The sequence below is a fragment of the Microtus oregoni genome, unplaced genomic scaffold, assembly GCF_018167655.1.
Source record: "Microtus oregoni isolate MIOR12 unplaced genomic scaffold, Mior012 000030F_ref0000283, whole genome shotgun sequence".
Lineage (NCBI taxonomy): Eukaryota > Metazoa > Chordata > Mammalia > Rodentia > Cricetidae > Microtus > Microtus oregoni.
This window is the reverse complement of record NW_024543089.1, coordinates 23,597,617-23,669,705: the sequence shown is the minus strand read 5'-3', so window position 1 is coordinate 23,669,705 and position 72,089 is coordinate 23,597,617. Positions and strand designations below refer to the sequence as shown.

The window sequence follows — 72,089 nt, the reverse complement described above, 5'->3', positions numbered from 1 at the left end:
CAAAGGAAATTTCTGGTTTTAACAATTTGAAAAGACATAAGGTTAAGATTGCGTCTCTGAAGTAGATCAAATGGTTAGCATATATGAGGCTCTGGGTTTGATATTCAAAATTAAAAATCAAATGTGAGTGGAAAATATAATCAAATAATTTTAAAAGATAAATCAGAATCAGTTAACAAAATCATAGACATAAATAGCCACTATGAATCCAAGAAGATAGTATGTTAGCCATTCAAAATGTGAAAGATCATAAATTCTATGGTTTTACCAGATCCATCCAGCATAAGTATTCATACTTTGTAATACCACTGAGAATGAAAGGTGATTCTCAGTTGTACAATGAAGCTTCTCAGATCAGATCATGTTTCTGCATTAGACATATTTCAGAGCTATTTTTCTAGATGCTAGTGTGTCCTTCATTGTCTAGATGCCTGCACATTTCCTAAGCAAAATCATCCATGTACAAATGTAGGTCTTTCTGAGCCACAAAAGTGCTTCTTATCTGAACAATAGCACTCTACGATAGTAAGAGAACTCTCAAAAATGTAAACTACAAGGTGGTAGGTGCTTCCTTTGCCTGCTTGCAAACACAAGCCATAGCATCACTAATCAAACTAGGCTATTCTGTTGAGCAAGACAGCAGTGAGACAAAGAAGGATGTAGACAGGAGATTCTGAGAGATACCATTGCTTGTCTATTTCTTTTTAGAGCTTTCCATATGCCCTAACTTTCTTTTTAAATTAATCTCTTCACTGTATTTGAAACAAAAATTATGCCATTATTTGAATTTTTTGCTAATTTCTTAAGACTTTCAGTGTTCATAAACATAGATGCAGCAATTCCACTTCTGAGAAATCTGTCTTGCCTTCCTTTGGACTTTCTAAAATCATACCAGGGGAAAACATTTTTGGGTAAATTTGTTGATGGCATTATTGTTTACTAAAGTGAAAAACAGAAATAAATATGAAGGGAAAACTATAAGAAATGATTAAAACTTAGCATCTCCGTAAAGGTCAAATTGATTCTGAGGAAGTGACTCAGTGACAAAAGTCAGGAATGACAGCACACCCTTTTGGTTCCAGAACTAAGGAATGGCAGCACGCTCTTATACTTACAGAGCCAAGGAATGGGGACAGAGAGATAAGGATCTCAGCAGCTTGTACTTCCAGAGCCAAAGAAGGGGTACAGAGAGATAAGGATCTCAGCAGCTTGCCATTCTAGCCAATCTGTGAATTCTAGGTCTCTTTTAAGTAACAAATCGTGTCTTGAAAAACAATGTGAAGAGAAACTGAGGAAGAGACCTAGCTAGTATTGACCTGTGACTTCTACCCGTAGTTCTGTGAAAACATTAAAATTGTTTGTCAGTCTAAGGAATAGGAATTAGCTGTAATATTATATCTCCTAAAAGTGTCAGAGAAGTTGCACCCGTGAATCTCAAAAACATGGCAGCCTACAAGGACAAAGTCAGTATAAATGTTAAACTGAACAGGAGGACATTTGAAGAGGCCTCCACCCTAGACAGAGAATGCGGGCACTGAGAGAAATAGTCTTGAGGAGCTTATAGAATTAAATGAGAAGACTGTAACGAAGATACCTGTTTCCCAGCTTCACTAAAGTTTAACTATTCTAAGTTACATTTTATGAAACATGAGTTTTACATTTAAAATTCTTTTATTGTTGAATTGTGTCTAATACTGCAACTTTTTAATTTTAGATATCAAAATTATTAAGGTAGCTTATATTACAAAGCACGCAAAGTGTATTGTGCTTGTTTATTATTGTTAAGTTGATCAGCTTCAACAGGCATATTCCCATGACTATATGCAATGTATTAAAGTGATTAAGATTGATTTTTAAACCCTGATAACTATATTATCAGTACAATCTTTTAGAAGCATCATTTACCCTCAAAAATCATTTTAAATTTCCTTAGTGTGATCTCCCTGTAAGTACGCTCCACCATCCTTGCCTTTTTCACATCTAGAAAAAAGTGAACATTATCCAAATTCTGAAAGATTGTAACAAGTTATTTTTATTACCAAAATCTTTCTCCAATTAGAAAAGACTAATTGTGCTTCAAATCCATACTAAGAAATATTGCATTTTTAAAAAGTATTTTTCAGGCAATCTCTAATATTAGGCACTTTAATCATTTTGTTCAAGATACCTACTGGTTGCTGATCAACATGTCCATGATTCTTGGAGTTGTAGTGTTGTCAATATTAATAATAACTTTAGCATGGGCAGTCAATTCTATCTGAAACACACCATAATAAAAGCGTTCAGCTGATGTAATATGGTCCTCATTTCAGTACTGTCAAACCCTTGCCATTACTTCTATATCTATATTATTCTTGTTTGCATTCTATTTATTTAATAGTACATTCATTCATTGCTATGGTTTGGATATGAAATGGTTCCATGGGCTGGGTTCTTAACTAGGGCATTGTTTTTAGAGTTGATAGAAATTTGAGAAAGTGAGACCTGGTTAGAGGAAGTAGGCCTTTTGGGACGTGCTCTTCAAGGGCTTCTTGAAGCCTTTCATAATTGACCCTCCCTTTCTTTTTTTTTTTTTCTCTCTTTTTTTTTTTTTTTTGAGACAGGATTTCTCTGTGGCTTTGGAGCCAGGCTGGTCTCTCTTTCTTTTTTTAATGAGAGTACACCCTGCTCTATGACATGTTCTGGCCCAGGTGATGCTCTGCTTAACCCCAGTCCAAGCAACAGGGGCCGGCTGACCATGGACTGAAACCTCTGAGTAGACATGATTTTTAAAAATTTTTCCCTCCAGGTGTATTTCACAGTGATTCAAAATCCAACATACCATTTATATATAGAAATTATCAGAATATCTGGAGGCTGATGCTTATGTTAGAATTGATTGTATATGCATAGCATTCTCATAAATTGTCACTATATCTCTGTGTGAAGTTTGTATCCAGTACTAACATTGTTACCTCAGCATCTTTAGTAGAAAGGCCCAAATCCTAGCCTGTGACTCAGAGCCACATATGAAGGGTACATGCTACATCACTTGTGGGGATGGAGGTCTGTTCTGTTTGGCTTAATTGTAGAAAACTGTCACTGAATCCTGTCAGTAGATAGGAAGAGTTTTGAGTTGTTAATCAATACACTGAAATCAAGGGAAAGATGGTGTCACTTCTGCTTGTCTTCTCTGCACAGCACTATACATTATTAAAATCTTTCCACTGTATCCTCACAGGGCAACTTTGAATAGTACTTGTATTTTTTCATAAACATGCACTGTTGAATTTAAGCTTGTAACTAACAGCACATGAGTTGTCTTATTTCCTCTCCCATGCCTTCCAAAGGGTCAACTTCAACATTTCATTACTTTAAATGTTGTTGCTAGTATTGCAAGTGTGTGTGTGTGTGCACGCACGCATGATGTATATCTGTGAAGTTACATGCCACGCTATGCATGCAGAGGCTGGAGGACAGTCTATAGAGTTGGTCCTCTCTTTCCACCTTTACACAGGTTCAGGTACAGGACTCACGTCATCAGACTTGTGAGGCCAGCACCTTGACCACCAAGCCATCATTTCCCAGCCCTTAAGTACTCCACTTGTTAAAATTATATAGTATGCATTTCCCTGGTTTAATACTACTTTGAATGTTATTTAAGAAGTTAACCAAAAGAAAAATATCTCATATTTAAGGCTTTTATTATATTAGAAACCTAAAGACACCTAGCTTTCAATTCATTGTCACTTATTAACTTGGAGAAAAACCTTTTCAAAGTTTCTGATTCTTCCCCAAAGTTCTCATTTATTAAAGATAGCAAATAAAGTTTGTGGTTTTGCCTTCCCCTCAATTTGTACCCCACAAGCAGGTTCCTCCTTGGGCACAGATAATACTTGGGTGAGAAAGACAGTTCAAGTTGACACAGCAGCACTCCTGGGAAAAGCTATTAACATGTATAAATGGATCTCCTCACGGTATAAATACTCGCCCGCACCCTCCTGGTGCCTCAGAGCTTCCTGATGTATATATGCAGGTGAATCGGCCCCTTGATACAGTAATGTAATAAAAGTGATCTGGCAAGCAGCGGGTCTTATTTTTCTACTCTCTTGTGGGAATGAGTTGCCAATCTTTCACTTCGGCCGATACCTTTATACCTCTGAATTCTGATGCTTCTGCAGCTCTGCCTCTGATAATGCATCACAGTGCCGCTGAGTGCCTCCCAGTCTCCAACCATGCCACCAACGTGATGTCTACAGGTACTGACTTCCACCGCTGGGCCTACACCCTTCAGAACTGATGTGATGAATCTTTCTGGGGAATAATTTCTCTGTTCCATTTCTCTCCTTAAGTTTGCCTTAGTTAAATATTAAGTTGCCTAAGAATATAAAAAAATTAGGAAGGAAAGTCATGTATGAATTTATTGGTTCCCTCTACAATTGAAGAACTATTTTTCTACATAGCAAATAATGAGCTTGAGCGTTTTCACTCTCGGAAACTATTTTAATAGAGATAGTTATGGATAAAGATCAAAATGAAATATTCTAAAATCCTTTAATGTTAAATAGGTACTACTACTTTATATTAAAAATGTATTTCATTTTTGAATTATATTTGTTACTATCTTTAAACAACCATAAGCCTGATTAAAAATAAACCAAAAAATTCCCAACACAAACCAAAGTGTGCTTTAATGAATATAGTAATTAAATGCTTTATTAAACTTGCATTAAAATGCATAGTATTAAACTTAGAAAAGAAAGCAAGATAATATATAGAGCTCAGAGAGTTAAACTTTCTAAAGACTGAGTTTTAGAAATAACTTTTAAATTTGTCTTTATATTCCTAAATAAAACAAATTAGGGCTCAAAACTATGCACAAGCAAGCGAATGTTTATTGCTAATATATTTGCACTTAATGCAATAACAAATGGTCTCAAAATCTATTTACAGACTGCTGAATCCTTGGACTAACTGAATTTTTCCACATAATAGCAATCTGTATTCACCTTCCATCTGTTTAAAATGTAATTGACTCAGAAGGAGAAATGAAATACAATTTTGTATTTGTAGAAATCAAAGTTTGGGCTTGTATTATGATATAAAACAATTAAAGAACTTATGACAACTAGGCAGTTTCCAAACATTTGTGAAGCTCTTTCATTCATCTTTGGTTGCTTTTAAAGAATCAGGAGACCCTGAACTTTTAAAGAATCATGTTAACTCTGACAAGATCACTTAATCTATGAAAGATTCCCATAGTTTAATTTAAAAGGTAATTTTGAGAGGGTACTGAAACATATTTGATGGAAAATATAATACTAAAATAATTTAATCCTGTAATAATCCTATAAACAGTTCCATAAATAATCTAAATCATTACAATACAACCACACTTTTAAACTAATACATTTTATAGGTTGAGAATTAGAAAAATAATATTATGTTTCTCTAATTGATTATAGGAACAATATTTGATCAGTAGAAAATCAAAATTTGAGATTAAAATACCGATGTAGCAAAATGATGTATCTTTAAGTTTTGTAGGTTTATTTAAAAATACATAGCAAAGCATTAAATAAGTTAACCTATCTTTTATCCAACTTCCTAAAATCAAATAAGAAATATCATAAAATTATTTTAAATAAAACTTGTAAAAGTTTCCTTTAATTATTTTTAATGATTTATATTTTTTCTATCAAGTTATATGTACATGTAGTTAGATAAGAAATTAGAACTAATTATTTTAATAAAAGCTCTTAGGTATTTTATAGGGTTAAAATACATCGAAATTTTTAAATGAATACTTAAAATTATCTGTGTAACCATTATATGGTAAAATTATTTCACAACTCTATATTAGTTATAGATGGGAAATTTATACAGATATTTACAATGAAATATTGTTCTATATATAGACAAAATGTATTTGTTCTATGAAAAGCCTCATTTAATTAATTATTATATCATGTACTCCCAATTATATACTCTATATGCTATTTATTAGAAAAAACGTTATGTTCATTATAACAACCTAATTATATTATTTTATTGTATTATAAATTATTTAGGATTGTGAGAGAATAATGAGGAAGTAAATACATGGGGAAAGTTTTTCTAATAGTTTTATTGTTGAACATTTTGGCTGTTAAAATGGTGATATGTGTTTAAAACGTCATATATGTTTTATAGTTCATATCTTATTTCTAAAGGCACACCAATTTCAGGAAGCATATATCTATTCATATAATTGTGTGTATATACAACCTTCAGTGATAAAGGAACTTGTTTTTTTGACTGACTTTATCATTAAAACTTTTCTATATATTGTCACATGAAAAAACCTGCAAGTGCCATATAATAATTGGGCTTAACACTGTCATAAGGTTTTCACAAAACCCTGAAAGTGGCAGTATTTTCATGATTGTATCTAAACAAGGAAATCCTTACTCTGGCATTTTCTCTTTAGCAAAAGAAATCAGTAATTTATCAGCTATGACGATTTAGGAGTCTCTGTAAGTATTTGTTCTTCCAGAGACGCCCTCCTTATAATGCTGTGCGACACAATGATGCTCGGGCTACTTATCAATGATGGTGGTGCAATATCCACTGGATGGAACCCACAGAATTTTTTAAATCTCAAAGAGCTGGGGTTCACTGTCTTCCCACCTCTCCTCGTGAGATACTTGTAGCCTCAACATAAAACATACGAGTCTAGTTTTATGATATAGAATCTCATTACTTGGGTCCACTTTTGCCTGATATTATCTGCTCATTAGAAAATTGCCAGTGAAGAAGAAAGCACATACTGGTGTATAATTTAAGAATCGCATAAATGTGTGATTTTGAAATGAGTTGAATGTGTCTTGAATCCCCATACATTTTCTTACCAGTCCCGTCTATTTTGTCTTTGATCCAAACTCCTAAATGTTTGCACACCTATTTCTCGATGACAACTGTGGGAAATACAGCGACGGGACTTCATTATTCTGTGCCTTCCTGTCATTATGGAAACCAGCCATCCACCTATGGAGTAATGGCAGGTAAGAAAAAACTTTCTATGTGATCTTGATTGGGGAAAATATTGTTGGGTTCTGGACCAGAGAGAATGGTGACAAGACTGTACTAGGAATTCTGGTCCTTTGGCTTGGAAGTTAGTGGTAGATCTGCCACTTGCAGAAGTGTCCCCTGACCTGTGAGGCTCTCAGAAAGTCCAGGGTTTCTGACTCTTGCGTGAGCTTTGCATGGTTTTGCTGTTGTCTCTTTGCCTTTTAGCTCCATTTCCAAGGGCGAGTACTCTCGTTTGTCTAGGGGCTACTCCATCAGAGACCACGGTTTATGGCGCATTACCTTCGTCAAAGAACTGCCTTTGTATGCCCATTCCAGAAAGATAAATATAAGATACAAACTGAAGACTCAGCCTGTTGTTCAGAGACTTTAGCAATGGCTATTTCAGGCTGCAGCGGTTCTTCGAAGCTAGGTTTTTTTCTGAAGCTTTACTGAGGTAGTGAAGGGACACACTTTTCAGGAGACATGATGTGGCCCCTCTTTGAAGTATATATCAACTTCCTGGTGTCGGTGCAAATACATTGATAGCTTGGCTTCCTAGAAATGAGAACAGCAGTCCTATAAGACCCAGTCATCCGCAAATTTATTACTTAAATTGTGGACATGACTAAATAAAATAATTTAGTCAGTTAAAAAATATGGATTATTGTTCACAGGCTTTTGTTAGTTTGCTCTGAAGGAAATATTTTAGTAGTCTATATCTGTTACTGCCGCTGGAAAACAACTCTCATCGGGGGAAAAAAAACTAAGACCTAGCAGTAGAAGAAGGAGTGGGGAAGAGAAAGAGAGGCAGAGATAGTAGAAATTTGGGATAAAGGAATCAAATACAAAGGAAATCTTTTAAAATATACTCATGTTTGTCTTCCAAGTAAGCAATTATATACAGAGAAACATAGAGATATGCTTAGAATATTGAATATCTAAATAAAATGGAATAAGTAATTTAGTTCATTAATCTCTAATTTCTCAGTAAGCATTAAGATTTCAAAATAAAACACTGAGGACATTAGCCTTTTCTACATTTGGCCAAACATCATTCTGAATAAATCAACATATTAACCATTATGTTAAAATGAAGACTGGTATTTTTTTAAATATTTAATTCAATTTGTTTTTAATATAACAAATTTTAACCATTTTCTTTCCTTTTTTCAAACTCCCCTCCACCTCTTTATCCACCTCCTTCAAAGAGCTGTGTTTTTAATGGTTGCCTATAAACCTTGGTTTTTCTTCCTTAAAAAATTTCATTTTATTTTTATGGGTGCTTTGTTTGCAGGTATGTCTGTGTGTCAATTTCATGCATTGCTCACAGAGGCCAGAACAGGCTCTCAGAACCCCTGGGACTGGAATTATAATCAGCTGTAAACTGCCATGTGGGTGCTCGGAATCAAATGCAGGTTCTCTGGAAAAGCAGCCCCTGAGCTGTCTCTTAACCCCTGAGCTGTCTCTCCAACCTGGTTTTACTTTTCAATAATTAGGGACTATCTAAAGCCAAGGCATCTTTTTCTTTGACAATTCATTACCTATAAACCGTCTAATTAATCAGTATTCAAAAACAACAAGAACAACAAGCTCACTGATGAACAATAACAGCTGTGGATTAGCAAACTATCCTCAGCTCTTGGAGGGGAAGCAGAACACTTTCTTTAGCTTACACAGAACCTTGAGTGTCTAAACAGAAAATGACAAGCATGTGGTCGCATGCTGCTCTCTGCTGGAGGAAAGTGATTTCCAGCAATCTCTGTGCACCTTCAGTTCCCTATTTTCTCAAAAAGAGGCAGCTTATTCCCTTTAACGTGAGTTAAAACCAAACCAATCACCACATACATATACACATTCACATACATTTATATACTTACACACACACATACACCAGCCACAGACCAGTAGCTAATTATCTCTTGTCCTGCTTCCTTCAGGTAGCACATCCCTTGTACTTAATAAAATGGCCCACAATCTAGAGAGTTTATAGCTAGCCGCAGAGTCCTATAATGTTGCCTGCCCTAGCACTGGCGGCAGCAGGCCAGGGTCCCATTTAGAGGTACCTGACAACACTTTGCACACCCTCTCCCATTCAGTATCTATCTGTCTGTCTATTTTCTTTCTTTCTTTCTTTCTTTCTTTCTTTTCTTTTTCTTTTTTTTATCTCAAAATAGTCATGGGAAAAGACCCATGAAAGGCATTTACCATATCCAAAGTCTGGTTTAGTGACATCAGGAACACAATTGTCATATCAGGATTTAGAGGTACCATTGTGGCCTTCAAACTGAATTATATTTCATCACTAAAATGAAATCTCACCATGGTGCACAGAGACTATATTTGAATATTTCTGAGAGGGATGTCATTAAAATATTATATGCTTCATAATTTGTCAGCATGCCTGGTTCTTGACATAGATTCAGCACTAGCATGTACTTCATCACAGATTAATTCTTAGACAATCTGAATTTTCATGTTTTCATTCCCAGGGAAGCTGCACAAATTGGGTCATAAAATATAGCCATTCAAAAACAAGGAAGGCATGGTGTAAAACAGACGATAGAACCCTGGCTGTGTCATTTGTATTTTCTGAAATGTCAGCCTCTCCATCAAGGTCCACAGACGCATCTTATGGGCAAGTTTGATGTTGTGTAACTGTGAGGGGCCACTACTGGAATAACTGTTTCAAAGGGTGTGGAAAATTTTAATATCGCTATTGTATTACCCATAGTCTGAGGGTTTCATTTTAATATTTTATAAAATTAGCTCACAGGAAGGAAAGAGCTATTGTGACTTTTGTCAGGTTGGTGAGGAAGATTTAAATCCTTAGAGGAAATGCCTGCTGCTCAGTCCAGGAACCAACACACTAAAGAGAGTGACTGGCTGGACTTGAAACAGCAAAAAGGTACACAATTAACTAATGAGACCCGTCTTCCCGTTTCCTGTTGAAGCAGGTTTGTAATCTTCTGCTCTCCTCAGATAGACGTGATCATTTGCTTCTTCTTCTCTACTCCTTAGTATTGAAATGTAATATCAGCAGTATGCAGTGTAAACCACAGGAGGGCATTACAAATGTTCTTCACAAACCTGCTAGAAAACACAAAGAGAAGCAAACTTCCAGTCCAAAATAAAAAGCTCAACACTTGGGCTCCTGAGTCTCTTAGCTTGCTTTGCTTCTCGAAGTTTAGGAAGCAAGCATGGAGGCTCTTCTGTTCACTGTCCCGTGGTTACTGGGTACACCAGTCTCATGGCAAAGAACAAAGACCCCTCTGGGAATGTGGCACAGCAGCTAAGCCTTGAAGTGGAGGGAAACTCCTTATTTTAAAGTACATTTTAAGAGGAAGGGAAAAAGAAACGTTTCTGGTAGGGAACCTAACAAGATCATAGAAATCTCTTGATTCATCCTTTTTGCCTTTACCTTTAGCTTCTTGTCTTTTGTTTTCCATTCCCCCACCTCTTCCCTTTTCTCTTTTCTCTGTCACCCTTCCTGTTTTCTTTTCTTTTGTCCCAATATGGTAGGGTTGTCCAGGAAGAGTCGTTCTGAAGACTTTTCCTCATGAAAGGCCTTCCAGCACCCCTGAGGTGCCTTTCCTTCTTGATGCTTTGCCGACCTCTTCTGTAAGGAGGTAGATTGGAAACAGCCTAAGCTCTCTCTGCTTCAGCTACCTCACCATTCTTGGGGCAGGAGAGCAGTTGTGGGCTGTGATGGAAACACATAACAATGGCTGTGTGCCAATTAAACTTATTTTGTCTACTGAACTGTGAACCCATGTCTGGTGCAGACAGTATATATAGTCCTCAAAAAATGGGGAAATGGTCAGATTTGAACATGATTTGCTGGTCAATGTATGTGTAAAAAGGGTAGAATAAGTAGAAATATATCATTATTTGTTCCTGTGCACAGTTATGATGCAGACATGTATTTTCATGCCCCCATGCTTCCGTTGTTTGTTCTTATAATACCACTTAGCCTGCGATGTTCTCAGCCACAAACATGAAGAGTTGAGTCAATAGCTTGCAAGGCAATCTCTGCTTCTATCCCCCGTGCCTGTTGTAAAAGATTTATCTGTCTTCTGCCACACATAAAGACATACAGAACAATTCAGAGAAGCCAAAGTGGATCAGTATGCATTGTGAGAAACTAAAGAGGTATAGAGAGGACTCCTGCATTTCCAAGCTTTTGGGCAAACAGTGGTGTTGCTTTACCAGTGTTTTGAGAAACATTTTTGAGATTTCTGCTGCATGGCTCACTGTGTTCTGAAGTAATCCAGCCTTGAAAAGATTTGAAAAGGAGTTTGTTATTCATACAGTACCACCATTTCCCCATGATCCACAGACCGAGTCATAGGCTGGGAAGAAAAGTCTGTCTGATTGTGATGCTAGCTTTTAGGGTAGTGCTCAGGAAGGCAAGTTCTATGAAGATGATGATGCAACAGATGTAATCATGGATGCTTCATGGATGCTCCAAGTTTCACCACGTCACGTTTTCATGCTTACTGTGGTCACTAAACCTTGCAACTTGGGATTTCCTGTTCATTTTTCATTGACTCCTTTCAATGACTTTTCTAGGCATCGGCTTTCTGAGAGTGTTTGTGCTAAGAAAAATGACCCTCGGATTTCCCCGGAGTGACTCACTGCTAATGCGCTTTTTAAATTCTTCCAGTTCTGCCTGAAAGAGATTGAGTAGAGGCGACCTAATGTGTTTAAATTTAGGAAAGCTTTGAGAGAAAGTTGTTTGAGTTACCCGAGTATGGACTGGAAAATAAAGTTGTGGTTTTTTTCTAAGTCGGTTGAATCCAGTCGATGTGACTACTGTGCAAAGTTAAGGCAGCTATTATCCGGAAGGAAGTTACTGGTTTCTTTATACAGAGACTTCCTAGATTGTAAATTGTGTGGTCGATAAACAACTTTTCCTTTCTAATTCATTTAGTTTTAGATGGAAAAGAAACCTGATAGCATGAAATAGACAGACATGTCCTATAGAGAGGCCTTACATTACTGCAGGATTGTGATGGGCGTGAGGACTGGAAGCAAAGACCAGGATGGCTAGCATAAGCATCATTTCTTATTAAAGGCTATGCTGGGGGGGGGGGGGAGGCTGGAGAGATGGCTTAGAGGTTAAGAGCACTGACTGCTATTCCAGAGGTCCTGAGTTCAATTCCCAGCAACCACATTCTGCAATGACATCTGGTGCCCTCTTCTGGCCTGCAGGCCTACAGGAAGATAGAACACTGTATTCATAATTTTTTTTTAAAAAGGCTTTCCTGAAATTTAACTGGACAACTCTTAAAAATAGAATACTTTTTTTTAAAACAACAAAAGTAGTTTCTCTCTTGGGTTGAAGAGATGGCTCTGTGGTTTGTAGCATTTGATGTTCTCGCAAAGGACTGAAGTGTGGTTCTCAGCACCCACGTGGTATTCACAACCATCTCTGACTCCAGTTCCAGAGAAACTGACACTCTCTTCCGACCTCCACAGGAACCAGGCTTAAATGTGGTAATACACATACATGCAAGTAAAATTTCATATGCAAAAAATTTAAATAAACCAAAAAAGGAAAAAAAAGTTTTTCTTAAACCGTTCTCATACCTGAATTTAAAGTTGAATTTATTTCAAACTATTTAATTTAACCTTCCAGGATTGATATGCTTAATTTTCACTAAAAATTTATATTCTGCCTATTGAATAGAATTGAGTTCTATTATTACATATTCTTATATAAATAATATAAGCTAAAAACTTGTCTATTTGCACTATTGCTTATTAAATATTTATATATTATTGGAAAGTTTACATATTTTATTAGTACTAGTTTCTTTAACTCATGAATGTAGTTGTGATGGATTGATATATTTTTAATGTTTCTGAGAATAATTACTGTATGTACTCTTTGAAACTTGGTTTTTAGTGTTTATATATACTCATGAAACTAACAAATTATTCAATACTTTGTTATATATGACATTTAATATAAGCAGAAGTGAAATCTCCAATAATAAAAATAGTAATTTGTCAATAAGGAAAAAGTGAAATGGAATATCTTGAAAAGTTTCTTCTTTTCCACCTTGTCAGTTAGGTTCCTGAACTGAGGTGGAATCTATTTTCCAAGAGAACTCTGAAATGTATGCATTTTTCAGTGCATCCTTACTTCCTAGAGCATATACTCAGTGCAGGAAGCCAGCACTGCACCCTCTATGGAGAACTCTCTTTCCCACCTAGAACTGCCCCTTCCTTTGCAGTTTATTCTTGCTTTTCTTTATTTTCCAACATATTGTCTACTTTTTAAGAAAGCTTCACACAATATTTTAACAGAAGGTCTAAACTTACCTTTTGTTTCTCTGCCTCATTAAATCGACTTAACTACATTTGTGTATTCTAAGTTGTATCTGTCTTTATCATATTTAAAAGACATGCTCATTTTTTAATTGAGGTTAAGCATTCACTATCAAAACATTATCATAATATTAATTTCTCAGTTGCAAGGATTTCTCAGTATAGCATGGAGTCCAAACACATTGTGACTTGGTTATAGCAAACACTAGAGGTCACTTCTTTAGTTAATTAAGATGACAAAGATTAAGGCGTGCATTCTGGTTAGATCTGAGCCCCAGACTCTCAGGAATACATGTCTTTTAAAAGAAAAAAAATGAAACCTTGCACCCTTCCTGAGAGAGAACTAGAAAATAATTTAGCTACTTAAAATTGTCTCCTCCTTTGACTGTAACTTTGGTTTTGTTCCCCTGCGGGAGGTGGAAGGTAATCTCGTGCCAACTAACAATCTACTCTGGATCCTGCTTAAGGACACTGAGCATAGCATAAGGTGTACAAATTAAGATTGAATCAATGTGGCATTGCGCATAATCATAATCCGAGCACCTGGGTGGTCGAGGTAGCAGAATTGCAAAGCTCAAAGGCAACCTGAGCTGTACTACAAAGTCCTTCATTGAAAACAAACCCAGAGTTGTGACGGACAACAGTGAGCTCTAACAGAGTGTTGCTTGTAGAGAAACAGACGTAATCACCAACCATCCTTCACTCTCCCTTTACCCACAGGCGGTCTAACCCCCTGTCTGTACAAGTTTCCCGATCACACCCTGAGTCATGGCTTTCCTCCACTGCACCAGCCTCTCCTGGCCGAAGACCCCACAGCCTCGGAATTCAAGCAGGAACTCAGGAGGAAAAGTAAACTGGTTGAAGAGCCAATTGACATGGACTCCCCAGAAATCCGGGAACTTGAGCAATTTGCCAACGAATTTAAAGTGAGAAGGATTAAGTTAGGTATGTCTTTGCTAAGTGCTATGGGTCAAACTACTTTATTTGCAAATCTTACTCTTTACTGGGAAATATTTCACTCTCTGCTTGAAAGTCCAAGAGGCTTCACAATCTCTATGTCTCCTGTTCCTAGTCAAGTTGGGAAAACTAAAACACATCAAAATTCTTTAATTTCTTGTAAATTTGTAACAGGATGAAAGCATGTATTTTTAAATTAATACTGCTTCCTTATATTTAGCCTACCTCAAGATTAACTTTAAAGTGACCCCTTTATTAAATATTTTACTTGAAATTTTGAATAGATACTTCAATCATATGATTTGAAACGATGAAAATGTAAAAGACATTCCATCATCTGCTCCCTCTTTTTTTTTTCTTCACATTTTTTGGGTATCTTTCTAGAGCTATCTCACACATCTGTAAGCAATGTATATATTCTTTTATGCAGATAATTTTGGGGAGCTTAGAGTTTTTTCAGAGTTCACTTCCTGAGGGTATGTAAGAATCTGTAGACTACCCCCTTATAAATATAAATACCTGAGTTTATTTATCTAGGTCTCTTACATGGTTTTAGTCTCTTAGTGGTGAAAGCAATGCCACAGTTAGTAACTCTATTAATGCATTTTTGCATCGATATTCATATATGAACAGAAAATGCACGTGCCAAATTATCGCTTAAACACTAATGTATTTTGATAGATTTTGTCAAACTCATCTTTACAGAAATTTACCATCACAGATATCTCTTATGTCTCCACAGAGAGCAAATGACCAGACATAAAATAAGTATGCAGCAGCTAAGGATCAGTGTGCTCTTAGTCTTCAGGACATTTGAAAAGACAAAGTGGCCTGGCACTGTAGTTTTAGTGAAAATGTTAAATTTCATTTTAAACTACTGTTATTCACATTACTGTCTGATAATCATTTATGTCTCCATTTCTGTAAATTGTCTATTCCAAGCCATTGCTCCTTTTCTATTGAAAAGTATTTTTAAAATGGAATAACCATAACAACTAATTGTGGTTCAAATTCATGAAAGAGTATATTTTTTTTAAATGGGCTGAAATGATAGTTCAAACCTCTGAACTTGCGGAATGAGCCGTAGGTAATTTGTAATGACATTTATTGATGTGCATCATATGCAGTCATATTATACATAAGGTATATAGCCCTAGGCCCTGAAATAATATGTACTGAGTACATGTAATAAGCAGCAGGGGACTTCATTATCATACTTATTTTCAGTTATGTTTATATTGCTATGGATATTTTAAATTATACGTTGATGGCTTATTTTACCTTATATGCTAGAGATGTTCAGGGCAATTAATAAAGACCTTTTGCTGGGCAATAGATGTTTTACCCAATAAAATAGTAAATGTGTGTGGAGTTAGGAATAAAATGTGGGACCATAGCCAGCCTTTTGAATGAAGTATTTTTCGGCAAAATAAACTTCAATCTTAGTTTTATTTGGTGTAACAATATTTTGCTAAAAAAATTTTCATACATAAAAGTGTGCTTGATCTAACACTGTACATTTGGTGTACTATACTTGATGGGTCAAGTATTTTGAGCATGTATCATATGTGATAATTGTGATAAAAAGACCAAGAATTTGTAAGTTCATTATTAAGTGTTAGGACACACCCATGGTATCTATTCACTACCATTATGTTCACATGCGAGTCCTTTTGCCTCTAAGAGAAAAAGTAACTTATCAACTAGAGAAACATTTTGGTGTACCTTGTAATTATATGCTAAATCTAAATAGTTCTAAATTATAAGGCTATGGAGTTTTTAAAGGGTAATTCACAAAGATTCAGCACGTGTGCTGATGGACGCACCCTGACCTTCCTGGTTAAGTTGGAGATAAGGCTATCTCTCACCTTTTCACAGGATACACCCAGACAAACGTGGGCGAAGCTCTGGCCGCTGTGCACGGCTCAGAATTCAGCCAAACAACCATCTGCCGATTTGAAAACTTGCAGCTCAGTTTCAAAAATGCATGCAAACTGAAAGCAATATTATCCAAGTGGCTGGAGGAAGCTGAGCAAGTCGGAGGTATTTGGGCGAATCAGTGCAGCCTGGGCTGTGGTGTAGTTTCTAAGGACTGCTAGGGGCTGCAGGGTGTATGCTGAGACAGGAGGGTGGAGGGCTTTCCGCTAGGGGCTGCAGGGAGCAGGGTGTATGCTGAGGCAGGAGGGTGGAGGGCTTTCCGCTAGGGGCTGCAGGGAGCAGAGTGTATGCTGAGGCAGGAGGGTGGAGGGCTTGCCGCTAGGGGCGGCAGAGGGCAGGGTGTGTGCTGGGGCAGGAAGGTGGAGGGCTTTTTAGTCTCTTTGAAAGGAAAAATAAGTATCTCAGTGAACCGGTGGGGGAGAAGAGACCAGTGTGAAGCAAGCGTAGAAACAGATTTACCTAGGAAAGGACACACTGTGTGGTGAAACTTTCTAAAAATCAAACTATCGGCATAAATTTAGTACTGGATATTCCTGAACATCTACATTTCCTGGACTTTGTGTTATCCAGGGGTAACTTATAAGAGCTACTTTTACAGCCTGATCTTAGTGTTCACAACAGTATGTTAGGTAAAGAGTTTGATATTCTAACACACAGAGAGAGAGAATATAATTTATGTGTCATAGTGGCGAGACTGGAGAAAGAACCAGGTACGTCGGCAGGAGGAGATCAGGTATCCAGAGCACAGTACGTCGGCAGGAGGAGGTCAGGTGTCCAGAGCACACTGCTCTGGCAGAGGGTTGGAGTTACGTTCCCAGCACCCCATCCTGCAGCTCATACCCCTGCAATTCTGGCTCCCAGGGATCTGCTGGCCTCTGCTGGCCTCCACAGGCACCTGTACTCAAATACCCATACCTACACACAAACACACTCGCATGCATGCCATTGAAATAAAAAGGAGTAAGACTCAAGGCATTTACAATGAATGTTTTAATTGAAAATGAACATGGGGTTTGTAAACACTCATATTTACAAGATTTACATTTACTTTGCTTTAATACTTTCTCTATAGAATGCAATATAAAATGGCCTAGCTTACAAACCTTTAAGACAGAAAAGCACGACAATTGTACTTTGCATTATTTTATATAGAAAATTGAAACCCCAAATGCTAGTTTAAACTTACTTTCTATTTTTGTTATCTCCTTCCTACATTCCAGCGTTGTACAATGAAAAAGTGGGAGCGAACGAGAGGAAACGGAAACGAAGAACAACTATCAGGTAGGTACTCCTTTGAGATAGTAAATTTGCTAGAGGAAAAAAGTGTTCACATGGAATCGGCATCAAAGTGTAGTGTAAGAGCAACAGCGTGGGAGGAATAGAAATAAGTGAAGAAACAGAAAATGTTTCAAAACCCAAATTCATGAGAAACAAAGGTAGTATCTATTTTACATTTCATGAACAAATATGTGTTGCTTGATTCACTGGCTTGACACAGACATTTGACTAAAAATGGAAACCAGACAATTCACTGATGGCCTTGAAGATACAAGCTCTTTCTCTGCGCATGTAGTACCTTAACTAAAAATAACAAAAGGAATCCACCAGTGTGTCAGCCCAAGGTCTATCAGGACCGCTCTCCTGACAACCGTGAAGTATAATTTAGTGATACTGTTGTTTCTGGGAGGCACTAATGGGAAAACGCAGAAGGTTTTATCTCGGCTGCTTGTCAATTGCACATTTCCTGTGCTATAAACACTGGGGATGGCTGGGGCAGGGGATGAGTGGGCAGGGAGCAGTTGTGCTTCCAAAGACCCACACTTCTTTGCTTTTGTCAAGAACTTGGTGCCCTCTTGTGGCATAAAGTGAGAGAACCTGAGTTTCTTTGTTTTTGCCTATCTGGAATAAGACATGCCTCTGTGTAAAAAAAGTCAGATTTGTCTTTCACGAGTGTTTCCAGAATTTATAAGTTACTTCTTCAGGGTAATATTTAGAAAGGTAAGCCTCATTTTATTTTTCTGAAAACTTTATTGAAAGAGACATAATTTCCTCCCAAACTCTATCTTCCCCCGACTCCAATCAACCTCCCCCCACCCTCCTCACCCCAGTATTGCAGCTAAGGATGCTCTGGAGAGGCACTTTGGACAGCAGAGCAAGCCTTCCTCTCAGGAGATCATGCGGATGGCTGAAGAACTAAACCTCGAGAAAGAAGTAGTAAGAGTTTGGTTTTGCAACCGAAGGCAACGAGAAAAACGGGTGAAAACCAGTCTGAACCAAAGTCTATTCTCTATTTCGAAGGAACATCTCGACTGCAGATAAGACTCGGGCGTGGTAGCCATTTGGGTAGCAGTTTTCCACTCCTTTCAGTTTTCGAGCAAAATCAGGAGTTACTCACTTGATTAGTTTCAACTAGATTAAATCAATAAATTGCATTTTTAAGGACCCAGTGATGTAAATTGAGATATTTAATTGTTCTTAGAATTCAGTGTTCATTTTAATTCTAAGACACTAGGAGCTAGGAAACCCTCCCCCAATACTTCATCCATTCTGCCTCTGGCTCACAATTATTTGTAACATTATTTCCAGGTGGGCTCACGACTCTTTTAGTCATATATATATATATATATATATATATATATATATGAGCTTTATATATGATAAAAATAAATCTAAAAATGAAAAAGTATATTGGTTTATATTAGGCACGCCACTAGTCCTAAAGATTTTTTGAGAAAAGTTTGAAGGACCAAAGGTGACTAAGAATTTTACCTTTGCCTTCAGAAATAATTTTCAGAGTATCTTTAAAGTTGATATTGAGGACTAGCTCCTAAAGAAATGTTTTTTTGAAAGATTTGCGGAAACATTTAGGCATGATGTCTATGTTTCATAAACATTAGCTTTCTGCCATTCTGCTGCAGAAAATAAAAGCTCCAAACTTACACTCAATGGTAAAGTATCCCTCGGATGTTTCAGATGCTGGGCTCAATCTTGAGCACAACTGAAACTCAGAAACAAAAATATACTTTAGGGATTCCAGACCCCTGCCATCAATCTCTGTCTGTAAGCTGTAACAGGGCAAGGCGACCTGTCTTACTTGCTGTTTTTTCTCTGGTGACTAGAAAAGCGCTTGCTTATTGTAGGAATCTATGAACAGGGCTAAAGAATGGGTCATACAGTGGACAACTGGTACAAATGTGAAGGGTGCCAGCCAACTTGAAAAATCTAAGCTATTTTTGATATCTCAGTGTAGAAATTCACTTGAGGTCCCTTAACAATGTGTCAATTTTGGTATGAATGGTTACAGCATGATTTATTATTAATAAAAGTTGGAAATATTGACTTTTCAATCCTCAGAATTACAACAAGGAAGGTATTTATTGAATCTAAAAGTGAACTCCTTTAACACGTGTAAGTAGAAGCGACCTATAATGTGATGCAAATCTAGAATAGCAACTTCAGTGTTTTCAATGTCAGTCTCTGGGCAATGTTCATCTAACCTATTCTGTATAACATGAGTTGAAATTAGATGAGGCTTTAACAGCTACGCATACTAACTAAATAAATTATACCATCCAGTGTCTTTTACATATATGTTTTTTACTTTTATTAAGTTTATTCTTTTATCAGTTTTTCCTCCCTCCTTTCCTTCCATTTCCCTCCCCCAACACACACAGTATTAAAACTGGACCGGGTGGCAGCAAGCTTGTAATCCCAGCCACTATTATAACCATCATGGATCACAAATTCAAAGTTTGTCTGGCTACAGAGTGAATTCAACACCATAAGACTGTACCTAAAAAGAAAAAGGAAAGGGGGCCAGGGACATACCTCAGTACACACAGATGTCTCCAAACAAATTAGCTGCACTGAGGCACAGGTGCACAACCTAATCTGTGTTGGCTGCATCTCCAGAATTCCAAGTGACTGTCTTTCAGATGTAAGTTTCTCTGGATAATTACTATTTTCTTAAACTACTTAAAGCATACATTAGTTTGCAAGTGGGAGTCTCATTGCATACACATGTGCACACATACACATGCAAAATCTCACACTGTACTTTAAAACCTTAAAAAGCAAAATTCAATGCAAAATAAACCCAGACCAGTTGCTTTTTTGTATTTTAAACATATACAAAATGGTCATGTTTAATATAATCTATACAACAAATATATCTGATTAGATCATAACTATGTGTCTATAATGTTATCTTTTCAAGTTTGGACACCATCAGTACACTCATTTGCATCAATGCATTTTGAGGCTATTTTCTAGTCATATTTAATATTCAATTAGATTTTAACCTGTAAAGCAGAGAAGCCTAATATATAGAGAGTCCTAAACTGCAATCAAAGAATGACAACTGCAATTGACTGTTCAGATTCTGGGGAAGAAAGACCAAAGGCTGACTTAAGCCAGAGACTTTCTATTTTATGTCCTTGTGGGCCAAACAGTGTAGGCCTCCAGGAATCCAGCGGAGAAATCATGAAAATGGAAAGAGTGTTCATCTCTCATACAACATTAAACATTACCTAACAGAAATGGCTGAAAAACACACTCATACAACAAGATGAACATACCTTCTATCTCTAGTGGTGGAAAGATTTTTTTTTTTTCTTTTTGAAGCATTTCTAGAGTTTGGGCATGGGAAAGTGTGCTTTCAAGGTCTGAAGGCTAATAGAGGAAATGTGTTGGTTCCTCATAATCTTTAGGCTTCATAATCCAGGATTGTTTTACTTCTTTTAAAGAAATTAAAAGAGTCATTTTACTTAGTTTCTACAAAGACAAAATTGGAAAATGCAGCTTTTTCTGCTGCTGAGAAATCTTTTTGTAATGAGAAAATTAAAGGTCTCTTTTCAACCTTGACAAACCTTGTGAAATTTAAGTGGGTGCAGTTTTAAATTAGGTACACAGAAAACAGGCCAGAAATGTGGAAATTAGGCTTGTGGGGAACATGCATTTGACCAGAGGAAGGCTGTTTCTTTGGACATCCAAAGGGGAATAAAATATAGGATGAAAGTCAAATAAGAATGGCACCGCCTGCTAGGCTCCCCCTCCGCTAGGCTCCCCCTCCGCTAGGCTCCCCCTCCGCTAGGCTCCCCCTCTGCTAGGCTCCCCCTCCACTAGGCTCCCCCTCTGCTAGGCTCCCCCTCTGGTTCATTCCATTCAGCTTTGAGCTACTTCAATCCGGCCCTGTCTGCCACGCATTCCCTTCTAGCATCCACCGCAGTCTGTGTAACACAACATGGTCATTTGATGCTTCCCAACACCAAACGTCTTCATTTGTAGAGGCACGTTGTTGGGGGGCACTGTTGCTTTCAGGTTGCAGTCTGTCCTGGCTTGGCAGTTTTTTCCAAGCTCTGAAACATGAAGGACCTCCTCCCCAGAAAGGCTTCCTCCTCTCTACCTACTCTTATTTGGATGTTCCTAGGCCCCATGCCTGACTTACCTTTAGTGTAGCCCTTGGCATAGTTCCCTGCTACCCATATATTCTACATACTCTGGAATAGAGTTGAGTTGTCTCGTTAAAGTCTCCCGGGGGCTGTCTTCACTGTTTCCACAGCCATATGAACCCTGTTCCTCACTTCTGCTTCCCTCCACTCTCAAAGACTGGGGGCTGATGATCCCCGAGGAAGGAGACCCACAGCACACCCATACTACATGACATGCTAGGACTCTGAAGTCTCACCATCCATGACCAGATGGACCTCTTTTAGCTGGAGACACTAATGTATTACTCCGCTCCCTCTCCACTGGCGAGCCCATGCTAAACAAATACTAGTACTAAGGAAAAATTTTACAAATGACTTCTTTTGCGCTCAGCCAACTAAAATCACTATTTCTAAAGTGAATTCTTAATTTTAGTAAAAGAAAATAAAGTTACCGATAGGTTTACTATGATTGTACTGTGTCCCCCCCAAAAATCTATTAATGCAGTCAAGTCAGAATAATTTCACCATCAATTTTGGGACCAAAGATCTGAGTATCCATATTTGACTCAAACAGAAGCAAGTATTTGATACTTGTACATTTGAAAATATAACTCTGAATGTTTCGTTCTTGGAGACTGCAGGAAAGGAATGATCAAGTCCGTTTCATTGAAATCTACTAATTGTTGGGCTTGCCCCACTGGCAAACACTAATCCTGTAACAATTTTCAGATCTTAAAAAAGACATTTTCTCTTGTTTTATAAAATTGAAGCAGCACAGCAGTCTAAAATTCCTTACAGAAAAATAGCAAAAATTATTCTGTTAAAACTATTAAATACATACAGTTTCTAGTCTTAACAGCAGTCAAAAACAAAGTAAACGAGCTAAGAAAAATGGGTAAGAGCAATAAATCTTTATTGAGTTTGTTTTTTAAGACAAAATAATCTTAAAACACAAAGCTCCCACATGTAAACAAGAAGGTAAATCAGGTTAGACAGCATTACTATGTACATCCAAAACAGGCACGGGTGCAATACCCGATGATACAGTACGATGTGTGGACCCATTCCAGTCCAGGGATACTGCAAATTGCGCACTTCAGACCAGCAGTCCTGAGGCCTACTCTCTGAACACAAGATGCTTACGGATTCTGAAGAAGGTGGCAGAGGGAGCTGCTGTTCCTTGCGTGTATGTGTGCCATGTCTAAAGCAGCTGTATGTATCTGCCTTTGTTATCCGACAGTCCAAAAGTCCATCCCTCGGGATCAGCCAGGTCAAACTGATTGGAGTTCCTACACTTTCTGTGTTGGGATGTGTCAGAATCCATATATTACAACATCATTCTTCAAAACTAAGCTAATTCTAACTCTTCTACTTCTAACTGTGTGGCAGCCTCTCCTTTCTCTTGGCCTCTATATAACATAGCTAACTTACTTTTAAATTACTGCTAACACAATGATGCATTTTAGGCAGTAATTTCTGACAAAGTTGCAATTTATTTACCAAAAACAAAACAAAACGAAAACCCCTTTACTTTAGAAATCTAGGTCAAGTATTGTCATAGTAGTAGTACTTCATTTGGAAGAATGGCTTTAATTTAGAGGGTTTAATGTGCATATTAATACAACCAAAATTCAACACAGACTAAGTCATAATTTATATGGAGAAAGTCTCAGTTCTTGGAAGAAATAACAACTGTGGTTTCATTGCTATAAAATGTTATTAATTCAGCATCTTCTTCCTTCATTTTGTTAATTATATCCACTTTGCTTTTGTAAGCTTTAAAAGACAGCTTGGGTAACTGTTCTAAGACTTAATTTATTTTAAAGTGAAATTCTTTTTTGCCAGTTAAAATAATTTAAAGATGTGCACAATATGTTTGTGCTATTTAAGGCAGGTGCCAAGCACATTTTGAAAGGTAATAAACTTACCAGCTAGAATGTTCTCCCAAAGGGGGAAAATGGAAGAAAAGTAAAAGCTCATGACAGTTTTAAAGACAGATGTTTAAATAGCACTCTTCTTTAGACGGTTTAAAAATAATTTGGCAGCTGCACTGCCTGTGGTCCTAACTGAACTGTCTACAAAGGACAAGCAACAGATCTAGAATTAACGATACACCTTTAATATTTTACAAGGCTCTTTACATTGGCGCCTAACGGCATTTAACAAGAACTCTGATTTCAGTGTAAAAAGATTTAGAACACGCCCGGCACTAAGTACTGACACTGTTTCTCTATGTGATGCAGAGAGAACTCATTTTGCACACATCATCAGACCTTCGTGGTTCTATTCAAAACCCAAACTGTTGCCATTTTTGCATCACTGTTATTCTTTGGCAAAGATTCAAAATAGCCATGGGTCAGGAAACAACTGTTCACTCATGGTCCTCATTTTTGCAAAATGAATATGTTTTGTAAAAGGAATCTACAACGGACCCACTTTAGATCAAATAACTGTAGAAAGTGAAAATAGTATGGCTTTTAGTTTAATCTACCCCTAAAGCTTTGAGTTGTCGTTCAATCTCTTCATCGGAGATGGTAGCCTTAGAGGTGGAGGCAGATGGTAAGCTTCTGGCAGCTGACGGAGCTTTGGCCATCTATAGCAGAAAGAAATGAGAGAACAAAAAAGTTAGCAAGCACACATTGAAAGCATGCAGGTAGTATTAATGGACAAAAAACAAAACAAAACAAAACAAAACAAAAGTGGCAAAAGCTATTCTCATTATGAAATAAGCCGTTCTCACCTTTCCAGAGATTTCAATTCCGATTTCGTCAAGAACTTGATTCACAATGTCCTGGCTTTCTTCTTCATCATCAGAGCCATCAAAGATGTCATCAAGGGTGTCATTGACTTGGAGGGAAAGGAAAGGGGAACAAAGCAATTATTTTCAAATGTATTATAAGTTAAGTTTATATTTTCGACCTATAACCAAACTATACATACATATTTTAATGATTAAAAAGCAAATTTAGAAGAACCAACAAATGACAAACCTCAAGTTTTAGCTTTCAATCAGTTATACTGACAAATACTTTTGAGCTAAGTCATGTGAAACATTGCTATTTTTAACATTCCATCCTGTAGTAAAACAAACCTCAGCAATACTGTGATCACTATGCACAAGGCTCTGAGTTCAAGCTCAGCACCAGAAAAAAAGGATAAAGTGATTTATAAAACTAGATCTTGAATAAACAAAATTCAGTGACAGTTACAGCTCTAGGCTCATAAGTTTTAAATATGATTCCACATGGCATCCACTGAGCTGTTAAACCTAACCAAGAAAAAATTTGCAAGAATCAAACTGTCTGTTAATGTCTAGGAGAAAATCACCTGTCTTCTACCCACTTACACTATCTACATTATTTCTTATGCTAACATTCAAGGCATCTGTAGAATATTTTAATAAAACATATGGCCAAATGTTCTATGAAATTTGCTCTAAGAATAATATTCACTTTAGCCCTGAAAGTTTATTATTGATATCATAATATTTCTTTCCTTTCCTACCCAAATTATGTATTGAAAAGAATCTGAGTAAAGGCATCATGTTAGTGAAATAGTAGCTACAGGGTTCTTAGCATATCCTGGCTTACTATTGCAATAGCTCACAGCCTATGCTTCATGGCTTATGAACTATATCTCCCTGAGGGATATTATATGAAGCAGTAGACCATCTGGGTCAGGACCACAGTACAAATATTTTCAACCTTAATGTTCCTTTCAACATAAGACGGCAAGCAATGTCATGAGATACCTTATCTAATATGTAATCACAGATCTTATGCTCAACACAGAAAGAAAGTTAGACTCAACCGTTATCTCAGCACCATCCCGGGTTTGCTTCTGCACATTAGCTTTTGATAGCCCTGACATTAATAACAATGGGACTTGGTTCTGAGATTAAAAATTTGGCTTGTTAAACAGTAAAAAGTAAACTTAGAAAGGTCTAAAAACCTTATGATAAACATGGAATATCATAGACTACTATCTCTAAGGAATAAAAACCTATATTAGGACATTAGATTCAAATTTAGAATCTCAGTCCTTGTATTCTGTACTGATCAGCTTTTAGAGCAAGCCACTTTGCCTTTCTGAGGCTCAGAATTCATACTGGCCTATCACACCTTTATAAAACACTGCTTTACTTTTCGTATGTACTGTTCTTTCTTTCTTTCTTCTTTCTTTCTCTCTCTTTCTTTCTTTCTTTCTGTCTCTCTTTTTTTTTTCTTTTTCTTTTTTTTTGTTTTGTTTTTGTTACTCTGCGGTCAGCAAGAACCCACTCCAAACATCTGGTCAGGCAGCCCCAGAAGAAAGCTTCAGGAGAATTAATTCAGCAGCGTGTAACCTGAACAGTAACAGAGTGAGACAGGCGAGAAGCCAGGCCAGGTCTGTGAAGGTCTAAATTAGCAGATCTCAAACTGTGGGTCATGACCCCTTTTGAGGTCAAAGACCACTTTCAAGGGGTCAAAAGACCTTTTTGCAGTATTCACATATTACATATTTACATTATAATTCAAAACAGCAGCACAATTACAATTATGAAGCAGAAAAGAACATAATTTATGGTTAGGGGTCACCAAGACATGAGCACCTGTATTAAAGGGTTGCAGCATTAGCAAGGTTGAGAAGCATAAATGAAGAGCTACAGAAGAGGTGAGAGAGGGACGGAGGATGAGCACTGCAGAAGCACAATCAGAAAACAGCACGCATGTGATAAAAATGTAAACACTTCCCACAGGCCTTGTTCCAAAGTTTGAATATGGACAAGTTTGAGCAACACAGCATACAAAGCTTGTGGTAGTAACCAACCTATATGATGTGACTTACAGCCCACTTCACAAGATGGGCCCATGCCTCACACTGCTTGGGTGACCAAGGACCTGAATCCTGAGACAACATAGTCCAAGGAATTAGGATAAAACCAAAACCAAATACTAGTGTTATACAAAAAAAAAAAAAGTTTCAATAAAATGACTCCTAGTGACATTCTGCTATATCCTTGCTCAGCTATCATCAGAGAAACTCAGCATCATCAGAGAAATTCCCTCCTGCAGCAGATGCAAACATACAGAGACCCACAGCAAGACAGTATGCGGAGTAGGAGAACTTGGAGCACTCAGCCATAAATGGGATGTCTGCATCAAATCCCTTTGCTGTGGGATAATACTCTTGTACACTGGAAAGATATGTCACTCATATTGGTTTAATAAACACTGACTGGCCAGTAGCCAGGCACGAAGTATAGGTGGGCCAATCAGACTCGGAGAATTCTGGGAAGAGGAAAGGCAGAAACGATGTTGCTAGCCAAATGCAGAGGAAGGAAGATGAGAATGCCTTACTGAGAAAAATTACGAAGCCATGTGGCTAAACATAGATAAGGGTTATGGGTTAATTTAATTTGTAAGATCTAGTTAGAAATAAGCCTGAGCAATAGGCCAAAAAGTTTATGATTAGTATAAACCCCTGTGTGTTCATTTGGAACTGAACAGCTTCAGGACCAGGCAGGACAGAAACTTCCATGAATATCACTCCCCTCAGGGCTCAGGGAACCCTGCAGAAAAGGAGGTGGAATGTTTCAAAGAGCTTTCCTGTGTTTTTCTAAGGCATGAAATAAAAAGCAAACAACTCTTTGAACTATCAGTGAAAAAACTCACAGTATAGTCAGCACTAATGAGCTGGCTCGCGAGGGAATCTAGCAAGTTGAAAGGTGCTGTTTGCGACACTCGATTACACTGAAACGCTAGAAAGTGAGTGGAGCCAAACTGGCAGAGCCCCACACAGTTGGCAAGCAGCCAGAAAACCACAGCATGGTGCAAAATGTTGACACACAAATGTTTCAGTACTGACCAGCATGGGCTGAAGGGTCATTCGGTCATTATTAGTAAAATTAACATTGGGGTCATTTTGTTGGGAAGAAGTTTGGGGTCTCACAAATAAATCTCAGTTTATAATCTCAGGTTATTTAACAAGCCAACACAGTAAAACAAACTCAGTTTCAAAGAAAGATTATCAAATAAATTGCAAATTTGAATCTAACCCTATTGATGAAAATGAAGGGTTTAGTAAAGACATATTGAGAATAGGTGATATACTAAAACTATTTTTATTTTTTTGATGCTGAGAAGGAAACCAGGGCCTTAGACATGTTAGGCAAGCATGACTCAGCAACTGCAGCACATTCTCAGCCTGATCCTAAAGCTGAATATTTATGTTAGACTGACGTGGCTGCATGTGCTCTCACTTCTCCAGGAAAGCACAGGGGGAAATGCGCTGCAGCTTCAGTAACCATAGCTGGGGAGTCCACTTCTTTACCCACCACCCTTCTTTCACGGTATGTTTGGAATATAAATTTATGATGGTTTGTGACATAAAAGCACAAGCAGGTGCTCCATGGTCTCTCTTCTCACAGGACAGATCTCCAGTGTGACAACCATGTCGAGACTTTAAAAACTACTATTTTATACTATCCAGTAAAATTAAAAACGGTTAAGACCATTCTCTGATGGAATTATAGAACAGTATTATCTTTAACTGAAAATAGATTTTTTCATATAATATAGTTTAATCATGATTTTGTCTCCCTTATACCTCCCAGACCTATCCAACTCTGTTGTTGGTGACCGCTCATTCATTTCCCAGCCACCTAGACCTGAAATAACCACTCAGAAACTATATTAATTGTAACACTTCTTGACCTATTAGCTCATACTTGTTATTGGATAGCTCTTATATCTTAAATTAACCCATTATTTTATATTTCACCAAAAGGCACATAGCCTACTGGCAAGGTTCCAACTGGTGGCTTGTGTCTTTCTCCTCTAGTGGCTACACGGTTTCTCACTGACTCTGCTCTCTCTCTCTCTCTCTCTCTCTCTCTCTCTCTCTCTCTCTCTCTCTCTCCAGCCTGGATATAGTCTGCCCTGCCATTGGCTGAAGGCAGCTTCTTTATTAACCAATAAAATCAACACATATGCAGGACTTCCCACACCATAACTCCACTGTCTTTCTCTTTAGAAAACACACAATCCAATTAAAAGAAAACAAGCAAAAAACAAGTCAGAATAGAACGCAACAAACTAATAAACAGTGGGGAAAAGAAACAAAGGGAAAACATATGAGAATCACAGACAGACATACACGTACAAACACAAAACTCATAAAAATACAAACGAGAAACTATTACATATAATCAAGAGATTAGGAAGGTAAAACAATGCCTAGACAAAGCAGTACGAGACAAGACCCCTCCAAAATTAGCACTGAGTTATTTCGAGTTGGCCTTTTCCTGCTGGGCCTAGGGCCTGCCTTTTTATAGCAGAGACTCCACTGGAAAAAATTAATTTTTCCTTTACAGGGGTTGTCAACTGGAGATAGCTTCTTGGTTGGGCAGTGGAACACATGTCCACTTTCCCTTCTAGTACTTGGACGCCACACAGTTTGGAGCTGTGTAAGCCCTGAGCATGTTGCCATTGTCTCTTTGTTCATAGGCAGAGGATATTTATATGGCCCCCCACCGACACTTTCAGTTAAAATACTGAAAGAATTCTGAGTCATTACATGGATGTCTATTATGCTGGTTTCACTTCTGACTTCATCATCTGTGAACACGGGCTGCTGGGACATGAAATTGATAAATAGAAGAGGAGAAAACTACACTTTTTTAAAACTTACTCATTTCTTCAGTCATTTCCATTTTCATGTTTTCCTTCTGGAAATTCTGCATTGTTTGTAGTGTCTTCTGTGGATCCATTTTCTTATTAACTGCTTGCATTGTCTTTAAGAAATAAAAAGAGTCATGTTAGCTACCTAGTTGTGAAAGTCATCTATGGAGTAGTCTATAAAGTCAGTCACAGCGAATACAGCCTTCTGATTGACCTAGTGTTAAGTCAAATTCAGAAACTTGTCTGAAGAAGGTAACAACGAAAATCCATTTAATAAGGTAGACTCATTCTCCACGACAGCTCTGGCAGCATACTGACCTTTTATCTCTTTAAAGGAGTACACACCTTGGCATAGGATTGTCACACACGCTAGTCCCTCATAAGTGCTCCTCTCTGCTCTAAGCAGTTTGCACATAGTAATCTTAAAGTGACATTTAAAACACAAGACCTTCATGTGGTACTTCCTCTCCTTTCCCCTTATTACAAATGGAGAGCAAAGGCACAGATGGTTCAATAATTTGCATAAGGTCACACTATTCAGTGAAATGTCACCTGAGTGTGAACAAAGTGTTAGAGTCCTACACACACTACATCTCCTGTATGCTGCCTACAAGAGACTACAAGCTCCATGCAGGTTAAGCCTTGCCTTAGCCATTTCATCTCAACTATTTGGGTACTTGAACAAATACTTGCTGACCTGATATTTAATTAAGAATTCTAATTCAGATACCTGTATGTGGCAAAAGCCCATTTGGTATCATTTCTGAGCATATCATTTACAGAACACTACAAGGTACTTTGTTCCCCTTAACACTGGTGCAAAGTTGCCAGTCTTACCATGTGATCTTCAAATGACCCTGTGCCCAAATTAGTCAGTCTTTCAGTTCCGTCCATCTGTAATACTACAGAGGAGATCCAAACTACTTCCTCTTTTTTAGTGACTGAAATGATCAGAGTCCTTGAAACCAACAGTTAAAGTACTGATTACACTCACTCACACACTGTGTGTATAATATACATAAAATTTTGCATTCCTGAAATGCAAAAGTGTATTTACTTATGGCTAGAAACCAATTATGAGTGAGTACATCCCATGTTCATCTTTTTGGGTCTGGGTTACCTCACTCAGGATAGTGTTTTCTATTTCCATCCATTTTCATGCAAAATCCAACATGTCATTGTTTTTTACCACTGAGTAGTATTCTAATGTGTATATATTCCACACTTTCTTCATCCATTCTTCCATTGAAGGGCATCTAGGTTGTTTCCAGGTTCTGGCTATTACAAATAATGCTGCTATGAACATAGTTGAACAAATGCTTTTGTAATATGATAGGGCATCTCTTGAGTATATTCCCAAGAGTGGTATTGCTGGGTCCTGGGGTAGGTTGATCCCAAATTTCCTGAGAAACCGCCACACTGATTTCCAAAGGACATTGAGTCTATAATCTGTGATCCTAAAGAAGCTAAATAAGAAGGTGAACCCAAAGAAAAACATATAGTTATCCTCCTGGATATGAGAAGTAGACAAGATTGCCGGGCAAAAAATTGGGATCTTGGGGGTGGGGTGGGATGGGGGTAAGGGGAGATGGGGAGAGAAAAGTGAGAAGGGGAGGATGGGGGGAACTTGGGAAATTGGGATGGTTGGGATAAAGGAAGAGTAGATATGGGAGCAGGGAAGCACATATCTTAATTAAGGGAGCCATCGTAGGGTTGGCAAGAGACTTGAACCTAGAGGGGCTCCCAGGTGCCCAGGACAATGTCCCCAGTTAGTTCCTTGGGCAGCTGAGGATAGGGAACCTGAAATGACCCTATCCTATAGCCATACTGATGAATATCTTGCATATCACCATAGAACCTTCATCTGGTGATGGAAGGAGATAGAGACAGAGACCCACATTGGAGCACCGGAATGAGCTCCCAAGATTCCAATGAGGAGCAGAAGGAGGGAGAGCAAGGAAGTCAGGACCGGGAGGGGTGCACCCACCCACTGAGACAGTGGGGCTGATCTATTGGGAGCTCACCAAAGCCAGCTGGATTGTGATTGAAAAAGCATGGGATAAAACTGGACTCTCTGAACATGGCGGACAATGAGGGCTGATGAGAAGCCAAGAACAATGGCACTGGGTTTTGATCCTACTTCATGTTCTGGCTTTGTGGGAGCCCAGCCAGTTTGGATGCTCACCTTCCTAGACCTGGATGGAGGAAGGAGGACCTTGGACTTTCCATAGGGCAGGGAACCCTTACTGCTCTTCTTCAGGGGGAGAGGAGTGGGGGGAGGGGGAGAGGAGTGGGAGGGAAATGGGAGGCTGGGAGGAGGCGGAAATTTTTTTTTCAATAAAAAAATAAAAAATAATTTTAAAAAAGTGTCTATTTACAATATCTATATGTGTGGTTCTGAACATTTATAAAAGTGAATTAAGAGGAAATAATTCCATAAAAGTAATCAGAAATAATAATAATAATAAATAGCCAAATTTTCTGACAATTTATTGGAAAAATACAAACCAACACTATGCTAAGTCAACTCCATATAAACTTTGAAGCTCCATGTGATTGTAGAAAAATGTAAATGTTTTTTACTTTGTAACACACTAATAACTAAGCCAGAACCAATCACTTGGGTTATATAGTATTATAACCCATTTTATTAGTAACTAAGATTTTTGTACTACAGATGACCAGAAAGTGCTTTGAAATCTAATTTGAATATCAATATTGATATATCCTTGATTACCTTTGCAGTGGTAGACATCGCACCGGCCATCTTCATCTGGGAATTCATCACTTTAGTCTGTGTGGACATTGACGTGACTTTTGAGCTGACTGCAAAAGTTCTTGTCTTCTGTTTCCGTAGATGGACAAGCTGCTTAGCTAGAACCCTACAAGCTTCTTTATTACCAATCTTGGCCATCTTCTTAATTTCTAATTCCTAAGAAGACAAGAAAGATAAGGGAATATATTTAAAGGGGAGTCTTCAGTGTTATCTTGAAGAACATATCTAGTAGGCATAAAATCATAGAGAGGAAGGATGTTTGAGAGGCTATATCTGATCTTCACACAGAAAAAACTGTTACCCTCATTCATGAATATAAAGCAAGTTTATGAAACAGGAGTTTGCAGCCCAGGAGAAAATATAAAATGGAAATCCAAATATAATTTAAAAAAAACAGTAAGACAAAGAAAATAAAGATTGATATTGTAATTGATTATTGTAAATTAATAATACAGATAACAGCACTGAAACAAATGGTCTACCTTATATACCAACAAGAAAAGCAACTTCTGGAATATATAAGAACAAATCTAAGTATACACTATTTCATGAAGAAATCTTAAAACATTAGAGAAAAGGTGTCTTAAAAAGTGGAAAAAACATTATATATTTACCAAAGTCTACAAATCTAGAATGGCTATACTAGTATCTGATCAAGTAAAGTTTAGAACAAGATATATTGCCAGAAGTAAAAAATATGATCTCATAATGATAAAGGGAGTAAAACATGAAAATATCAGGTCAATCCTAAGTGTGTACACATGTGCTAAGTGTGCTTCACAACATGGTGATCAGAACTGATGAAAGAAAGGAGAAAAAGTCAAGTACATAATGTGCCCAAGAGAGAGATATCAACCTTTCTCTTAAGCAGGCTGCCAGGCTGTTTCAAATACAGCTGTTTTCTCATAAACAGCAATATGTCAAGATCCCAATGATGCCTGAAAGTACAGACAGAGCCAAACCATTACTGTACTATGATGTATGCAGGTGTGTGTGTGTGTGTGTGTGTGTGTGTGTGTGTGTGTGTGTGTGATAAATGTCTGCCTTCCCTTTAAGGAAAGGAATGATAGCTTTCCTCTGCCATGCCTGAACACTCAGCACCGTCACTAAAAATGTGGGACTGTTTTAAAGTGAAGTACAGAATACTTGGCCACGAACACTGCAGCAACTTATCTGATAACCAGTGGCAGCGGGTGGGCAGTGTACAGTGTGGGTGCAGACAGAGCAGATTCAGCTCTTGGGGGGATGGAGGTGGGTGGTATGAGATACCATCAAACACCTCAACGGTGTACAACAAGTAGGTTACTAGGGGACATGAGGTTGAAGCAGGGGCAATCTGGGAGGAGTTAGGAGACAAATGTGCGAAGAAGACAATCAAACCACATTGTAGGAAATCGTCAGAGAATTCATTAAAGTATATTATAAAAAAGGTTCCAAGACAGGAAATGAAGACATAAAGCTTTCCTTCCTCATGATGCTATCATCCACTCATGTAGGAATCTCTTAACATGTACAAAAGACTACAAGAATAAATAAGCTGAGGAAGCTTGTAGGATTCAAGTTACAAATAAAAAACTTGGCACATCTCTATGCATTCCAGTAGAGAGAAATATATAAAAACACTCGTGGACAGTAAAACTTATTGCTAAATGTTAATACTTTCCAATAATTTACACATTTAATGTAACTGCAATCAATCCAGTCATCTATGTACAAGTAACAAGTTTGTTTTACAGTTCCCATGTAAATATGAAACACGTCAAATACCCTAAAGGATTCTGAGAAAAAGGAAGCATTCAGGCGAATGGTGAGGCTTTTTCTAACTGTAAGTGTTCTATGAAGTAGGAGTACAAACAGTAACAACAGCAGCACAGCCCTGGGCTTGAGCACAGTCCTATCAGCACAGCAGAGTGCAGGAAGCGCTCACACTTGAAATCTGTCTCACTACAGATAAGGAAAGGCAAGGTGATGTGTAGGCTACAGATCTCCAAGTACACAAAGTACCCCTCTATCTAGCGCAACAGAGAAACCAGGCTCTCATGGAAAAGAAAAGAAGAAAAAAGAAAAGAAAAAAAATGCAATGGTTATTTTTTAAGTGATCTAGAAGAAAACATAAGAGAAATTACTATTGTATTTTATTAGGCAAAAATTTAATACATTATGAGTATTAGCCACAGGAGAAAATTGTAATTGTCTTCATCATAATAAATAACTTTTGTTTATCAAAAGCCATTTAGGAAAATGAAAGAAAAGGTCGAGAACCTGCAGAGCACATCTTCAAAGCATGTTCCTAATGAGGCCCTTGTACCCAAGCACAACAGCTATTATGATAAAATAATCAAGAAAGGCGGCAAGGGCAAGAGAGATGGCTCAGAAGCTATGAGCACTTGCTGGCACGTGGTTCCCACTACATGATTGGTTGGTTCCCAGCATCTGTGTGTGTGTGTGTGTGTGTGTGTGTGTGTGTGTGTGTGTGTGTAGAATCACAACTGTTGTAGCTCTACCTACAAAATAATCCCACCCTCTTCTGACCTCACAGTAGATGGTGGGCTGTACCTGCACACACACGCACACAAAATTTAAAAAATAAAACTTTAAAAACTAATTGATGATGGGACATGAGTAAAATCAGGCACTTTGGCAAAGAATATCTGTAAATGGGAATTAGACTCATTAAAATAGAAGGCCAGCACCACTAATGACTAGGGAGATTCAATTTAGGGTCACCACCTACCACCTGCACAGAATGGTTCAAACTGACTGCACTCCAGCTGTGGAAGAGCTGCAATGCATCCACTGCCAATACACAGAGAAAATATTACAGACGCTTTGCAAACTGTTTAGCACTTTCTAATATAAGGTTAAATATGCAACCCACTTTCAGTAGTTAACTAGAAGAAATAAAAACATACAAAAATTCATTTGTATACATACAGAAACTTCACTTACTGAAAAGTCTGAAAACCTCATTTGTCCTCTTGAGTAACAAACAGAAAAATTAGGAAACATGCATACAATAGAATGATATCTATCATATATGTGGACACAATAATTAACCTCAAAATTAATTGTACTTAAAGAAACAAAAAAATGTTTGTTGTGATTTCACCTTTATACAATTTAGAAAGACAAACAAATTGAGGGACGCCTGTACTATTCTCACTGAATGGTGGAGACAGTGAGAATGGATAGGAGGGATTTCATAAGGCATCAGGAGTTTGTGGGAACAATGTCTGTGTTTATGGTTCTCTCTAGAGTAATATATACTTATATAATATGCTTAAAGTACCAATGGTATACTTAAACATGTACAATTTATTGAATGTCTCATATCTCAGTAAAACTTTAAGATCGGGGCAACATGCATTTAAAAATATTGCATAAAGAAAATTTTAAGATGAGCCATATCCATCTAATTAAAAATAAACTGTCATGGAACAATCATCCCTAAAAGACCATGTAAGATAACTATGTGTTATGATATTATTTACTACTCTTTTATTTTCCATGACTACTTTTATTTTTTGTTAATCAAGAAGGTAAATATGTTTTAAAAATATTTATTTCTAGACATTCGTAATTTTTACAAAATGAAATAATTTGATTCTTTATCAACAGAAAACAGAATTTTGATAAAAAAACAACAAATGAACAAAAGCGGAAAATTCAGCAAAGGATGAAACACTTTCTTACAAGTAAATCACTTACCTCTTGTTCATAGCCTTTATCTGAGTTAGATAATTATTCAACACTACTTTTTAAATTTATTTTAGAATTTTCCTGAAATTCAATGTTCTACTCACCAGCTGTTTCTCTTGTTTCTCTAAGGCTGCTCGATCTCTGATTATAGCCCTCTGTGTGCCTCGCAGCTCTCGATTCTGTTCCTTTATTACGTCTAGGAGAACCACAAAAGAAACTTGAATTGATGACTGGAAGAATTTTCTCAATACTGCTTAAAATACTTGACTAAGAGAATGTAACAGATGGAAACTTTTAATAATGTTAATTTTTTTCTTTCAATTTAATATACTACAAACTAATCAAATATTAAAATATCTATTATAATCATAGATTATATGAAGAATAGAAAGATTTTTCAAATACATGGTACTTAAAAATTTACCTTAGAGAATTATTATACAATTGCATATGGCACATGTAACAACCTCCCCCGGCCCCAACACACACACATATGCCCTTTTCCCCTCTCTACTGCAGCACTATGTGGATTTCAGAAAGAAACACATTATATATTTAACTGGATCTTTTTATTGTATAGTTAATCTTATCAGTATGAAACAACTAATTTTCTAGTGAAGCAAATACAGATTTTAACTACAACTTACAGAGTGGGAAACTTACAAAGACTTAGAATATTCTCAATCTATATATATGACAGAGGATTGATATCCGCAACACATATGGAACTCAAAAATAAAAAAAGACCTAAATAGGTATCTCTTGACACAATATACACAAGTGAGCAATAAGTAAATGAAAAAATTCTCAACACTACTTATCATGGGGATATAAGTATTAAACAGAGTTGGCTGTGAATGGGGATGACTACTCAGGAAAAGGTGAGGGGCCCCGGGTGTGAAGGGTGTGGTGTAAAGAAAGGGAACCCTTAGACACTGCTGGTAGAAATGTAAACCAGTACAGATATTATAAAACAGAGTTGAAATTCCAAAAATATCAAAACTTTAGCTACCAAATGATTTAACAGTTTAGTTCTAGTTACACAGCCAAAGTAAACAAAATCAGTATAAGAGAGACATTTACGCTCACAATGTTAATGGAACACTGCTTCACAATAGTCAAGAAATGGAAGCAACCTAAGTATCCATTACCTGATGATATAGAAAGAAAATGTAGTATGCATTCCTAATGAAATATTATTTCCATGAATAAATTCTGTCATTTGTGACAACCTGGATAGAGCTGGAGTCCTTTGGAACTAATAAATCAATATTGCGGTAGAATCTAAGAGATGTCTCCACACAGGCTGAGACTATATGGTGGGTTCCAAAGGCTGGGGATTGAAGGAAGGCTGGCAGAGGTGGAGTTTGCATGAAAACGTCCCCCAAAGGCTCAGGTGTTTGAAGAGCTGTCTCCAGCTAGTGGCACTATTTTAGGAGCTTTGGAATCTTTAAGAGATGGTCTGGCCAAGCAGCAGGACTCAACCTGTGGGTTGTAACCCCTTTGGGCACTACACAGACATCCTGTCTATCAGATATTTATATTACAATTCATAACAGTAGCAAATTACAGTTACAAAGTAGAAATGAAAAAACTGTATGGTAGGAGGTCACCACAGCACAAGGAACTGTATTAAAAGGTCGCAGCATTAGGAAGGTTGAGAAGCACTGGGCTAAGGGAAGAATGCTTAGGGGTCTTTATAGCTCAGTCTGGTTCTGGTGTGAGCTCAGTAATTCCTAACTACCAAAGGGATGTGACCAGGCACTGCACACCCTGCTATTCCAGTGCCAAGGCAATCCTTCTACATCCCTTTCCTGCCACACAAAGAGTCAAAATAAACCCTTTCTAAACGGCTTCTTTCAGGCATCCGATGCTTTAATGATGCAGTTCCAAGTTAAATTAGAAGTGAGCAAGAAGTTCCGGTGAGCCACTATAGAGCAGAGCAGTGACGTACTGCACACTTCAAATCACTAAAAGTGTGCAGGGTTTTACCATCTGAGTAGACTGATTTATTTAACCAAACTTAAACATTGCCTAATAATGTACTGAAATGATATCTCATTTACGATGTATGATTTTTGTTTTTATGTCAGTTAGGAATCAAAAAGAATTTTAACAGGAAATGAAGACGTTCATCTACCGACAGCTAAAAGGTGGGGAGTGGACACCAACCCCCTCCCCAAACCTTTGACTTGACTCCTACCCCATCCCTAGAACTCAGGGGTGGAGGATTCTAGCAACTGAACCATCAAAGCTCATCAGGGAAGAAAACAAGCCAACACCTCCCAATTGACAACCACACTGCTGTGCTCCCAGGATGGTAGAGCAGCCAGAGCAGCCACCAAAACTCTGTGCCCCATATTCTACCTAAGAGTCTCTTCATGCTGCTCTCCCCATGTGATATTCTTCATGCTAATTAAGGAAACCAGGAGACACTTTCCTGAGTTCTGAGAGCTGTCCCAGCAAACTATCAGCGTTGGAAGGCAAACGGTAGACTACATGGTCAGAAAGAGGGAAAATCTGGGACATACGAATCCTTCTATAGTGGAGCAGTCTCTGGCCGAGTCCTTAGACTGTGTGTATATTCTAAGGCAGATGATCAGTGTCCACACTCAAATGTTGAGATAGATACCTAGTTGTTGTCTAAGAATTAGAGTCCTGGCTAGAAAAGGACATCTTAGATTTTAAAAAAACACACAAAAAAATATTATAATGAAACCCAACAGTTTAATAAAAGATAATTCAATTTTACTTTAATTTTATGGAACTGTGCATACATTAGTTGACACTGTATATCATAAAGGGGAAAAATAAAGAAAATTAACTACTGCATATTCCACAGCCCCGCAGTTGTTAATAGACCTATTAATATTTAATCAGTGCTAAGCTATAAACTCAGAGCATCTAATGTTACATACTAAAACACAATCATAACACTTTAAAACATATTATGGTAAGTAGGAAAAGACACTAAAATGTCTTTTCATATGAGGCAATAGGAGCGGTCTATAAAACAAACAAATTACCCCACTATATTCCTTATGTATTCCATATGTGAAACCCACATTTAATGGTTTGGTCTTCTGGATAATCCAGAATGAGTGACATAAAAAGATTGAGGATTTTTTCCTTTTTTAATTAATTATTTTTTTAAAAAGCAATCTTTTCTCATTTTACATATCAATTCTAGTTGCTACTACCTTCTTTCCTCCCATTTCCTCCTCCTCCCCCCCCCCCCACATCCCCTATCCACTCCTCAAAGAGGGTAAGGCTTCCCAAGGGGGAGTCAACAAAATTTAGCACATCACTTTGAGGCAGGACTAAGGTCCTCCATACTATATGTAGGCTGAGCAAGGTATCCCTCCAAAGGGAATGGGCTCCAAAAAGCCAGTCAAGCAGTGTGGATAAAACCTGGTCTCACTGCCAGTGGCTCCACAGACTGCCCCAGCCATACAACTGACACCCACATTCAGAAGGACTAATTTGGTCCTATGCTGGTTCCCCTACTGTCAGTCCAGAGTCAATGAGCTTCCGTTAGTTGAAGTAAGCTTTTTCTTTGGGTAACACCTTCACGGTCTTGACCTCTTTATTATATTATTGTTTGCTCATATTATTGCTCCTCACTCTCATAGACTGGCCTCTGGGAAGCTCGGCCCAGGGCTTAGCTGTGAATTCCTGCATCTGCTTCCATCAGTTGCTGGATGAAGGTTCTATGATGATAATTACGGTAGTCATCAATGTGATTATAAAAGATATTTTGAAGGTCAATTTTATTTTTCACTTGATTTACCTCTTAGTAAACCTAATTTCAGCCTAAGATACAAGATCTTTAAGAGTAGAGGAGACAGATAAAAAGAAAACAAATCCTGAGATGTCTAAGCTTAGAGGGAAAGATGGGATAGTTTAGGCTTCAATGATAACGCAAACTGCTTCGTATCTGTGAATTTGTTAAAACTGTGTGTCTGTGTGTGTACACATGAACACATGGAGAAAAATCAGCCTCGGTGCTTCTTTCTCAGGAGCCTTTTGAGCAGGGTGTCTCCCTGACCTAGGGATCCCTAAAAAACTACAGAGCTAGGCAGTCTGGCCAGTGAGCTCCAGGAATCTATATGCCTGGCCTTCTCTTCTCCAACAAGGTTATTACAAGCGCTGCCACATATATGACTTTTATGTGGGTTCTCGGATCAAACTTCAGTCTTCACACACTTTACGCCTTAGTCCTGTGTGTTAAAACATGAACTCCTCATCATTCACCTCTAGGCAGCATGTGTCCTGCTTGTAGTCCCACCACTTCAAAGGTAACAATTACTTATTACAGAATGTACTACTCCTGAACTTTGCACAACTCAACACTATCCAGTACAGGACTCACGAAAACGGTCGTGCTTTCCTTCCTTCGATTTTTCAATTTAAGATACAGTCGCTCTAGGCCTGTGAACAGTTTCTAACTGCTATCCAGCTTTGCAACAGGAAGTTGCAGAATCCTGTCTCAGGATGTGGTCCTGTTTGGCTATTACCTAGGAAAGCTCAATAGCCCTTTTATTTCAGAGATTTCTCAGGCTCAAGAGTTTTGGTTTCAGCACATACAGTGGATGTTTATTTGTCTGTACTGCCACAAAACCATCTCAATATATTATATCTAGCAGTGATATTATGATGCTCAAATATCGTGATATATAACGAGAAATGACTATCAAGAATATTTAACTTATTACCTTAAGATATAATGAAGCCTATTGTTACTGGGAAACTGATAACATTAAAATCTAAACTATGACCGATATCTTTGTATAGTGGAAATGTGTATCATTGAAATAATGAGCCATCCCTTCATTTGGGGCTTGTAACAGTAGCTGCTCCTTGTAAGCAATCTCTGCAAGGTTATACACCCTCCCCTTGCCTTTTGCTTTATCTGCTTCTTGCAAAGACTGCACCCCTAATCATTCCTTAATTCTCATCTCTAAAGAAAAACTACTATTATAGTTATAAGATATGAAATTATTACTCTTCCGAATTTGAGAACCCAGCACAGGTAATTGCCATCAGATAAAATAGGACTGTAACCCCGCCTTATGCTCTAACACTGTGTTTCAGTTAAGTTTTAACCACAAGAAACAGTATATATAATTAAACAATATACCAGTGGTCAAGGCCCATTCAGCATGCTGCTGACTGTCTTTCCCTGTAAGGCCCCTTTAACATACTTCCATTCCCTAAGACTGAATTTTGGTAACTATTAACCTCTCTTAATACCTCTTGGGGCCAAGTGAAATAACCTGATACCTTGCTGACTCTCTCTTCTGGGTATTGTCTTTTGAATGGCAAGCCTCCAGATGTAGCCCAGTAGAACATTTTTATTTTCAACCGGCGCCATGACAATGGCAGAAGCAAGTGCAGGTGCAGGTCCCTGCTGACATGGAAAAGACACAGTGCTTCCTTCCTGTGTAGCCCTTGTTTCTTTCTTTAGGCAATAGGCTGTGCCCTGGAGTTCTTAAGAACCACCCTGCCAGCCACCTTGGAAGGCTGTTATGACACACTTCACAATGGGTGGTACCTGCAGGCTGCGAAAATGTCCCAAGTGTCTAAGTGGTACAGGATGCTCTCTCTCTTACCGCACATTCATTCAGAGGCAGAAAGGGCTGAACACCACCTAAACCTCTCACGCAGACTGTACTAGCTCCATGTTGGGTATTAAATGCCTGTCTCAAGCTTGTTAAGATCTTTTCCTGATGAATTACAAGTACCTAGACCTGGGGGGCAAGATCACAGCCTTGAAAGATACAAACAGAAAAGGTCTTTTTGCATTCTTAGGATCCAAATCTGCTGAATTTATATGTTTAGGAAAATAAATCCAGAAAATATAAATTTAAAACAAAGGGTTGCCAAGAGGTGGTGGCACATGACTTTAATCCCAAAGCTGGGGAGGCAGAGGAAGGGGGATTTCTTTGAGTTCGAGGTCAGTCTGGTTAACAGAGCGAGTTCTAAAACAGTCAAAGCTACACAGAGAAACCCTGTCTTAAAAAAAAAAATAAGAATTAATTAATTAAAACAAAAAAATCAAACAGTAAAAAGGTCTGTCACTATACTTTTCTATGGAGATTTGAAGTCAAGTCATAACTTGACAAACAGCTTACTTCCATTACTCTGATCATTTACATAAAATTTGCACATTTGATTATAATGCCAAAAAGTGATAATAACCAATAAATACCATCACATTAATTTGGGAGTAACAGAATTTGGAAAGGAAAGGGCCTAAGGGCAGCTCAGGATTACTGTCAGAGCAGGAGAATTGTCTGTACTCTGTCAATCACGTTTTAAAGAATGCTGATTGGCCAGGCAGGAAGTATAGGTGGGTCAGCCAGACAGGAAGTAGAGGCAGGACAATGAGAACAGGAGAATGCTAGGAAGGAGGAAGCCCATTCCTCCCATTCTAGCCCAGACCACCAAGAAGCAACATGTAACCTGCCCAGCAGAAAGGTACCAAGCCATGTGGCTAACATAGATAAGAATAATGGGTTAATATAAGCTACAAGAACTAATAAGAAGACTGAGCTAATGGGCTAATCAGTTTTATAACTTATGGAGGCCTCTGTGTGATTTTCTTTGGGGCTTGCCAGCTGAGGGGTACTGGGCGGGACAGAAACCCCAACAAGCCGGCCCTCATTGTTACACTTTACCTGGCCCCATACTGCATCATCACACAGCAAGCCATGAAGTACTCAAAGGCTACAGGGACTTTGTTCTAAAACCAGACTTTTATAATTTTAAGTGCATTTCTTTGGGGTAAATTTCATTTCCGCAATTTTACTTCTTATCAGTTATCTCAGTTAACTATCACATGAGATGAGTGTGAAACTTTAACTATCTGAAGTGGAAAGCTGGCTCGGTGGTTAAGAACACTTGTTGCTCTTATAGGGAATGCTGGTTTCATTCCCAGCAGCACAACTATCTGTAACTATAGTCCTAGGGGTTCTAATGCCTTTTTTTCTGACCTCTGTGGGTACTAAGCTTGTACACGGTACACATACATACATGCAGGTAAAACACTCATAACATAAAATAATAATAAATCTTAAAAACCATGAACAATCCCTCCACTCTGCTTTCCTGGAGGACATTGCATCAGGAGCAAGAGCAGCCATCAGGGCAGTGGTACTAGTACTGCTCAAACCCCAGTAATATCTGTGGACAGAAGACCTGAATGTGCGTTAGCTAAACATTGGTAGAATTAGGCAAGCGATACAGTGAAAATGGGTCCCGGGTATGCAGATCTACTGTCTTCTGGAGTCAATGAGAGGAAGAAATCTTGAGAAAGTGGTATACATTCAAAAAGCAAAGAATAAAAAAGAGGGAAAAATTAAAGGTCAGTTTCTAGTCTAAAAGCAGACTGGCTCAGGCAGGAAAGTAACAGTGAGGAAGAATCAGAAATTCACATGCAAGCGAATCGAATTGATTTCTCTGGCTTTAGGAACAGTATAGAACAACATCTTGGAGGGCAATGTCCTCTTAATGACATTCTATTACATAACACAGCAAAAGCAAAATGATTTAAGATTCAGGACAGGAGAGGGTCATGCCAACAGCTTTACGCCGGCCAAAGGAGATAAACAACTCAGGTAACAAGTTTGAGGAATGATAAATGCGGGCAATGGGGACGGATGTGACCCAAGCACAAAAATATCATAATGAAACCCTATTTTTTACAAGATAAATTAGCTCAATAAAAGAAATAGCTTGAAGTGAAACAGTAGGACTTATATGGAAGGAAGAGGTAGACAAAATGGGAAACACAAAGACAAAGGCAGCATAGGAGGTAAATTTTTATTCCACCTACTATAGGTATCAAAAGTCATCAAAGTCTGAGGAATCCATTCTGACAAAGTTTTAAAAACTCAGCCTCTTTAAGCACTAAGGAAAGCTTCTGGGATGGACATGTGCCAGCAAACTGAGTCTCATTTGCTCTTGTCATGAAGTGGGTAGGGAGGGGAAACAAAAGGGAAGACATTTTCCTAGTGTTATTTCTTCTGCAAATGCGGAGAACTTTTGTTAAGGGTAGGAAACATCAGAGGCTGGTTCTTCACGCTGGCCTACAACCAGTTAATAAAAATTATGTGACAAGCATATTATACCCTTGAATCCCACATACACATAGTTGTTTTTCTTTGTTATGTCAAGAATGTATAGAGTAAATAGAGTGTAAAATGTGAGATCTAAAATATTCAGGATAATAATCACTAAAGGAAGACTTAGCATGCAATGCAAGATCTGAGTATTGTAAGTACCACAATACTATTGTCTTTTATTCTGGAAAGAAAGACAGTTTTCTGAAATGGATAAAGTTCCTTTTCTTTCTCAATGGTTCATAAATGTGGGACCATTAACAGACTTCTTGACAGATTTATTCCAACTCAGTGAAAACCTACCAGTTGTGGGTAACGAGCATATATGGGTGATCCAAGAAGGCAGAAGCCAAGCTCCTTCCCTGCAGAGCATTCTTCAAGCTCACTGCAGGGCTCACAGTGAGTAGTGGCATTGATGCACACATCACAGGCTCAGGGACTCAGGTACAAACACTAGTGCTATTGTATTAGGGTGGTGCTAACTATGAACTCCTAGAGAAATACTTAAATATGGCTGAAGACTGAAGCCAATATGGAAGGCCGGAAAGACTTAGAATAGCCATCTTTGGTAGTACAAAAGAAGCTGAGTTCCAGTGAAGGATGGTTGGGATGCAGATGTCAAGCTGTATAAACTGAGGTGATGTAGTATTTTTGTAGTTAGCATCAGGGAAGACTTCCTGAAGGACAAAAACTGGTGGGAAAGAGAATTCTTGGTTCATGGGGATCCTAAGTAAAAATATGTCAGGATGAAAAAGACTGATTTTCAGTATACTGAAGAATAGTAGAACACTGATAAAGGATGATAAGCCTGGGACGTGGCAAAAATGAAAGCATATCAGAACAAGGGAAGGCAGACATTATTGAAAAGGTTTACTGCTGGGTAGCAGAGATTCATTGAAAAAGTGGACTCTGAGGAGAAGCAGACAGATTTGAGTTGCCATAAAACAATCACACAATCAACTTTTCAGATAAAGGACTTAAAAGGGCTGAGATGCAGCAAGAAATTAAATTGGAAGGTAACTGTGCTGAAGTGTAAAACAGAGAGGATTAAAATTAGACCAAGGGCTGCAGGCACACACAGGACAAAGTGGAAGACATAATAATTAGTGACTCAGTGATCTGTTGAAGGAAGGAGCACTAATCACCCTGGCAGATTCGGCCCCGGAAGGAGAAAATTTTAAGAGGGAATAAAGTTCCCTTTGGGGTCTCTGACTTCTGTTGCTTTAGAAAACGATATACAGACAGTCAGCAGATTATCGCATATACTGGTTTTAAACAAAAATAGAAAAACAAATGTTAGGTATAATAGAATCTAAATTATAAGTAATGTGAAAAGTAGATGATATAGCAAAAGATTATACAATGGTATCCCAAAACAGACCCAAGATAAATCCCTTATTTCGAGGGATAGTTAAACAAAACAAAATAAAACAAGCAAACAAAAACACTCAAGCAAACACAAAATCCCAGCCCAAAGGGAAGTTAAAAGAGCACTGGGGGCTGGAAAGTGAGGCCCCAAGTTCAGTTCCCAGCACTCATGTTGCACAGTGCCTGTAACTGCAGACCCAGGAGATCAGCGCCCTCTTCTGGTCTCTGCAGGCACCTGTAAACATGTGGCAATTACACACACACACACACACACACACACACACACACACACACACACAGACACACCTTTTTTTAGTATTGGGTGCTAAAAGCCAGAAGAAAGCATTTTGTATCACATCATGATACACAGCACAGGCTGCTGAGAATGCAGGAGGCAGGCAATCTGAGAAGTAAGCTGAGATGATACATCACTTCTACAAGACGTTGACATGAAGGCCAGGAGAGTCTCAGAACATGCTAAGGTACAGGGACCTTCAAAGAAGTTAATTCCAATATGGGAATTAAACCTTTATTATTGATTCAAAGAGAACAATCCAGCTTATAGGTAAAAGTAAAAAACAAATGGACAATTTCATGATATTAATAACATCACTGTTTGTATGCCAAGTGATTAATGTCTAAGAAAAACATAGCAATGATGAGACTTGGAAGGATGGGCTCCAACTTCTGCTACTTAGTACAGTTTTGATCCCGAGAAACTCACTTGGCCCCTCTGTTCTCAGTTTCCCCTCAACACAAAGGTGACGATAATAGAGCTTCTATCATAGGCCCCGTGAGAACTGAGTAAGCATAGCATACACATAGCGTACATATAACACAGCACTGGCTTATAGAAAGTTCAGAAACTTGCCTTCATGGAAGATCTCAGGTAAAAACTACAGTGTTTCAATAACTTAAGATACCCATTTCAACTGGGCCTGGTGTTGTAGGCCTGGCACTGCCCACTGGGGAAGCTGAGGTAGTGGGTCACAGGGGCATGCTGGGCTACATTTAGAGACCTTATCCCAAGCAAACAAAACAGAAGGCCACTGCTTTTTCCAGCTCTGGGGTCAAACCCACTGCCCTGTCTACCCATTCACTCCTCCTAGCTCCACCCCTCTCCCCAGCACCGCACTTGTTCAATGGCAGAAATAGTTACCCAGTTATGACAAGTACTGATGGAATGCTGGCATAACCGGCTCATGATTCCCTTCAATAAATAGGCTACTATTTGTCCACACAGATGTAAAAGTGCTGACGATGAACAGATTATAAAATGCATATATACATATAATACAACTCAGAAAGGGAAAAATCAAGGGCTCAGTTGTAATTTCAAATTGGAAGGAATCCTCCTCTTCAGTGGCATTGAGATACACCTCTCATTAATTTCTATAAGGAAGTGTACATTGCAGAGACTTGCTCATCTTTGTGTCAAAATGAATTAAACATAACTCTGAATAGTAATGTGTTATAATGTTGTCTCCCTTTTTAATTTACATGTGCAGTAGTCTTTAACGATACAGTATATAATTCTTCCAGCCAATCCAGGGACAAAAAGATTCAATTATTCCACAGATCTATAACCAGTTACTTATTTCCCTTATATATCAGAATTTCATTACTGTTACAACAGAAACAAAGTCAGCATACAGTAAAAGATCTTATGATCGATAATGTGCCCAAGGAATTGAGAGAAATGCATAAAAATACATTAAATTTCATTACATGGTGTCTCACTACTGAGAGGAGGGCTGTCACCTTTTATACCAAACAAGAGCCCTTTCATTTCCTTTAACAGGGAAAACAAACATCCATAAAGCTAGCTCTAAAGGAAAACGATGAAGATGGAGATCCACAATTAAGGCAGGAGTAAATGAACTGAATTAATATCAGGTCTGCAAGTTGGTAGATGGAGTAATTGTTCACCGGGTCCAAATTTACATTCAGAAATGTCACACACATTTTAATTTAGTGGTACAGCACCTAGGAAAAGAAAAAAAAAGAAAGAAAAAGCCCAAACTTCTTGCTATTAAGACTACCCCAACTGCAAATGAGTGTGCAGTCATATCTCACATCAATCCCTGCTATCTTCATTATCTCTCTCCCTTCCTCTAAGTGAGTCACCAGGCAGTCACAATACCAGAAAGCACAAAACTGAGACTTGTCATTGAAAATAGTTAACAGATATTAAGCAAATTAAGACTACAATATTCAAATTTTTACTTTTAAAAATTATTAATTTGTGGCATCAAGGTGAGAGAGGAACCCACCTTTTCTGTGCTCAGTAAATTCTCATTATCACTATATATAATTATAGTGACTGTGTATATATTAAAGATTATTCGTACATAAAACATTAATAGCAATAATCCACGAGGGAGTAGAGTACAATAACTGAGTATCACAATACTTGTACCAAAGCACTGAAAACAAAAGTGTCATGTTAAAGGGGAAACAATACTCTCAGGAAACCACACAGAAAACCCATCTCATGTAATTGTGTTATGTCACGTGACAAGTTAGTAGCTATTCCAGATGCTGACAATGTTGCTTCTCAATTAGTAAAAAGTCAAAATAGTGAGAGAGAAAAAAAAAAACAGTCACAGGGAAGCAGCTAAACTGCATCATGCTGTTTGATGGAGATAATATGACTCCCTGTGTTGAAATGAAAGGTCACGTAGTAGGGTAGAGGTGGTGTCTTTGTTACCCTCCCCCCAAATCTGGCACTGGAATAGTGAACACAAAGAAATGAAGGAGTTACCCCCAACTCAGGGCTGAGCTCGGGCTTTGTACCAATCCCAGTCTAGCTACCACTGCTGCTTTTGTGGTTGGGTTAGACCCTTACAAAGGCGGGATTATTTGCTGGAGCCAACAACAACCTGGACTCGATGTGCAATGAAAAGGAGATTTTAAATAACTTGGTATGAATTTAACACCTGGGGCAGTCACGTATAATCTATACATGCCACCACTGCCACTAAACTTGTACATTCCAGTACATTCACTTCGCCCCTCTTCACAAGATGGCACTGAGCCACCTGAAACAGTGTGTTTTTAAAAATGCGAACTTGTATGCCAACTACACATCCCTCACTTAGCTGGCAAAAGATAATCATAAAGGACAAATCTGCACTATGATCGCTAAACCCGGACCCTTTCCTTGGTCTTCTTTTTCTGCTGGAGTCTTTCCTATCTAAACTGCTGAGGTAAAGGTACAGACAGCCCGGCCCCAAGTTCATTTCCTAAGTGAACCCCGCAGCTCCCTCCTGCCTTGTCGTCCACCAAACACACAGGCTTCCCTTTCTGAGGTCAGGAAGTGGGATGTCCCCACGGAAGGAGCAACAAACAAGCGGGAGAAAGCAACAAGACATCCATCAAGTCCCTAAGTCTCACGACACCCGAGGGCCAGCGATGCTCGGCCTCCTCGGAGGGCTCACAATCCCTCTGAAAGGGGGGGAAAAGAGAGCGCAGGAGAAAACGAGGGTGGGGTGCGTGCCATCGGGAGGACGAGCCGCCCAGGTGAGGCTGCGGAGCCAGAGTGACACAGCCACGGTCACCTGTGGGGCGGCCGAGCGGGGCCCACCCACGGGGACAGCGGCGAGCCGCGGCCGGAGCCCCAGATCCCGGGATCCAGGAGCTGGGCCCTGAACTCACCGTCCACGGTCTTCTTCTTGAAGAGGGACGCCATGGTGAGCGGCCGCGCCGGGGCGGCCCAGCTCGGCCCGGTTCGGTCCGGCCGGGTTCTGGGGAAGGGACCGCGGGAAGGACGGAGCCTGGGGCTGGGGGCGGCTGGCAGCGGGTGACGGGCAGGGCCCGGGTCTCGGGATCCGAGCTGCGACAGGCGTGGCTCGGCGAGGCTCCCGCGGACGCGTCCTGGGCTCTCAGGTGACCGGGAACTAAGACACTTTTTGGAGAAGTCACTTCTAGGCGGCGCCTGCGCATGCTGCGGGCACGCCTGCGCACTGCGCGTCTGAAGCCGCAGAGCTGCCCTTACTTCCAAGGCTGCCCGCTCTTCATCCCGGGTCCTGGTTGCAACCAGCCGGAACCCCGGCTGGCCCGGCAGGTGTCTCCGAGTCCGCCCCGTGCTCGGTTGGGATTCCAGGCTGACCTCAAGGACATGTGACCCCTGCCCAGAGCTTTCCTCCCGGCTCCAGGCTGCAGGCTTTAGGGATCGTGGGGACGTGTTGGGGACTGCGGACTTGTCAGTCGGTGGGACTTCCCACGCCATCCGTCAGTGCGGTGTGTGTGTGTGTGGTGGTGGTGGGCGGGGGGCTTGGGGGATGCTCCGGGAGTGCTCTGCGGGGCTAGCCCCAGAAGATCTTCCCGGACTCCCCACCCGCCCATGTCTTCTGCCTCCTGCACCGCCTCCTCCGAGACCCAGCTTCACCTGCTGCCCGGTTCCGGGTGCCTCCACCAGTCTGCCTCTGTCTCTGGGGATCTGGGGTCTGGAGATTGTTTGGCCAGGAAAGGCGTGACGAACAAGTTTCTTCATGCAGCGCTATTGTTTAATGCTCTTGACCGGAAACAAGATTGAAAGTCTACTCATAATTCTATTCTTGTTCAAACGTGGCCAACTCTTTCTAGATGCCAAATAAATGGCTCAGGAAAAAGCACCCAGTCACACACATCAAAAAAAAAAAAGGTATATAGCTCTAGATTGATAATTGATAACAAAATTCTCCAAGCTATTCTAAACAAGAGCTTAATTATGTAAATTCTTGAGTGTATAAATATGGAAAATCTCGTACGTGAATACGTATGTGTACATCTCTGTGCTTAATGCATTATTTCTCTGTTTACAATCATAATTTTGTTTTGAACATATTTCCTTCCAAATCACCTATGTAGCAACACTGCCTTTCATGGAATTAGAAAACAAAAAGCTGTATCTGGAGGTGTTGTTCAATAAAACCCATGCTTTATGCTAGGCCCTGGTTCAATTATTAGTACCTAATAATAGTAATGATTACGTTTTTTATAGATATGATTTTGGGTCTAAAATACACCTTAAAGTGCTACTATTATTCCCGAATCTATGAATTGTATCTCAGGAATATTTAAGTTTTGAGGCTCATCAAATTTGCCTTCTACAATTTTTTTAACTTCATAAAACATGAAAACCCTCAGGAACACTGATAACCCCATGCTGCTGCTATTCTTAGTCAAATTTAGCCAAGAGTTTGTTAAGAAAACGTTTAGGGAACAACATAAATCAGCAAGGTACACTTGTCTTCCTTCCTCGAATTATTTAGTCATTTTTTAGACGATAAAATAAACAGAACTGGAAATGTAATGGAGGAGAGATACTGTGCCTAGCGCTTGGTCTTTTCTCATGGAACCGCCATTGGTGGAAAAAGCGTACCCTGGCTGCCCATGGTAATGAGTGCCAGAGGGTTGTGCTTGAATGCATAGAGGCAATAAGCTGCCACGTGGGTAGGAATCTCACTCCGCCCTGCTGCAGTCACCCTTATTTTATTACTCCTAAGCGATCCCCCCCACTGACCCAATTGTAACAGTTGGGAAAATGCCAAGTACTTAGCAGCAACCATATGGAAGACCCTCCAAAAGTGCACAGCGGGAGCTAAAGACAGGGGCTTGCTCATTACAATAAAGATAAAATAGAAATATGTACCACTGATGCTCGGCACTCTAATAGCTTGCTGCTCCCATACTTTGAAGCAGGCTGATATCCAGTTGATATGTTTCAGTCTGGCTGGCACTCATTCTATTTAGTTGATGGCCAAACTCAATCCGGACATCTTGTGCATATGATTCCTTCTGCAAAGAACAAGGTCTATTTAAAGGCAGTTGAGGTTTGGGACACTAACAAGCTCTATATTGAAACAAGATTTGTTTATTTTAAGTCACCGCTGTCATATACAAATCTGTTAAATCAACAGACACATATGTAAGCATAGTATATTGAAGACTTTAATAGCAATATTTAAATCTCTCAAAGAAAAAGTATATTAATACTCTCTCTAATAATATCTTTCTGACGCAACATTGTTCTTTCTGGTTGCCCACACAGTGGAAACTATACACGTCATAGCTTGCTGTGTGTTGGGGATATCCCAGGAACAAACACAAGCCCGATAACCTTTGACTTGCTTCCCTGATAGTTTCTCTCTCTCTCTCTCTCTCTCTCTCTCTCTCTCTCTCTCTCTCACTTGGGAAGGACTCAGCTTTGACTCAGCATAGAAAAGAGGTCATAAAACCACACCTACGTGAAATGGCCTGATTACTACATCCTACCCTGAGCTTGCCACACCTGTGTTTAGAAACAGGTGACTATAGACTGGCTCCCTTTAAATAAATCCCTGATTAGAATATTAGTAAAGTGATTTTAAAATATTAAATAGTGAAATTTAGTTTAAGTAAATATCTTTCTTCCACACCTTACTGATAAAGCCACAGCATCTTGTTTGCCTTATTTTCTGGAAGACAACATTCCACCGTTTTGAAAGATTTTGTTCAGGTCATTGTTTGGCCTGCTTCGTTTTGCTTTGTTCATTTTGAGACATCATCTTATGTAGTTCAGACTGGCCTTGAACTGGCTACATAGTCTCCAATTTCTGAACCCCACACTTTCCTTTTTGAGTGACAGGCTATGAGGTATATTCGGGATTTGTGTAGTGGTGGTGTTCTTACCCAGGGCTTCATTTATATTATGCAAGCACTCTCCAAACAGAGGACAGAGTTACCTTCTGCCTTCCGTTAGTCACCTCTGTGGTTTCCAGCTCACGTGTGACTTCCAGCTCACGGCCACTATTGGTTTCTGGAGAGTAGAATGATGCTGACATCAGTGTAAATCACTTCATGTTATTCTGTTTTGTTTTGTTTTTAAAAATAAACATGTAACATTTGATTTTGGCTTTACATTTGACTAGAGCTAGAACTGCCTAGGCAAAAGCCTCAAGGCATACCTGTGAAGGATTATTTAGATTTCTTTGGATTTTGGGCATATATGTCTAGGATGAACTAGATGGATGAGATTAGGTACTGGCTGACTTTTTTTTGTTGTTGTTGTTTTTTGTTTTTTTGTTTTTCGAGACGGGGTTTCTCTGTAGCTTTGGGGCCTGTCCTGGACCTAGCTCTTATAGAACAGGCTGGTCTTGCCTCAAAGTCACAGACATCTGCCTCCCTCTGCCTCCTAGAGTGCTGAGATTATAGGCATAGGCAACCACCTGCAACCACTGCCTGGAGACATTCTTGTGAGAGATAACTGAAGTAGGAAGACCCACCTTAATTGTGGGTGGGACCATTCCATGGATAGAGATTCTGGACCTGATAAAAATGAAAGGGAAGCAGAACACAACACTCTTCACTCTCTCCTGCCTGACCACAATGCCATGTGACCAGAAGCCTCCCTTTTCTGCCACCATGCCTTCCCAACATCATGGGCTTCCCCTAGCACTGTCTGGTTAAAGAAATCCTTTCGTAAATTGCTTTGGTCAGGTATTTTTTGTTACAACTATGAGGAGATTAGCAAACCCAGAAAATTTGTATCAAAAGATGGGTCCTTGCTCTGATAAACCTGATCACAAGACACTCTGCCTTTGTAACTAGCCTGAGAGAAGAATGTCAAAGAATCTGGAACAATGGCTAGAAAAGCTCTTGAATATTGTAAATAGAGCCTAATGAGCCATTCTCCAGGGATCCTGGACAACAAGACGGCTGAGAGAAATAGACAGTGGATGCCTGGCTCAGGCGGTTTCCTAGAAGAACAAAGAATATCAGACTCTGCTAGGGCCATTCATGTGATTTTCTGGCAAAGAACAGAACTGTAAATGTAAATCTGAATAAAGTTGACATTAAAGGTAACGGTAGTGGAATCTGTTTGGTGGAAAAATATCAAAAGAGGAGAGATCTGGGCTGTGGTGCACTGTCACTGACTACAGTTGGGTCTACTGTGAAAAAGAGCAAAACTTTCCACAGAAAACATTTCAAAAAGTGCAGTTGTGAAGGTAAAAATAAAATGGTGACTTTTCCAGAGAGGCAGCAGAGGAGAGGAGAGGAGAGGAGAGGAGAGGAGAGGAGAGGAGAGGAGAGGAGAGGAGAGGAGAGGAGAGGAGAGGAGAAGGGAGGGGAGCAGAGGGGAGGGGGAGGGGAGGGGAGAGGAGAGGAGAGGAGAGGAGAGGAGAGGAGAGGAGAGGAGAAGAGAAGAGAAGTTACCTCTTAGGAGAGAGACAGAAAAGGAAGGCACTCAGGCTAGAAGCCTAGGTTGACCTGGTGGGGAGGAAGTAGGCAGGGCTTCTCTCTTAAAGGTACAGGACAGACCATTACAACAGTATGACATGAAAGCAAATTTAAAGTTGTATCCAGTCTGTGAGTCACAATTCTGTCTCTGTTTGTCCATCATTTACTAAAGATATGGGCTTCCACAGACTGTATGCTAGGCAAGGTAGGTCTGCTGATACAATAGTTTCATCATTGTTATTGGGATGTTATTTGGGGCCCGATATACAGGATGACTTTCAGTTCTCATACTGTGGACCTGGTATAAAGCCTGTGGCCAAGGAGGCCATAGATCCCAGAAGAGAAGCTACAATTCATTTTGCTACGTGGGTGAGCTGCCATCTGAATATTGACATCTAAATATTTATGATTTTATCTGTGGATTAGTGTTGCTGTCAGCTTTGACCAGAGAAACTTCTTTGATTTTGAAGTAACTGCAGAGATTCATAACTGGTCATCATTCTGAGAATAAAGAACCCCTGAATCCTAAGCCACTAATGGCACACTTGTGATACTCTCCTTTGGCTTAGGAACATTGCAACACAGGCAGCAGAAAGAATGTAAGAGCTGGAAAAAGGATAGTTTCTCCAGCTTGTGATAGATTCTCTTGGTGGTTAACTTGATTGGGTTTGGGATCAATTAATAAGACAATGCATCTAGGTACAATTGGGTAGCACTCGTCTATGGCAGTCCAGGTAAACAGATGTGTAAAACAATAGCAAGGCTGCATTTGCCTGACTGCCTTTGCTGTCTGCTGGTGCTGGCATCTACTCTGCTGTGGGCATTAATGTTACTGTCATTTACTCTCATCAGAATCCAGATTTTCTGGCCTTCCAAGGTGAACTGAAAACCTCAGCTTCCCCCAAATCCTCTAGACCTTGAATGCCACTTTGGAAGTCCTAAGGCATCTAGTCTCACACACTGAATAACTACTAGGTTCCTAATATCTCCAGCTACAGAGAATCATTGTTGGTTTGACCTATCCCATGTAACATAAGACCATATATTAAACCCCTTTTGTAGTACATCTTAATTCTACAGTTTCTCCTTATCTAGAGAACCCTGACTAACACAAGCATAATAATATTTACATGTATAAACATACATACACATACTATACTCCTAATGACTGAGATTCTGTTACTAGTCATTAAAAGTCTAAATTTTCACAAGCCAGGTTTTCTTCCTGCCTATTTCCCCTCATGATGCATCACCGAAGTGGGAAGTAATTATTGGGTGCTATTTCAGAATGATGAAATATGTCCATTTTCTTGTTCCATGAAATTGCATTTCTATTTCTTCACTCTTTGTTGTCTCTCTCTCAACATTCTAATTCTATTTCTTACTGCATACTCTGGATTCACATTAACTGATAGATCACATTGTTTTTCTCAGTCATATCAAATTTTTACTCCATAAAATTTTTAGCATTATTTTATTTTGTTTTGATTTTTTTCATGCACCATCTAGAAACACCCATTCCTTTTATTGATTAAGTTATAAAAAATTGTTTGCTATCTTAGATATTTATGCATTTACTCTTGCTAAATGTAATTTTAATTTATTTTTCACTTTTAAGTGTACTTTGCAGTTATAATATTTAATGAGACATAGAGTTCCACTGCTGTAAGGTACACTATGCTTATGAAATATTCAGGTTCCATCAATTCTAGCAGCCACAAAGAGAGATTGAGTTTAGCCCTCTAACTTTTTCAGGCTCCTCAAGGGTAATCTGGAATTCACTGGTTTGTAACAGAAAGCACAAACTGAAGGCTTGTGGCATCCTTTCCTATTGCTGTGATAAAACACCATGACAAAGGCAACTTATTGAAGAAATAACTTAAATGGACTTGGGATTTTAGAGGAATGGAGGTCTATGATGGCAAAGTGGGAAACTGAGACTTCACCTTTTCAAACCACAAACATGAAGCTAAGAGGGCAACCTGGAAACTATCAAAGCTTTCCTCCAGTGGCATTTTCCCTGCAAGGCCAAACATCCCTAAACAGCACCACCAGCTGGGGAGTAAGTGTTCAATACATGAATCTATGGGATAGCATTCTCCTTCAAACCACCAGACTTCTCTGTGGGCTACTTCTCCTCAAATTTTCTTCTATTTCTATTTTTCTTGAATCTCTTATTTTTTATAAGAATTGAAAGTCTTTTCGCTTCAGCCCTGTCTTTTATTCTCTTTGGGGGTCAAAGAAAGTCTTGTCAGACATGGTAATTGGAACACACACATGTTTGTGTGACATTTCACAATGCTGTGTCATTTACAGATTGCCCAATGTTTCAATATTTTAATTCCAAAATGACATGTTTGCACATTTGTCCATTGCATATTTAACTTTAAGTCTCCTTATGTCTAAAATGCTGTTGATATTATCTATCTCCATAAGCAGTTCAAGGCTAGAGATCTTGGTTCAGTCAATAAACAATTCTTGCTTGACTTTCGGTAAGAATCTGGTACAGACATCTCACCTTTTTGTTTTCAGTTTTATGTAGATTTAAATTTATTCATAATGAATTCTGTCTTTTGTTCTACTTTACTGACTACCTCCATTATATCCTGTTTTTTTTTTTTTTTTTTTTTTTTTTTTTTTTTTTTATTTTTTATTTTAATTTATTTATTTATTAAGAATTTCTGCCTCGTCCCCACAACCGCTTCCCATTTCCCTCCCCAATATCCTGTTTTATATTTAATAATGTGATAGCACACAATAACATGTTCATAAGCAAAACTAATAATTACATATCAATTTGCATAGCTATTAAAATTGTTTTCAGAAATAAAAGTTTTGGATATAAAGAGTCACGACTTTTTACATTTATTTAGTGTGTGGGGGGGTGGGGGGTGGGGGGGTACATGTGCATGTCTGCCATAGATAGCATGTGAAATTCAGAGGAAAACTTCGGAATTTAAGTCTTTACTTCTACCAAGTAGGTCCTGGCAATTGAAAGCAGGTCATCAGACTTGGCAACAAGCACACCTTTACCTAAAACCGTATCTTGCAGGCTTTAGTCATTTTTAAGATGGTTCTGTCCTGTGTTACCCGCAACACCCGTTCACAGAGGCATACAGTGCTTGACTTCAGGAACGGTTCGATAAGAAAGAAAGAGAGAGAGAGAGAACAAAAGAAAATGGAAGGGAAGGAAGAAAGAAAGGAAGGAACGAAAGAAGGGAGGAAGGAAGGAAGGAAGACCCTGTGTGCGTTCCTTTTCTTCTCTCAGCTTTTCTTAGTACCTTAGCGCCCACACCGGGCTGGCTTTCTCTCTACAAATACAGAGCAAGAAGGTAGTGCTTATTCTAACTGTCTAAAAGACAACACATGAAAAAGATCGTCTTAAACACATCTATCATTTTCATACATTTCACATAAAATTATCTATGGCATATGTTTCTGCCTCTTAGTATTTTAAAATTTATATTTTCATCCCATAATTTCTGTATCTGTGCTTCCAATGGTTCCAGAAATTTACCTCACGTCTCTCTTTGTCGCATCCTTGCTCTAAAAAAAAACAAAACAAAACTATATACCATAAAAAATGAGTCAAGCTATTGAGACGCTTAGTCAATGAAAAGCTAAATGAGTGCCCTAAATGTGTGTGGCTGCACATCATTGGTTTTATAGTCGAAAAGAATTCATGTGTTACTTGGTATATGTAACAACATGATCCTTCCTGAAAAAAAAAGACACTAAACTTTGCCCTGAATTTCCTGGCGTTAATAGGAGTTGCACATGAGTAAATCAAAACAGAATTTGTGCCCCCTGGCACAACGGCGTATGTATATATTGGCTCTTCAGTTCAGGAAGGGCTAGAGAATACAGAATTACAACGACATGATATAGAAATGCATGTAAACTTGGGGGTAATGGAACTAGCTCTTCAATAAAATAAAGCTGTAATTGCTACCTCGCTTTATATTTTCAATAATAGATATTAAGAGACACTCTTCATGGTAAATTACTAAATATGAATAATTTACTAAATGAAAGGCACTGCCTTTTGTGCACAAATAACATGATGTATTTCATAGTTTTCCCCAAACTACATATAAATGGTTTCTCTTCATTGTTTTATAGAGTCCTGTAACAAATCTTAATAGAAGACCTACACATGAACTGTGTTGGCCTAGTTATGTATGCAGAGGGACCTGAAAATAAGTTGGACATGGATTCTGTTTAAACAGTGTTAGTTTAAAGGCCAGGAAAGTCATTGGAAGATGCATCCAGAATTTAATTACAAAGGATGACATGGAATCTTACAACTTAGAGTCACTAACAAAATTATGTAATTAACAGAATTTATGAATGTAAATTTTGTTTGTATATCATTCCAAAATTGAGTATATAGCCCATTTATTGTATGTTCCAATATCTAACATATTTTCTCTTGTGTTTGTATATACAAGAAAATGTTTCAAAAGCTCAGAAATGCTTAATGTAAAAATTTCAAGAAACTTTGAAAAGCAGAATAGTCATTTTCACATCTTAAAAAGGAAAACCAGAGTGTTACTTCTACATTCAAAATTTAAGTTAATTATTGATAAATTAAGACCCAATCATTCAAGTTGTTGGAAATTTGTCGATGATATGTTGTGGATTTCTTTCTGTCTGAGGCTACCTTTTAAAAAGATTCTCCCACCAGTATCATAGTCAAATTAGTGCATTTGTAGATGGAGAGAGTTTCAAGAATATCTCCAAGATTGTTTGAAATGAGAAACTGATATATAAGAAACATTATCATGATTTGGATTTGAAATCTCTCTCCCTGGTAATCCTTTATTGAAGGCTTGCCCTACTGTTGGTGATGACCAGTCCCTGAGAAACAATTATATCAAGAAGGTTTTCATATAACCAATTAATTAATTCACTTATGGATTACTGATTTGATGGCATGATTGAGAGGTAATGTAAAATTGTACATAGGACTTAATTATAAAAGCAGGTCACCAGGGACATGTCCCTGGAATTTATATCATGTTTTAGGCCCTTCTCTGTCGCAGCACACTCTTTGGCAGTTCCACAAGACAAGTGGTTCTGCTCCATCATACCAGCCTACGCTGATGTTCTGCTGGACCATAGAACCATGTGAGCAAGAAGCTGTGCACTACAGTCTCTGAAACTAGGAGTTCACATCAGTTCTTCCTCCATTTAAAGTAGTTTTCGGTTGCCGTAGTAATGCAAAAGTGACTAAGACAGAGACATTTCAGATTTTCTATCAAGGATGCAATAGTTCCCAGTTGCTGCTGTCCAAAGTTTCTGCAAATTTTGTGGCTTCATAAATCCAAGTCTTATTATTTTATAGATATAGAGGTCAGAAGTACAAAATGGGACACTTTGGGCTAACATCAAAGTTTCATTTGACCCTGCCCTTTATAGAAGTTTTGGTATCAATCATTACTTAATATTTTGCATCACTGAGAAGCACTTACCAAACTTGGGGCCCACAAACCTTCCACAGCAATCAAGTTTGGCCACCCTTCTTCAATCAGACAATTAAAAGAGACAAGCTAAAAATGGAAGGCAGAAAAGAGAGATTTATTGGGAAGAGAAACAAGACCCAGTGAGTCCAAGTTGGTCTTTGGGGCCCTCACATTTAAATAGAGGGCCAAAGATAAGCAAACCTAGGTAGTGGCCTTCAAGGTGTGGTCCCTTTCACTGCTGACTCATCATGGGCTTCAGCTTCTTTCTAGACCCGAGTCTGGTTAGAACTGTGAGAAATCTCTCTCCTAGAGACAAGCCCTCTCCCTGGCTGGAGTGTTTTCCTCCCTCCGTGTGACCAGATTATTTGTGTTCCATTTCTTTTGATGTCTGATAGATTCAGAGACAAAATATCTTAACTTCTATCAGGAGAGTTACAAAGCCACCTGTACTCTTTGCCACCTGGTATCTTTATCTTTATGGAATCATCTTTCAATGTCTCCACTTTGACACTTATGTACTTCTATATTTAAGATTTCATTAGGAGGACTCAAATGGTCAGGGTATTTTGTTTTAATTGAACACAGATTTTCTTTTTTTATCATACCAGGTATTCTGATCATGCTTTCCCCCAAAATGGTTCCCAGGTCCTCCCTTATGGCCTACTCACCCAAATCCACACTCCTACTTTCTCCCTCTCATTAGATTAAAAACAGACATCTAAAAATAATGATTGAATAATATAAAATAAAAACAAACGAAACAGAATAGGATGATGCAAACTAACTGCGAGGAGAAAAGAATGAAAGAAAAATATAGATGTGGAGATACACACACTCACACACACAAATACTATAAAAATGCAACACCAGAAAATATAGTATATTTGCAGAAGATCTTTAAGGAAAAGAAAGAAAGAGAGAGAAAGGGAGGGAGAGGCAGAAGGAGAAAGGAAGGAAGGAAGGAAGGAAGGAAGGAAGGAAGGAAGATAATGTCCAGAAAATGTGTTATGAAACAAAGAACCCTCTGAAATGCCACTAAGTTCACTTTGTGTTGGCTGTCTGCTGCTTAGCATGGCCTATGTCCTTAAGGATTAACCTCTTCATTTTAAAGTTCACTGATCTATCTGCAGCCTTAACCTTGCTCTCTCTGTATATGTTCTCAGAGCTCTTAATTCTCAAAGTTCTCTAAAACTCCTTGTGAGATAGATAATCTTATCAGGTAGTATAGTAAAGATTAGGAGAAAATACTTGTATTTTTATTGGGCATATCCCTCATTGAAGAAGAAACAATAAATAAAAAGTAAACAAATTTTATTAATGAAAAATTGGAAAAGATTCTGTATAGTCTAATAATGTATGATTTCAAGGTGAAAAAAATTTCAAGTATTATTTCAAAAGAATGCTTACCAACAAAGAAGACCTCTTCTGATGATGTAAACCATTAGCAACTGAAACACACAATATAGTTAACTTTAGTCATGTAGGAATCTGACTTTAGAAAGGACAGTGTGTTTTTTCCTATGTCTCCTGTATGGTCCTTTAGGCAGAAATGCAGACTAAGCCTAGGGTTATGTTACCAAGTGTTGTTCAGAACTCTCTCATCGGGGATCATAAATCCAGTGTTCCATCTGTGTAAAACTGCTTAGGTGAGCCATGCCTGAAGTCAGGAGCAGAATCAGATGATCTCTGGGGGGTCCCTGCCGGCTTTCAGAATCTTTAAGAGGAAATTTCTAATCAGCATGTTAATGAGTGCTTTAAATCCGTGTTCTGGTTTCCTCGAAGATAATTGTGAGAAACATCAAGTGGAGAATAGCATCTCCGGGTGGGTGTCTAATAGAAGACAAAAGAAGAAAGGAAGATGCAAGGGATTCTGGCAGAAAAGAAAAGAAAGTAAGAGTGATTAAAAAAAATAAGTGACACAAAATATCAGAGACAATTGCCTGGAAGGTGCATGGCTCAGGGGCCCCGCAAACAGCTGGAAACTCCAGGACTTCTTTTCCTAGTGCTTGTTCTTCTGATGTTTCGCTGTGTGACTCAGGGCAAGTCACTTGACCCTAGTTTCCTCATCTGAAAACAGACGAGTCCCCCTGGTTGTGCTTGATCACCTAACTAATATGAAACTACAGGAACTGAATGAAGGGTAGAATTTCATTTTGGGCTTCATCAATGCTGTGGCGATGACAGATGAGAATCATATGAATTCCGTTAGCTCCTGTGCTTCATTAACCAACAGGAAGAAAACATGCCAGAGCGACATGGACGTTAAACTAAACTTTGAAAACTCTCTAGGGAATCTGAGTTTTGCGTATTGTACAGATAGTATACAGCAATATACTATCTGCATTGTGGTTTCTGCATTGTGGAAATTTATTTGTTTTATGTCCTCTGTGTTCAACCATCTCACTACTCCTGGATTGGCCCTGAAAGAGGAATATTTAGGAAAATACATACCTGATTAGGTCAATATTTTTCCTTCTGTCCCTGGTTTTTCAAGACAGCACCTTCTTAAAAACAGTGAAGTACAACTCTGTTCTATGAGTATCAACAAGAGTGTATTGATCAGAATTATGTTTCTTGCTTCTGCTACACCATTTGGAAGTTTAATTTGAATTATCATCTTTCATAGCACAAAATGTGATTTACTCTGGTTGACTAAGCTGGGAAGTTTCCAAACACAGCACACAGAATGAGACGCTTCAGTCCATCTATTTCCAATGGCATTTGTTTTTCTTCCACAGATTGCTGTTTGCTTTAATAAACATGAACTAAATAAAAAAAAACAAACAAAGGAAAAATAGAATATATGCAAATATAAAAGACAGCCAATTCTAAAACCAACCACTTTATCTTTCTGACACACCCTTCAGAAAAGACAATAATTTCTTTTAAACATGGGTGCTATAAAATTAACTGACATTTTATCTGAATCCAATCTTGCAAACATGAAACATCCTTACAAGATAGGACCTCTGGGAATGATGAATAGCAAGTATTTAACTTTTAAAGCTCAATGTTTATTTCTATTAGTGTGGAAGACTTAAAACTACACTGAGAAAGTAGCCGGGATTTGGGTTGCGACTGAAATTATGTTCAGGCATTTTGCTTCCAAACATTAAGGGGAGGGCAGGGATACCAGAGAATACTGCACTATGTGAGGTTTGGGGACTCGTAAATCCTCATTCCAGCTCCGCATTAGCTTTTAGATGGCATCATACCTTCATCTCACCATCTGCACAGTATGAATAATCATACTTTGCTAACTCACAGGTGTGCTGTAAAGAATGGGTAATAAAAAGTAACTCAGAAAGTATAAATGGCCTCAGAGCCAAGACAACAGGGCAAACAAATGGTTGAGAGACACACCACAAATGGGTTGAAATTCTGATGAAGGATGATCATCTTTTAAAACCCAAAAACAGAAGTATTTTCTAACAATGTTCATATTCCTATATGCTCAGGTAACCTAATGCATCCATAATCCTGAATCTGTGAGGGATAACAAAGGCAAAAAGTGTGCCCTGGTGCCAAGTTGTATTTGGATATCTTCTTGAGGGATCAACTACAATAGATCTTTCTTCTATATTTTTGCATTATTTAATGGTGTCTGACAGCTTTAACTAAAGAACTGAGCCACATATTTTACCTGAAGAGCAGAGAGTACAGCAATTATAAATACCTCAAGGAATTTCTTTTCATCTTTTGGTATTGACATTTGTTAACTGACACAGGAGACCTTTGTGTACTTGTACATTTAATTCCTAAGGAAACCAAATTCAATGCATACACATGGACAGTGATATTTAAAATAGAGTTCAGAGTATGTATGGCCCATAAGTACTTTTGGTTATTAATAGGCTAGTGGTGTGGGAAGTCTTTCTGTATGTGTATTGCTTTTATTCATTAATGAATGAAGCTGTTTCGACCAGTGGCTTAGCAGAACACAGTCGTTGGAAATTCCAAGCAGATAGAGGAGGAAGAAAAGTGGAGTCAGGGAGTTGCTGGAGGACAAAGACGCCCACACACTGGGAATGGAAAACCATGAGCCTCGTTGTAAAATATACAGTAATAGAAATGGGCTATTTTAAGATGTAAGAGCTAGTTAGAAAAACGCTTAAATGATTGGCCAAGCAGTGTTGTAACTGATACAGTTTCGGTGTGATTGTTTTGGGTCTAGATGGCCAGGAACCTAACAAGCGGCTTCTGCCTACAGGCTAGTGTCAGATATCAGATATGAAAAAAAAAGATAGTGAGTCAAGAAATCAACCAAGTTGGTGACTTCTACATAGTTACTATTAAAGGCTAGTAACCACTGAACCTAAAAAAGCAAAGAAAGATACAAATTTACTTTCTTTCCCTTGTGCTTGAAGGAATGTTTCTTGTCAGCTACTGTCCTACAGACATCTTTTGGTCTTAACCCTTTTCATTTCCAGAAGAAAATTGGAGTTTAGAAATGCAGAGTTCAGAGTTATTTTTCATCCCCCACGAAAGGTTTGCTCTTAAAATGACCACTTAAAAAAATAAAACAATATCCTTTAGCTTCTTCTTTCCATAAAGTTTGAGCTCCTTCCAAGTAATATGAAACAAACAACACAAGTCATTGGTTTAAACACATGGGTTTAATGGTGAGAAAGTCAGGGGAAAGAGAATTTCAAGGATGGGTAGTCAAAACTGTTAAAACCGTGCACAGTGGGTGAAAAGTACAAAGCAGAGAAAAGCCATTTTATTCTGTGATTATCATTTGTGACATTCAGAAATGCAGTTTCATTCATGAGGGGGCAGAAGGTCAGAAGACACTGGGTTCAAGAGCAAGTAAGCCTGAGAAGGACAATCGAGCGGCAAGGGTAGAATACACCTTAGAACTGACAGTAAACAGACAGGAGCTAGATTATGAGACACTGAGAATAAGACCTTTCCGTTTTAACTCACAACTTTGAGATGCGTAGTTCCAGACATGTCCTGTTGTTGAGAGTATTTAAACTCGTATAGTTTACAGAGAAATAAGAAACTTGGCGGGCTTTATCTGGGGTTCAGTCTAGTCCAATGCCTGTTAGCTTTGTATAACTCTCAGAAGTGGATCTGCCTTTTCTTTTTTAATCTTTTATATGTCCTGTTTCTTGGCATGTTCTTTCTTCCATTTCCTTCCTCCTCCTCTTTATCATCTTCATTTCATTCTCCTTCTTCTCCCTTAATTTATCCACGCTTCTCATTCTCCTAACCAGTAGGGATCAAGACAATCATATAACTTGCACTCAAGAAGATTAATATTGTTGACTTGACGTTTCTACCTGTTCAATTGAGTGTACAACATATGCCAATTAATAATGATTACTACAAAGGAAGTAAACAAAAGGAGGAGGAACTGTGTATTTCCCAATAGATATCTTTATAGCAACATGAAAGCTCTCTATTGATATGTAGCAGTAAGAGAGAGAGCAGCAATATTGTTTATTGAACTGATCTGAAGCTTCCTTACAGCACAGTTTTCTTAGGTGCTTTCTTATACAAACCAATTTGTCAGTCAAAGGGTAAGAAAATGAAGTATATCCATTGAAAAGAAAAGGACTATCTTTGCCTTGGGGAAGCAAGCAAATGAAATCATTTTTTCGTGTCTGAATGCTTAATTTTATGAAAACTAGATAGGCTAGCAGCTGTGTTGCTAAGTTCAGCAACCTCTTTACTTTTGTGAGTACTGTATAGAGTAAAGTCACCTACTGGAAAAGAAGCAAACAGGTGAAATTACAACTTGGGATCAAAACAAGTTTTAGAACGATCATGATGTTGAATTCCTGAGGAAGCTATAATGTTTTGTTGCTTACGAGCTGCAGTTCTTTCTAACATTTTGCTGTAATAAGAGCGGCGGGGCTGCATCCCTGGCACCCAGCCGCCCACATGGCTAGCTTTACCCGAAATAATTACACGGAAACTGTATTCTTTTAAATACCATTTGGCCCATTATATCTAGCCTTTTCTCGGCTAACTCTCGCACCTGGACTAGCCCATTTTTTATAATCTGTGTAGCCCACGAGCTGGCTTACCAGGAATGATCTTAACCTGCATCTGTCTGGAGTGGGAGAATCATGGCAACTCCTTGACTCAGCTTCTTTCTCCCAGCATTCTGTTCTGTTTACTCCGCCTACCTAAGGGTTGGCCTATCAAATGGGTTTAGGCAGTTTCTTTATTAATAAGAAATCACTCCCACATCAACATTTTGTTAGCTGATGACATATAACCACTACTGCCTAAATCTTGATGCAATTGCTATTCCCATCATCTGCATTCATATTGTCACTTAAGTTATATGTATTGCTGAAAATGTCACAAGAAAGATTAATTTGTGAATCACATTGAAACACCAAGTTATTTTGTACTCAGAAGGCCATAGAAACAGCAGTGGGGCATGAATTTTATATTAATAAACCAAACACTCACCAGAGGAAGAATAAAGCGTGAGTCCATAATTTATGCAAGCAACAAACAAAGCTCCAGTGATAACAATATAAATATAAGATATTCATGTGTTTACTACTCAGCTGTTGTATAAAAAAGAGATGCTATGGGAGAGGGATTTTACTGTCCAGCTCAGGAGACACTGGTGAAATTTAAGAACAAAGATAAACTGCCATGACTAGGCTGATTCTAATACAAGATTACCTTTAAAGCAATTGGCAGTCATAGAGATATATTTCCCGTAGCATTCTTATATTTGGCAACCTATAGTTCAAAAGAGGAAAGCAAGACACATTGGTTTGAACAAATACACTATGCTTATAGTTTATGAAATCGTTTGACTACCTACCAATTATTCTGTCAGAACTATTCACAATAAAAAGATGAAGATCATGAACATGGATGGAGAGTGGCAATTATAAGGTTGTCCATGACTACAATGGCCAAACACAGTTGTTGGACTGAAATTTTTAACCTGAAGTATTTCTCTAAAATATAACTCTCTATTTGGGTGAATGCACGCACACACACACACACACACACACACACACACACACACACACACAGAAGTAATTGCTGAGCCGACAACCCAGATACTGCATGTTCTTTGAACTAGACCTTGATGATAGTTTCTTTAGTATAATGCTCTACTCTTGGAATTTTTATTTTAGTTACTAATTATCCATCAGCTATTTATAAAAATAACTTCCAAAACTCTGTGTGGTTGTTCTTGTTGTTGTTGTTAAGTGGACCAAATTAACCCAGAATTTTTGACCAAGTCACTTTATAAGTGTTGCTATAGGAAGGGAAAGCATGAGATGAGTTATAGCTAAAAGAAAATGATCTCTCCTGTTTTTTTTTTCCCAGAGAGAGGATTTCTCTGTAGCTTTGGAGCCTTCTTGGAACTAGCTCTTGTAGATCAGGCTGGCCTCAAACTCACAGAGATCCTCCTTCGTCAGTCTCTCGAGTGCTGGGATTAAAGGCGTGTGCCACCACCTCCTGACTCAACACGATCGCTTGACATAACACCATCTGATAAGTCTGATGACATGGTAGATATTAAAACCTACAGAATGGGACTCAGGGTTTAGAACTAAAATTTATTGAGGATGGGTAGGGATTGCTTCTACTAATTTTGCAACTTTTCTCTACGTCTAAAATTTTTCCAAAATGAAATTTTATCTATTTTTTAAAATGTGGAAAAAATTAATGAATAAGAAATAATTTGGCATCAATAGCACAAGACAAAGTAGCCCATAGAAAAGGAGTAGATAGAGAAAGAGTAATTTTGAGCATATTAGTAACCTTTCTTGTGATTGTAATCAAGTACCTCACAAAAGCATTTAAAGATGGAAGAGTTTATCTTGGCCCAGTTCAAGGCAACACACTGCAGCATGTAGGGAACTCATGGAAGTACGAACATGAAGCAATGATCACATCTGCTTTCAGTAATTTGAAAAAAGATAAATGCTGCTCCTTAGTTGGTTTTCTCCTTTTTATTCAATCCTGAACACCAGCCCATGTCAGGTTGCCACCAATTTATAAGATTACCTTGCCACATCAATTAACACTACTGAGAAGACACCTCACTGATATATGGGCAGTTTTGTCCATATTCTAGATAGTCAAATAGTTGATCGATATTAATATCGATATTAATATGCTTAAGCATCATGTTGAGTGAATGAAACTGATTCGAAATACTAGGAGTGTGAAAGAGAATATATTTTAAATTCTGTAATTGTCGAAACTGAGAGATTTGGGATTGGATAATGAATATGATCTCATTAGACAAAGAAAAATCAAAGTTTGGCCATAGAGAAGAATGCATACTGATGTATGTATCCATAAGCGGCTCTCTCCTCCTACATGAGACAACTGAGAAGCCTTCTAGGCATGCAATAGAAACTCTAGTCTGGGAGTCAGGGAAGACATGGAGTGTGAAGGGAAGTGTTAAGGAACAGGCTAGAAGAGCAAAACCTGGAATCAAGAAGAGCCTTGATGAGATCCAACATTTAAAACCCCAAGGAGAAGTCAATAAAGGGCACACAGTTCAAGAGGAAGCAGAGAGAAGATCTGGGAGAAACATACATGTTGAAAGTAAGAGAGGTTTTACAAGTGGCAAAAGTGTCTGTCATCATCAAATACTAATATTAAAATAGACTTGAAGGCGTATACGACCAATACGCTATAATAACCAGACCAGCTCATAACAACAGATATAATTTAATAATTGAAAAACAGGGAAACTCACGCGACCAGAGTAAAAGTTCTGATGTCCAAATGGGTCAGGCGAACACCATGGGCAGAGAGCGAGTGCACTTGGATCTCCAGGTTTTCTTCCCTGGGGATCGGGTCACCACGCCCCAATTTAATGTGATTGGTTAATAGAGTTTCCCCATTACAGACTGGATGCTTTTCATAAAGTTCACTGGATTTGACAGTAGGGCACTGGCGATCTTAACAAGGGAGTTGAGATAGGACCTTGGGGAAAAAATTCCTTGGGGAAGAAGTTCTAAGCAGAGAGAATTACAGTGGTTTGAAGAACAATGGTAAAAATACATAAGAATATTATACAACAGGATAAGCATCACGGCTGACATTATTTAGGAGCACTCAGCTGTCAGGTATTGTCAAACATTTTGTAACTTTGCACCACTTATTATATGACATCCACATTTTAGAGAGAAGGAAATTTAGACTGAAAAGTTACCTGTTCCAAGACAGCCTTATTATCTATTATGTAAGAGCTCACACCTGTGCCCAGCAACAAGAAAGGGCAAGCAAAAATTCAGGGTATTAGTAGAAGTAAGTATTCTTTCAAGAAGTTGGGTCATAAGTATGTATGAGGAGAGAGCCACTTATTGATTCCCTGCTGCTTAGCCCCTAAATAATCACACAGAAACTGTATTAATTAAATCACTGCTTGGCCCATAAGCTCTAGTTTCTTACATACTATTTATTATTTATTGGCTAACTCTTACATACTATTTTAATCCATTTCTACTAATCTGTGTATGGCCATGTGGCTGTGGTTTACCAGCTAAAGTTCCAACGTCTGTCTCCAGCAGGGCTACATGGCATCTCTCTGATTCCACCCTTATTTCTCCCAGCATTCAGTTTAGGTTTCCCCACCTACCTCTATTCTACCCTATCAGGCCAAGGAAGTTTTCTTTATTTATCAATGGTAATCACAGCATACAGAGGGGGATCTCACATCAATGAGTAAAGTAATAAAAGGAAGAGACAGTATTAAAGCAAAATGGAAGGTCATGGACCTGAGAAGACTGGGAGGTAGATATGATCAGGGTGCTTTATATGAGACTCCCAAATAATCAATAACAATATTGTGCTGGACAAAAAAGAAAAAAAGGATTATTGATAATTGGTATACAATTTGCTGTTTTAAAATAAATACTATTTACTAAGAGCTGGTTTAAATTAAAATATTTTGAGTTTATTATCAATACATGTTTGATTTCTGTACTTACTTTATAGAGCTGTATGCCTGGGTCTAGCCAAATGTTCTTAGGTGAAATGGGGTTGGGATTAGAGGAAGTTTAAGAAGACCTGTTCTATGTTGCATTCGTATGGCAGCTTATTCCTCCTCTTCTGTAGTTGTCATTAGTTATCACATGAGTCAAAGAAAATGGTACAAGCATAGCAGTAACAAAGGCACCAAGTTTTGGTATCTAGACACAGATCTATGTGTTCTGTGGCCATAGATTCAAAAGTTCTTGGTAATATTGCAAGATTCTGCTTATTTAGTGGTATCATAGCTCACACTGTTTTTGTCTCAACAAAGAAACATAGAACTTTGTTTTGTTTTGTTGGTTTTTTGAGATAGGGTTTCTCTATACAACTGTCTTGGCTCTCTTGGAACTCACTCTGTAGACCAGGTTGGGCTCAAATTCAAAGAGATTCACCTGTTCTGCCTCCCAACTCCCATATGCTAGGATTAAAGGTGCTTGCCACCATGCCTGACAGAATGTTTGTTGTTGTTGTTGTTTTGTTTGTTTGTTTTTAAGTAATTGCATCAACTGTGTGTTCTTTCTGGACCTAGCCCAGCTTTATGGAATTGATATATAGAAAGACAGTCTTTCCCATGCTTCTTAGCATAGTTCATTACTATGTCATTTGTCATAAATGTGTTCCTAATTTCCTCCCAGTTAATTACTTCCTTGTCTGAGCTCATGAAGGACTCTGCTCACATCTACCATCTATCACTCAATCACATTGTACTGTGCAATCTGCTTATTGCTCAGACTCTAGACTTTGACTAGCTTGATGGGTGAGGCTGTCTTAGTTACCTTTATTACAGGAGCAATGCATGTGTATATGGATTTTATGTAACCCAAAACAAATTTCCACAGATTTCTGAGACACTGTAAGGTACATAAAGAAAGGTGCACATCTATCCTGGAGACATGGCTTAGTGGTTAAGTAAGTGTACTGGCTGCTTTTCAAGGTCTTCCAGAGGAATTAGGTTCCATTTCCAGCACACACAGGGCAGCTCACTATCGATTTTAACTCCTGTTCCAGGGGAGCCTTTCCCTCCTTCTGGCCTCTGTAGGCAACATTGCATGCACATACATGCAGACACACAAAGCATCCATATACATAAAATTAACAATATCAGTAAGAATATGTATTTAAATATACAAATTCTGTGTACCACCTGATGAAGCACCAAGTGTACCTAGCTTGGTTCATAAACTGGCTCCTCGGCACTGTCAGCATTGACTGGGCTAGAAAGGCACAGTGCCTCTCTCTCATCCATGCTGTGACATTGTCTTCATCCACTTTGTATGTTCCGACTCTATCTGCGTGTACAGGACCACTTCTGAGATAGTTAGATAGAGTGACCAAGGTGTGTTAGGGGACAAATCTGTTAGAGGAGACATTAAAGTACCTGCTTTCTCTGTTAACAGACCCACCCAAGGGTCTGATACTGCCAATGCCCCATCTTTTCCAGATCTATGAAAAGGAAATTTTTCTTGTGAAGCCACATGGCCTGGTATTTTGATACAGCAGAGAAAGCATACAATGATAGTAGCACCTAGCAGTTTGTGTTCTAACTAGACTCTAGAGAGATTTCGGAGAAGCCTGGGAAGATCTTACTACAGTTAGTATCAGGGCTATTTTCATAACATAAACCAAAATCTACTACTCAGAGTTCCGTGATATTTTCTTTTTCAAGGGTTAGATATGTTACTACAATTTTATTAAGCGTAAATTAGTTGTTTTACTGAATAGAGGTGATTTTCACCTATCTCCACACCACTTTTGGGCTGTCACCATTATTCAGTGTCTGCTTGCGTGTGTGCGTGTGCATGTGTGTGTGTGTGTGAGTGTGTGTGTGTGCATGTATGTGTGTGTGTGCGTGTGCATGTATGTGTGTGTGTGTGCATGTATGTGTGTGTGTGCATGTATGTGTGTGTGTGTGCGTGTGTGCGTGTGTATGTGTGTGTGCGTGTGTATGTGTGTGTGTGCGTGTGTGCATGTGTGTGTGTGCATGTGTGTGTGTGTGTGCATGTGTGTGTGTGCGTGTGCATGTATGTGTGTGCATGTGAGTGTGTGTGTGTGTGAGTGTGTGTGTGTGTGTGTGTGTGTGTAATGTAGTGTAGGTTGAGGAGACTAATGAAATCTAGTGAGTAGAAGTCAGGGATGCTATCAAACATCTTCTAATGCATGAGTCCATGCCCTCTTGAGACAGAACTGCATCACCCCAAAATCTTTTCATTAAACTTCCTAACTTAAAGCATTTCTCATCAAAAAGCTTTGGGTACACTGTTTCATACCTGAAGTTTTTTTTTTAATTTTGTGATACCTGCATTTGATAAAGCGTGAGTGATATGAATGCACTGCTTTTTGCATCGCTTTGCATTTTTAATCTCAAGAGGGATAAATAAAATTTGAGAAAATTTGAATTTGAAAATCTTGGGAAACTTAATAACAAAACATCCTGAAACATCACTTCAGATAAATACTGTCTTTTAGGATTTAAGGTTTAATTGTGCCTTACCACCCAAACAACACCGACTTTTGACATTGCTCATGGTTGTTCAATATAACTGGGTGGGTAGGTCCCAATTGCTGAAGACACAGCTAACTTTGGGTGAAGAACATAGAGAAATTAACCTCAAACTGACTGGGGAATTCTCTTCCTGCTGACTACCTTACATCTTCACCATAGCTGTTATGGAGGATGCTGCAGGTAAAAAGCATCAGTGGTCTCACCCAGCACTGGCCCCAATACGTATTTGCTGACAAGTGCCCATTGGTACAATAGCAGTATGGCACTAATCGGTTTAATCTACTTCTTTCTGATTGGCTACGAAGTCTGCTCTGTAGAAGGAATTTCATACTTCATGGTAGAAACCTGGTCAAAAGTTCATTACGGTGGAGATCACAGGTCCGAGATGGGGAAACTTGGTTATTTTGCTAAATGTTCCTGTTGTTAAACAGAGCTATGCACGCTTATATCTATAGTTTTGTGTTGCCTTTAACTCTGGTGAGAGAAACTACTTTTTACGGTAAGTTGCAGTTAATACAGAGACCCAGAACCAGTCAGGTGCTGAGGATGAACACCGAGTGTTCAGCTGTAAATTGGTTATTTATATAAACCTTCCACCATCCAAAGTCCAGGGAACTTTGAGAACAGT

At 38.6% G+C, this 72,089-nt stretch overlaps 2 protein-coding genes across 3 annotated transcripts; one reads left to right on the top strand and one right to left on the bottom strand.

Moving 5' to 3' along the window:
- The first annotated feature begins 4,060 nt into the window (after nt 1-4,060).
- Nucleotides 4,061-18,651, top strand: Pou1f1 (POU class 1 homeobox 1). 2 transcript variants are annotated; one of them, XM_041678623.1, is made up of 6 exons: nt 4,061-4,238; nt 6,873-7,022; nt 14,083-14,307; nt 16,198-16,362; nt 17,478-17,538; nt 18,366-18,651. In XM_041678623.1, the coding sequence occupies exons 1-6, from the start codon at nt 4,097-4,099 to the stop codon at nt 18,574-18,576; spliced, it is 954 nt and encodes a 317-aa protein (XP_041534557.1). In that variant the 5' UTR covers nt 4,061-4,096; the 3' UTR covers nt 18,577-18,651. The 2 variants fall into 2 exon arrangements, with proteins under 2 accessions (XP_041534557.1, XP_041534556.1); XM_041678622.1 differs by having other exon boundaries at nt 4,097-4,238; nt 6,951-7,022.
- Nucleotides 18,652-22,582: 3,931 nt separating this feature from the next.
- Nucleotides 22,583-49,257, bottom strand: Chmp2b (charged multivesicular body protein 2B). The gene is made up of 6 exons (XM_041678656.1): nt 48,968-49,257; nt 35,924-36,015; nt 32,082-32,276; nt 29,355-29,457; nt 24,427-24,533; nt 22,583-24,279 (listed from the first exon to the last, which is right to left on the bottom strand). The coding sequence occupies exons 1-6, from the start codon at nt 48,999-49,001 to the stop codon at nt 24,169-24,171; spliced, it is 642 nt and encodes a 213-aa protein (XP_041534590.1). The 5' UTR covers nt 49,002-49,257; the 3' UTR covers nt 22,583-24,168.
- Between the last annotated feature and the right edge of the window lie 22,832 nt (nt 49,258-72,089).

Bases quoted from the DNA above. Each gene is read 5' to 3' on its own strand.
- Pou1f1 (XM_041678623.1), top strand. From the start codon at position 4,097: ATGAGTTGCCAATCTTTCACTTCGGCCGATACCTTTATACCTCTGAAT. The intron at 7,023-14,082 runs GTAAGAAAAAAC...CTTTACCCACAG, and splicing joins CACCTATGGAGTAATGGCAG to GCGGTCTAACCCCCTGTCTG. The intron at 14,308-16,197 runs GTATGTCTTTGC...ACCTTTTCACAG, and splicing joins AGTGAGAAGGATTAAGTTAG to GATACACCCAGACAAACGTG.
- Chmp2b (XM_041678656.1), bottom strand. From the start codon at position 49,001: ATGGCGTCCCTCTTCAAGAAGAAGACCGTGGACG. The intron at 29,458-32,081 runs GTAATCAAGGAT...TATTTCTTAAAG, and splicing joins CGATGTCTACCACTGCAAAG to ACAATGCAAGCAGTTAATAA. The intron at 24,534-29,354 runs GTAAGTTTTAAA...TTTCCCTCCAAG, and splicing joins GGAAATGACTGAAGAAATGA to TCAATGACACCCTTGATGAC.